The 68290-nt window shown below is 35.7% G+C and overlaps 2 long non-coding RNA genes across 5 annotated transcripts in view; both read left to right on the top strand.

The window, feature by feature from the left end:
- The window catches only part of LOC110394271, a 177906-nt gene extending 161215 nt beyond the window's left edge, over positions 1-16691 (top strand). For 2 of the 4 annotated variants that reach the window (XR_002435505.1, XR_002435489.1), the window contains exon 9: positions 7876-9934. This is a non-coding gene — a long non-coding RNA (uncharacterized LOC110394271). Of the gene's footprint in view, positions 1-7875; positions 9935-11462; positions 11555-15729 lie in introns of those variants that run through there. The other 2 variants (XR_002435495.1, XR_002435492.1) reach the window with 2 other exon arrangements.
- On the top strand, positions 37822-60612 carry LOC110394426. Its single transcript, XR_002435616.1, has 3 exons — positions 37822-38425; positions 46122-46190; positions 59601-60612. It is a non-coding gene; the product is annotated as an uncharacterized LOC110394426 (long non-coding RNA).

The raw sequence follows: 68290 nt of genomic DNA, 5'->3' as shown, positions 1-68290 counted from the left end.
GAAGGGAAGGGAAGGGAAGGGAAGGGAAGGGAAGGGAAGGGAAGGGAAGGGAAAATAAATCAGTTAGACTTAAGGCATTAGATAGGTTTTTGCACATTTTGATTTCCTTATGTTTCTTTAACTGAGGCAGATTTTACATTTCATTAAATAGTACTGTCTTAACAATGAACTTGTACAAAATGTTCCTCCTCTCTGCTGAGATTAAAATATGAAATACGTTGGAGCTCAGTGGTGTGAGCTCATGCCTTCATATATATCATTACATCCTTTATTGTGTTTTCAGGAAAGACTTTTAACTTTTAAAGCCAGAAAATAAAGCAATGGAAGTTTGTTTATTCTCTAATTGAAACAATTTGGCTGTACTTCTGGTTATTACAAGCTCTTACTTAGAACATTACAGACCTGCCTCTAGGCTCATCCACACTGTCACAGGCTTTCTACTCTCACAGTTAGGACAGGTGCCTCTTGGTGATCATGGTGTTTTTCTAGACTATTGGTAGCCAAGAAATTAACACTATAAGCAATGCATCACACATATCTCATTACATCTTCAAAGAGCCAATGGGCATTTTTGTCTGCAAACAAAGCTGTTTATAATTACTGAACTGACAAAGTGCCAGAAACTCTCCAGCTCCTATTCAACTGAGTCTGTCTTAACTTTTGTTGGAAATGACTTATCTACAAGTGCAGTCTGTACCTAGAGATTTTACCCATTCAGCTGGAGGTAATTATATTTATTGGAAACTATAATAATTGGAACACCCCTCCTCATTTTCATACATTTCAGCTCTCTGATCTTATTGTTTAGTCCTTGAAAGCAAATAGTGAGAAACTTGAGAGGCCAAGTCAAAACAAATAGATAATGACTGAAAATTAGTATCTGTCAATGTACACAGGTGAGATGGAAAATCAGAAAATAGCACTATCACAGACAAGAGCAACCTGTGGAATAAGGGACACTTTCTCAGTCTCCTGTCACCATTTTAGAAAGTTGTGTGTATCTGATTCTTTACCAGCTTGGAAATGAGAAGAAAATATAGATGGTGTTTTCCTATCTAATAACCAGTAAATGTATTAGGTATAAATGAGTTATGTTGCTTTGCAAATGCTGAAGAGGTTATGTTTCTGTTACATATCATGTTGCCCTCAAAAGTTTTGTGAAATCTTTTCTTCGTCCTTCCATTTATTCAGTTACTTATCCACTATTTTGAGTAGATATTTTATTATATAAACATAAATATCTATAGATTTAGATGAACAGATTTGTCTCTTGCCTTTAAAGAGATTATTTGCAGAACGAAGGGAATCTCTTATATTGCCAGTTGCCAATAATTATGGTATTCAAAGCCTATTTCTTAAGTACTAATCTGAATATGAGTTTATGTTGGGGTTCACTACTCCGAGAGGTGAAACTGTTACTGCTCAAAAAAGTTTTAACTGTTGGTCTGAATGGACAGCTTGGTTCATAACATACAACTTCATCACTCATTTAGCAAAGATCAAAACCACATCTGAATTTATCTTATACTTTTTGTGTATGCATTTGCTACATTACAAATGGATGTAGCATTTAAAGTCTGTCAGTTGAGGAATCTTCAATATGGTTGTGCACATATATTCAATGCACATAAAATTTTCTTATAGTTCACAAAAAAAAAACACCGTACTTCTGTTGAAGTTAAAAAATTGTATTGTAAAAATAAGTTGTCATTGAGTTGATGTTGAGGTCTATCATGTCCTCAAAGACAAATTTAACCTGAGGATACTTTTGACTGTACAGTGAGAAAGAACAGATATGATAAAATAAACAAGACTTGTTGCATTACATCTTCCATGAATATATCACAGTAATGAAGGCTTGCCTTTCCTGTTCTCACATCAAGGAATAGGTTCACAGCAACAATGAATGCCTAAATAATTTTATAAATATGTATTTTTGATGTTTTTTTTTAATGTCAAAATAATAATACACGCTTTAGCCACTTTTACTGTTAATAAAACTCTCTCTGACTCAATATTGTGGTAGAAAGAAGTTCAGGACATGATTTCAGCTAGTAGGATGGTTTTGGCTGGGATAAAGTTATTTAGTGGCTTGTATGGTGTTATGATTTCCAACATTTTAGTTACTGCTGAGTAGTACTTACACAGAAATTTTTCTGCTTCTCATACTGTCCTGACAATGAGGATGCTGGGGGCAGACCGGAAGCTGGGGGAGGGTGCAGCCAGAACTGCTGATCCAAACAGACATAAGGGATATCCATACAGTGTCATGCTCAGCAATAAAAGTTGATGCAAAGAAGGAATGTAAGGGGAATATTCAGAGTTATGTTGTTTGTCTTCCCAAGATATAATAATCATAATCCTCACTTTCCTGAAAATGAAGGAGCATCTATCTGCTGATGGGAAATGGTGAAGAAATTCTTTATTTTACTCCACTTGCCTGTGCATCTTTCTCTTTCCCTATTACAATTCCTTCATCTCAAACTATGAGTTGTTTTAGTTTTATCTTTCTAATACTCTCTCCATTCTGACAGTGTGGGAACAGGCAAGCAGCTGTGTGGTATTTAGCTGTCTACTGGGATTGTTCTACAACAAACACCTAATATAAACTTCTGGTTTTAGAAAAACATTTGTAAGTTTAGCTGAGATAGGGACATATCACCAGATTTACTATATAAGTGTATTAATCCTGGTCAATTAATCTAATTTTACATAGATGGCATGGTGCCTCTTCTCTGTGGTCATCCACCATGCCAGCAGGAGTAGCTGTTCTGACCATGAACATAGTCCAAGGAAGTGGGAGGCAAAGAAGATATTCTTCCCCAGCAGTTTAATGGTTCCAAGGAATTTACAAAACAGTAGAAAGTAAATCCCCACATGAATAAATGTGTTTTCATAGTCCACTTTTCTGGAATTATTCTCTCAGAAATATTTCATTTAATCTTAAAAAAAAAAAACAATAATATTGTTTTTTATATTTTATAATATAAAAATATAATAATAATTTTATAACATAATAAAATATAATAATGTATTTTATATATTGTAATATATAGAGATACTATTATTGCTTCAGTGAAAAGAATATATTAGAATAATTACATTAATGCTAGATTAAAATTAGTCACAATAAGGATAGGTATTCCACATCAGAACAGTTAGTATCACATTTGTTAAGTCTGAGTTTAGTCTATATGAGTAAAATCATCTGCACTGAGTTACTAGATTTAATTGTTAATGATCACGCTTTCCGTAAGCAGTACAATATCTTAATGTTAGGTCAACAACAGCTTTATGATTACTTATATCATTGTTGAAGCCAGAATACTTTCTGGTCACGTAGTCATTTCAATCTCTTTTTCACTGAGAAAACTTCTGAGGACTGTGCTTTTCTTTTTTCTTGCTTGAGGAAAAAAAAAGAAAATCACAAATCTTAGAGGTGACCTTCTGACAAGAGAATAAATTTGAAACATTTTGCTTTATAATATATACTGGAATTCATGCTGAAACCTCAACAGTAGTGTATACTGAAACTCTTTCTCTGGCAAGCTTTTGTAATAAACAAATAGTAGCGGAGTAGACACGCTACAATTTTGCAGACAAATGACATGGTTTAGTGAGAACTATTGGTGATAGGTGGATGGTTGGACTGGATGATCTTGTAGGTCTTTTCCAACCTAGCTAATTCTATGATTCTATGATTTTTTTTCTTAAAACTCTGAAGTGGATGATTTTCATTTCTGCGATGATCCTGTTTATTGTTGCATTCCGTTTTTGTAAAATAATATTGGACTACAGACTATGCTGATCATTTCTTACCAATCTTTGTATTCACTATTATATTCTGACTTGCATGTTGCCTTCTTAGATTTTCTTTTCCCGTGAAAGATTATTCCAACCTAAAATGGGGAATAAAACCTCATTTACTAGGTCAGTGAAAATCTGATGCAGTATGATATCTGAGATAGTCACCTAACGCTAAAGTTGTGCTTAGCCCTTTTATTTAAAATATTAATTATTATTAGACTAATTTTGCTTTGTATTTCTACTGGAAGTAGGATGACAAAGCCGAATATAATCATAGAATCATAGAATGGCTTATGTTGGAAGGGAACTTAATGATCATCTAATTCTAATTCCCCCACAATGGACAGGGTTGCCAAGCACTAGATTAGGTTGCCCAGGGACCAATCCAACATGGCCTTGAACAAAATTCTAGAGGGATATGGCATCTGCAGCTCCTGAGGACAATCTATTCCAGTATCTCTTAACCCTCTAAATAATGATTTCTGCCTAAAATCTAATATAAATTTCCTTTCTTTCAGTTTAAAACCATCCTCCTCTTGTCTAATCACTATTCGGTCATGTAAAAAAGATGCCCTCTATCTTTTTATAATCTACTTTTAAATACTGAAGAGATGCGCTGAGGTTTCCATTAAGCCATTTCTTCTTCAGGCAACCCCAGCTCCCTCATAGGAGGAAAATCAACTCCCTTCCCCTGCTGGTCATCCCTCTTTTTATGCAGCCCAGGATGCAGTTGGCCTTTCAGGCTGCAAGCACACACGTCAAGCTTTCTGTCAACCAGAACCCCGAAGTCTTTTTCTGCAGTACTCCATTCAATGAGTTTTTCTCCCAGACTTGTACATATATCTAGGATTGCCTTGACAGAGGTGCAGAATCTTGTGCTTGGCCTTTCTGAACCTCATTAGATTCACATGGGCACACTTATCTAGCTTTGAATGACATCTCTTCCTTCGGTTGTGTCAATTGCGCTACTTAGCTTGGTGTTTTCAGCAAACTTGCTGAGGGTGCAGTCAATACCTCTCTCTATGTCACTGACAATTATGTTAAAGAGCACCTGTCCAAAGTTGGATCTGTGAAGAACACCACTCATCATCAGCCTCTACTTGGACATAGAGCCATTGACCATAAACCTCTAGGTACGACCATCCAGCCAATACCTTATCCAGCTAACAGTCCACCATTCAAAGCCATATCTCTCCAATAAGCTAGAAATGCACTCCTACAGATGTAGACACATGCTGGAAATGATCTGGGAAACTACAGGAAACAAATGTAAAGGAAATGAATGACGATAGTTTCTTAACCATCCAATATACCTTCCTTGTTCACTGTTACAAGACAGAAGAGCATGATTAGTTTAACTCAGTCAAAAAACAGTTTACATGAGAAATAGAAATAGGACTGGTGTCACAGCAAAAAAACACATTGATTTTATAAAAGAATGCAAACATGATCTGGTGAATTAAACATATTAACCAGATAAAATATATTCTTACTGAAAATGTGTTCAATTTTTTCTTACACTGCATCCTCCTTGGTCATGATCTTCTCATAGAAATGCATTATACTTTGGATTTTGCTTTCTACTTTATTATTCTCAAAAGTTTTTAATATGTAAAATTTATTTTCAGCAGTTCGAGAAAAATACATCCTATCCACTAAAATAAATTTAAAAGTTTTTAAATTTTTCAATCACTGTACTGGATTGTAACATCTCCCCTGTCCTAGTTTCTCCAAGGAAACTTGTAATTTTTTCAGTGCTCAGTTTACATACTTGGCCATTCCAAATTGAGGTTTTATTTTCAAATGAAATACAGTGTAGAAGCCCTTAAGCTAGCTCTTAAGGTCCCAGATCTATGCTATGATATGGCTTTCCCTCAGCAAATGCAGAAGACTTTAATGGGCCAGCTATGTGTGTTAATGTCTTGTTTGCATCATATCTATATCTGCCGAGTAAAAGTTCAGAATAGTAGACCCTCATACAATAGATCTGACATGTTTGATACTATATGACATCATGTTTCATGTGGAAAATCTGGAAAATAAAAGCAGGAAATCTCAAGAGAGCTTTACAAAGTAGGATAGCCAATTGAGGAAGATATGAATTTCAGTGGAATCTGAGCTATTGTTTTCTTGGAATAATGTGTGGATCACAAAGATTTTGTGAAGTATTTTTAATTCTTGCTAGAGAAATTGCTGAGGTTATCAATAAATAGAGGATATGACAATTTTACTACCTAGGTGTCCTTAGGAAGTCTCATGGAGAAATTAACTTTACTCTCTTGCAAGTAATTTGACACAGTTCTAGTTTGCACACATCATAAAGAAAGAGCAAAGATACTGACTAGCTATAACATCTGATATGCTATATCATGTAAGACTTTCCTTAGTGAATTATTCAAGGAGTATTAATTTTAAACACATTTTCTTCTGAATGTCCAAATAAATTTAGTACTATCAAGGTGATTAATTCACTCTCAACAACAGCCATAAATGAATTCAAAGGTACTGCTATCAAATTAGATAAAACTAGATGAAGACTAAAATAAATGTTGCTAGTAATACTGAATTTCTGCCTTGAAACCCCCAACAAAATGTAGGATAGAATATACACATACTGCTTTTTACACTGGCATTTCTATAACTAATGAGTGAATATGAATTTAGAAATCTTTTGAAGCCAGTAATTCTAAAATTAATCTTTTAGAATATAAACATTATTGGATGCCATTGGTTCAGTTTCTAAACCATTTCAATAGTGCTTTAATAGGACTCATGTTTGTCTCACAGTCCAGTGCATTGGAAAAAAATAATTACAAAGTTTTACAAGTTTTTGCTTTGCCTGATACTTTGGATTTTTAAAAAGTAATTTTAGCTCATAATGTATGAGATAATTATTAATTGCAGAATCAACATAATTTTATGTTCATTTCAGGTCATTCTAATCCTGTTTTCCTTTCAGTGTTTCAGATCTGTCACTCAACTCTCTGGGCATTGTTCTACCCTTAGGATAGAAAATAACTCTAGGAGACTAGACTTGTTAAGAAACTCTTCAAGAAATCTCTACTCACAAACTGTTAGGAATGTAGTCAAAAAACTAAACAGCCTATAGTGGTATCATACCTAAGTCAAAAAGCTGATGAGAATGTAAGGCAAAGGATTTTAAATGACAAGTTGTAGTAATGACATTCCATTCTCTTTATCTAGCATGTGAATCTAGAATGAGTGCCAGTGCTGTCACTCATGCTGAAAAGCTAAGGCTCTGTTTCCAGGACCTCTCTGCTTCCCTCACATGGATAAAGAATTTCTTCAGTCAGAAATACTAGACTTTGCACTAGTCTTCCTGATGCTATGCTCTAGACATTTATGTTTTCCAACAGTAATTCCTGAGTTGCATTTGACGGGAAAACAAACTGAGTTTGTTTGCGTCTTAAAGGATCAGAACATTTGCATATTAGAAAAAAATAAATAGATGAAATGAAAAACAAACAGACAAAGAAAGATCAAAATCCACGACTTTGTTGACATTGTAGGGCAAAACTTGAAACAAACAATAATATTTCAGCATGCATTGACAATCAGCTGTAGTTGAAGGTGGCGTGATATGAAATAGAAACAATGGTTTTATTTTTATTTTTATTTTACATTCAAATTTTATAAGAGAGCATTTAGCACAAGACAGTAGTCCAGGACTGTGGACAGTAGGATTCCCTTTAACTAAACTTAGTTCAATGTCTGACATCCTGTCTAAGTAATTTATACAAGTTGCAAGACAGAAACTACCAGAGCATGATTTATTCCATCATAATATGTTTTCTCTCTGGTTGCTATAACTATTAGTGTAATACGATAATAAGGTAATTTGTATTGCAATTATTGTCACTACTATAAATTGCAATACAAGCACAGTATCAATGATCAAGCTATCTACTCATTTGGTGGAAAATGTATGACATTTTTATATTGCTATGAAAAGAAAGAGAAAGAATCTAAACCTCTCTAAGTCAGCCATTAGTTCTTCCTTATTGCAATGTCTGTATTTAACTTTATCCATTTGCTCTGCTTTTCCAGATATCTGCATGTGAAAAGCTACTGCAGTTTTTCAACAGCTCTGACAGGAAGAGAACACGGAGTTGAATCCATCTTCCCAACCTTCTACCAAAATTGCACTGATATAATTCAAGTGTTCCCTTATTACTGATAAAATGGAACGCTTCTAAAGACCTGCTGCTCAGGTGCTTTATTCTCTTTACTATATGCAGTGTTTTTTTCAAAACTACTTATGTCCTTCTAAAGGTCAAATTTTCAGCCTTGCACACAAGAAGATAAGCTAGTCAGCTCTGTCTATAAAAGAAATTGTATATTTCATCCTTGATATGTAGTGTAAAATACTTACTCCCCAGAGTCTAACTTTAACATAGAACAAAGAAACAAAATGGACATGAAAAATGGACAAAAGTATTTTAGGAAAGGATTGGTTTCCTCTAGGGCTTTCAAAACACACAAAAAAACACAACAGATGGTAGATAATAGTTCAACATACCTGTGGACCCTTTTCAAGTGTATTGTATACGTTAGTTCTGTGCTTGTCAATTTCCTTGCAAATATTATTGCTATATCTTACATTATCTACCATTTCTAATACATTAAACATTCCTCCGTTGCACACTTCAAGTTCTGCCTGACCAACAACAGCCTGAAGTGTTGATGGATATATTCACCATACTCTGACTCATGCTCCATGAAGACAGATGTAGGTTTCTTGCTTGAAGAAGCCTGAAAATTAATTTCTTTCTATCATTATTTGATCATGAGATATGAATGTCAGGCAAGATATTATTTGCCCTTTCCCTCAAAGTAGACTTAATTGTTTGTGGATTGGATAGAGAAGCTGTCCTCCTCTCATGCTTGATTGGACTGAGATCAATTTTCTAAGAGAAGAAAAACAAACACTAGTCATTAAACAAAAAGGGAACTGAGACAGATTTACTAGCTGTCTTCTTGAAAGAGCATGAGAACTGTCCATTCAGCGGGATAATCTACTTTTCTTTATGGTTATTAAAAAAATGGCACTGTCCTCAGTGGTAGCAGGGCTAGTCTATATCTCAAGTAAAAATCCATGTTCAAATGTGATGCTGAAAGAAGCTGATCCTCTCTCATGTGACATACAGACATAAGGTTTTATCTGTTATCTGCATTACCTGTTTCATAATTCCTGTAGCAAAGTAATCTTGCCTAAACATAGTGAGAATGAAATTACATGTAGATAACAAAGCAGAAGTTTTTGTTTCAGTTGCCTTTCTTAGTGTAACTCTCTACACCTGTCTACCTAAATGACTGCATTCTCTGGGATGGGCATATTTCCCCTGCCCAAGATTGCTCTGGGCAGTTGCAGAAACAAAGTGCACTCTTTCTCAGTGCAAAAACCAAAGCTTAGCATATATTTCCTGTAAGTCTTCTTCTTTTGGCTTGATGTTTTTCCGTAGTGTTAAATTAAATTGTTTACCATGGAGCTGAGCCAATGAGTTGGTTTTAATCCCAGGAGGGGAAAAAAGAGATGTGAGGTCAATTGTCCTATTTGTTTTCAAGAACTGGCTGAAGTTCTTCATAAGCCCTCTGTATTTTTCTTGGATTTGATTTTGTTCCCCAAAGCAAAAGCTCTCTCATTCTCTCTCTCTCTCTCTCTCTTCTTTTTAACAATGATTTTTGCTTGCGCAGATCACTCTTTTCTTTCTTTGGAGATTGTTGATATTATCCTGAAATTTTAAACCTGCAGATATTCTCTAGCACTCGTTTATGGAAACCACACAGACCATATTGCCCTCTTTTCTCTTCACTGAATTGTTATTTTTCATGACACACTGTGGCTTTTGAAGTTATTACCTCTTTTGTCATGGAGAGAAGTGTTATGGTATAAGACAGAAAATATACTTATGGAAAACCAGGCCTATGAGAAAGAATTGAACCAGAAGACATACAAACTACAACTCCCAGTGGAATATTGTAATGACATAAAAAATCCAAGTATTTCCTTGAAATCTTTGAAAAAATTGCTTTCTTCTTTATTCTACCATGCAAAAAAAAAAAAAATTCTTTCCAACATACTCTGTTTTTTTATATGATTCAGTGAGCATCAGAACTCCTTGACACATTGCTGGCAACAGACTGTATCCTCACTGGTGTCAATTACCAAGGGATATGAAAACATTCTCTTTAGTTTTTTTGAACATAGCTTACGTTATTAACAGTTCCACGATATGTGGTCAGGCAACTTATCTTTCAGTAAGTGACAACTGAAAACTTTTTCACAGTTTTTATACTTATCTGTGCTTTTGCACATACCCCAGGATTAGAAAGTAGGACAGTTCTTTAAATCCATATTTTAAAGAAATATATATCACAAATAGGATACACATACTGTTAGCCTTCAAAAAAAATGTCTTACACAATTATATAAAAAGTTCTAAATACATAGATGGACCTCCAAAGCCACAAATTTTGTGTTAAAATCACATTATTCCAAGTCTGTACTCTTGTTCTTGAATTTCTTGAAGTCTGTACCATTTTTAGAGTACTTAAATTTGCATTATTCCAGTATGATAGTAAATATTTTTTTGGTTTTGTTTTGTGGTTTTGCTATTTTTCTACAGATACAACTGATTTTTTATTTATTTTGTTTTCTTTAACTGAAAAATAACAAATTTAAAATAAGACAGAATAAAAATAAAATATAAGTTGAAATACATTATCATTAAAGGTCTTGTAACAGCAATACAGCAATTTAGTGTTTAATCACCTTAATTAAAAATACTGACAGGGTCATCTAATGCATTCTTTTTGGTGTTCTACATTTCACTGAGTACTTGTTTAAAAGATTGTGTCAGAAGCATTTTTAAAGCATATAAATATACAAGAGGGGCTGTAAACTAACAGTTATTTGGGCAGTGACATTTGTGGCTAGATATTTTGTCCAGAATTTAGATTAGTGCTATCCTACCTTCAATTAGGACTTAAAATATTGTCTCACCTTGTAAAAGGACTTTGAAGGGATCACTTTGCAGGCTAAGTTGGAATGTTAACACATTAACATCTGAAAAGAAATGGCACTTTCAGAACATAAGTATTTTTCAGTAATTGAATTAGATTAAGAATTGAATTTTCTTCTGAATTTCATATTTGAAATCATACTGGGATTGTTAGGACAAGATACACTGCTCCATAAAAAATATGCAAGTAAAATTCTGTAGAAGAACACAGATGTCCTGCTTTTCACTAGTATTCTAATCCATTGTGCAACTTTAAAAGTAAAGTCAGTAAGAGCTAATACATTTGTAGAACTAAAAATAAAAACATTTTCAAATATTAGGAATAACACATTTTGAATATATTGTTGGATTGTCTCAATTATTTCTGAGGCAGTTAAAATTAATTTTGTTACTGTAGTTAATTTCCTATGTAATCTATATTAACATTTGCAGTTACTAGACATTGATTTGGGACTGCAAACACTTATTTAGATAACCTATACATTTATATTTCTTATTAAGTAACTTAAAAAAAAATCAATATGGTAATTAAAGAAGATGATTATGTAATATTTAGTAATTAGCAATCTTCAGTAGTAAGAAAAATACTAATAGGCCTTCATTTTGTTATAGCTCTAGCTGGACAAGCCTTGTATCAGGATTACAGAAGCCCTAGGAAAATGCAAGGATAACTTCTATTACACCCATTTGAAAAGAAAAGAAAAGAAAAGAAACAATTTCTAAGTCATAATATATCCACATGCTAGCAGATCATCTTCTTCACTAGTGTGTTAACTCATGCACAATAAATTGTTTACCTCTGTAACAACAAAAATCATCCACATACATTTGTTTGAATTTCAGTCTTTTAAGATATTGCTTTTCTTTGTTTCCTCTATAACGCTATGCAAGTTGCAGGGGCAAATGTGTATAAATCAACTTCTCCTCCCAACCTATTTAAAAAAATGCAAAAGCAATTGAAAAATTCAAACAAAATCTTTGGCAGATGGTAAATAATTTTGGAAGTTAATGTATACTGACAAGATATCAGGCCAATATAAAATGGCTACCACCTGCAGCTATAGATGACTGAAGGTTACCCTTCCTGCAGCTGTTGGGATATACTGGTACAAACTGTCCTCTAATTTATGCTCTAATTAGAAGAAAATACCGAGAGTGATGGTCAATGCATAAAATATTTTGTCATAAATTGTATGGAAAGATGGCACTACTTTCTTCGTTTAATGAGACAGAACTAGAGATGAGAACAAGTGCAACCCTTGGCTGAGTTTTTATTCTAAGCATTCCCAAAGATAAATTATATTTCAGGTAGAAAATAATCATTTTATCACGTTTCTATTTTCCCTTCCCCATTAATCCAAGGTAGTATTCCATCATGTTATTGATACGGTATCTAGGATATTATATTTTCTAAATGCTAAAGTCTTTTTGTCATTTGTCTGCAAAATTGTAGCGTGTCTACTCCGCTACTATTTGTTTATTACAAAAGCTTGCCAGAGAAAGAGTTTCAGTATACACTACTGTTGAGGTTTCAGCATGAATTCCAGTATATATTATAAAGCAAAATGTTTCAAATTTATTCTCTTGTCAGAAGGTCACCTCTAAGATTTGTGATTTTCTTTTTTTTTCCTCAAGCAAGAAAAAAGAAAAGCACAGTCCTCAGAAGTTTTCTCAATGAAAAAGAGATTGAAATGACTACGTGACCAGAAAGTATTCTGGCTTCAACAATGATATAAGTAATCATAAAGCTGTTGTTGACCTAACATTAAGATATTGTACTGCTTATGGAAAGCGTGATCATTAACAATTAAATCTAGTAACTCAGTGCAGATGATTTTACTCATATAGACTAAACTCAGACTTAACAAATGTGATACTAACTGTTCTGATGTGGAATACCTATCCTTATTGTGACTAATTTTAATCTAGCATTAATGTAATTATTCTAATATATTCTTTTCACTGAAGCAATAATAGTATCTCTATATATTACAACCTTAAAAAAAGTTTCAAATTTGAGTGAAACTTTAAAACTATCATAGAGTCATAGAATTAGCTAGGTTTGAAAAGACCTACAAGATCATAACCCAGTCCAACCATCCACCTATCACCAATAGTTCTCACTAAACCATGTCCCTCAACACAATGTCCAAAGGTTCCTTGAACACCTCCAGAGACGGTGACTCCACCACCTCCCTGGGCAGCCCATTCCAGTGCCTGACCACTCTTTCAGAAAAGTAGTATTTCCTAACGTCCAGCCTGAATCTACCCTGGCACAACTTGAGGCCATTCCCCCTCGTCCTGTCACTAGTTACAAGAGAGAAGTGGCCAAACACCAGCTCACTACAACCACCATTCAGGTAGTTATAGAGCGTGATAAGGTCTCCCCTGAGCCTCCTCTTCTCCAGACTGAACAATCCCAGCTCCCTCAGCCGCTCCTCATAAGGCCTGTGCTCCAGACCCCTCACCAGCTTCGTCGCCCTCCTCTGAACACGCTCCAGGGCCTCAATGTCTTTCTTGCAGTGAGGGGCCCAAAACTGGACATGGTATTTGAGGTGCGGCCTCACCAGTGCTGAGGACAGAGGGAAAATTACTTCCCTACTCCTACTGGCAACCAACACTATTTCTGATACAAGCCAGGATGCCATTGGCCCTCTTGGCCACCTGGGCACACTGCTGGCTCATGCTCAGCTGAGCACCAACCAACACCCACAGGTCCTTTTCCTCTACACAGTCTTCCAACCACTCTGCTCCAAGCCTGTAGCGTTGTCTGGGGTTGTTGTGGCCAAAGTGCAGGACCTGGCACTTGGTCTTGTTGAACCTCATCCCATTGGCTTCAGCCCAGCGATCCAGCCTGTCCAGATCCCTCTGCAGGGCCTTGCTACCCCCAGGCACACTGACACTTCCTGCCCGCTTGGTGTCGTCTGCGAACTGACTGAGGGTGCACTCAATGCCCTCACTGAGGTCATCAATAAAGATACTGAAGAGGACAGGCCCCAGCGCCGACCCCCGGGGAACACCACTCGTGACCGGAATCATTTCACACTTTGCCTCTGTCCCCAACAGCTTTGATTGTTGCATCAGTAATTTCCATCAGTACAGAATTAAAAAATAACTTTAAGAAAAATTTATTTCAACTCCCATTTTTAGTAGTGCCTCCACCAGCATTTCTTTATCTTTGGAATGACCATAAATATTTCTCCCATGACTTTCTATTTTTTATGGTCCTGGCATGAAGTATAATGATAATGAATTTTCAGCTACTGTTTTTGTCTCTTTATCTCTATTACTGTATATAAGCCCTCATCCTTATCCTGCTGTCAGCCTTTTTTTAAAATTTATTTTCCAAGTAACTTTCTCTGTTTCATCAGTTAACTCATTACTGGTTCAGCACAAGTTGAAGTTCATTATCGAAAAGGGATAGATGATCTAGTAGATTGCTGCACTGTCTGAGTACCACTGGGGAGACATAAATGGACCACTTCTATAAATGCATTGTTACTGAGAAGCATCAGCAGCACTGGCAGAGCATATCAAGAGCTGTTGCTGTGTCTGTCAACATACAAAATAGTTTCAAAACTTCTGTAGTTTTGAACCACAGTTGCTTTTTTTTGCTGCTAATTCTAATGGTCTTTCTCTTGAGGAACACAGATCTGTGACTTGTGTAATGACACTCTATTATGTATTTGCATTTCTGTGATTCTATGGTTCTGTGATTATACAATTCTCCTTTTCTTCTTCCTTCTTTCTTCCTTTTCTTCTCTTTGTTTCAGTGTATTTTACAGAGAAGCATAAGCAAGACAAGTCCTTCCAATAGCATCATTTTCACAAAAAATTATGTGGCTCTATACGCCCTGAACCTCATCTCTAAATTTCTTTATGTTCTACTGTGATTACTTAATTATTCAACAGAATGGTGTCAGCATACAAATACACAGTTTCTGCTAAACTGGTCTTACAGTCAAATTTTGTTATAGGAATTAAAGCTGATTTTATTTATTTGTTTGTTTGTTTTGAAAAGAGTAACAGTGAATGTAAACATTCCTCAAGAGAAAAAGAAATTAAGTTTTCCAGCCACTTGACAGCACCTAGCATTATGCACTTACGCGTGCACCTGTAGCAGTTTAGACATTGCTTACTTACATACCTTTTACTTTCCCCTGCTCTAAAAGGGGAGGGAATGGTGGGATAAGGTTCTTTATACTTGTCATTGGTCCAGCTGCTTCACTCATTTGATTACTGAGTTGAAGCAGTAAGAAATAACTGTGGTATAATAAATCATAAAGATGACTCCTGGAATAGCTCCAAGCCCTGATGTTATTCTGCTCTTGTCTGACAGAAAGATTCTGGTTTGGGTAAAATGGGGATATCAGTTCAATAACAGACAAATGTGAACAGGGAATTTGAGCCTAATGACTGCAGTGAAGAGCAGAGCTGTTCTAAAATGCATGTCTAAATATAGTGCAGAACTGCAGGTTTAAGGACTTAAAGTGTACTTTTTTTTTTTTTTTTTTTAATATGCAGATCTAGTGTAATGAGCAAGAAGCAAAATCTTACATTTGCTTATTTGCTTTTTTTTGAAACTCAAAAGGGGTTTGGTGTCAGAATATTTGGGCTGATACTCAAATCTTGTCACAAGCTGACTAGTCTGTACAGTGATAACAGGCTTACAGATGCAGAAGGATGGTCTTCAGTTGCCAGTTGGTAGAAGGTTAGCTCCCTTTTTTCCATAGCTCCATTCTCTTTCATAGTGTTCAACATTGTCAACAGAATGATACTATCAACCACGTGGGAGAGATGGCAGGTTTCCAGATGCTAAAGTTATTATCACAGGCATACATCCACAAGTAATGATGGGAAGTTATATCTCTGTCACTAGGTACTTTAAGAACTCTCAAAGGCATCCACTCTCACAATGGCTCTGAGAGCATCATCATTTGTTGATTCAAGAAACTGGTGATGATACTACATGGATCCTGGCGTGAACATGGTAGGGATGACCTGTTCTGTGTATTACTGCCAAACTGATTGATTGCTCAGGCAAGATTACTTCTTGGACAAACAGTATGGAGTTGAATATTAGGTCAATACAGAGTCCAAGAATGGTACAATTCATAAGCATTAAGAGGAAGTTTTTCAGGGAGTCTGCAGGGGCTACTTTGAATGATGGTGATGTGAACAAATAAAAAAACAGACAACCACAAAAAAAATTCTAGGCGCTATGCAAAGCACATTGTTTCACTTTCTCTAAACCTATGGTTTCTATTTCTGTTTGTATGTATTCCTGCATGTATCTATTTATGAGGGGAAAAAAATGTAGAGCAAGGAAATGCAGAGAATGAAAGATAATAACCTATGACTTATTAGATAATTTAGTAAATATCTTAAGAATGTTAGTATATTTCAGAAAAAATTCAGGACAACTACCAAAATGGAACAGATCTATGTTAGCAATTTATTTTAAAAAGACTTGATAAGAATATTTATAGGAAGTCAGCCAAACAACATATTTATTCAGTAAAGATAACAGGTAAAATCTCCACTAGTTGCATGTTTCATTTTCCCATACGGTTCCTTCATTATCCAAATACTTTTATATTTTTTTAATTTTTTATTACATTCTTATTACTTTTTGTATTTGTCATTTAATAAATATGAAAGAGGTAAAAATAAAGATGGAATAGCTAGACACACGTACTTCGTGAGGCACTGAACCATCTAATAGAATCTGAAAATAAAAAGGAAGATTCTCCAGGAAGATGTTATTGTTGTCCTGGAGAAAGTTTGTATTACCATTTTCTAAGCTTATCTGGAGAAATATAAATAAACCAGTGCATCTTAGTCTCCTCTGTAGTTCTATTATTTCTCTCTGTGTCTGTGATCTATGGCACTGTTTCATCTATATAGTGTATTAGTGAGAGAAAACTGAAATGCAGATGGTCATACCAATATCTAATTATCAGTCTAGGAAGAAAAAGAAGTACATATAAATTAGAGGGAACTGAAATGCTGCAACATTTGTGTCAACGGTTTACGGGCGTTAGGCCCGATTCCGTGACAAAGGGGACGGGGGACCCAAGGGCCCACGTCCCGGGAAAAGGGGAAAGGGGAAAAGGGTAGGGAGATGGCCCTGAGAGCAAAGAACAGCGGCAACAATCTGAGGAGAAACAAACTAATTTACTAAATAAAATATTGGAATGCAAAACAACACACTATAATACAATATAATTACAATTTAATCTGATAAATCCAATACAGAGAGAGAGAATGTCCCAAAATCAAGGTAGGCCTTACTCTACTACCGATGATAAGACGGCTGGAGAGTGAGGTGCTGCCAAGACGAGAGACGGCGGAAAAAGGGGCGAGGTCTCGTGATCTGCAAGTTTTTATACTGCGAGCTTTTATCTTTTCCCTCCGGCTGGAAATGGTAACAGAGGAGCAAAGTACCGTGGGGACTGTAGTGGTCCTTCTCTTCTGAGAACTAGGTATGTCCACTACATGATGTTATGATGTGGAATACCAATAACCGAAAATCACAAAACCATGACAATTTGTTGAACAAAATACTGGTAAAGAAAGAGCATGACTCAGTTGTAAGTTGGGATATATTCTACTACTAGCAATAAGCTTGGTGAGCCAGTTTCCTTCAGACCACCTAGACTGGGCTCTCCCCACCCCGCAAGAAGACCCAGAAAAGAACTTTTTCCCTCTGCATCTGTCAAAGGAAGAGGATATATTCCAGTTTGGATTAAAGTATGTTTATACATAGTACATACCAACTTCACTGAATGCTGAATACCTTGGAGGATTGTGTCTATTCGTTTCAACCTTTATCTTCATACTTTTCCTGTCTTCCCTCACTACATGTGGCAGGAGAGAAAGAGAGCCAGGTCATCTTCCATTTTTTTATTCCTTTTTTGTCTGGCGGAGCGTTGTCTAAACATATGAAAATAATACTTACTATTGCATCTTTAAATAAGCAAACAAACAAAGCAAGAAAGAAAGAAACAAAAACATATTGTTGGGTTAAAAAGTAAACAAACCTCTGTAGGATGGCAGGGAGATTCAAGGAAAAAAAAAGTAAAAAATGATTACACCTTACTGCTATTGTATCTTAACAGTGAAGGTTATTCTCTCAGACAAAATGTAATACAACACAGAAATGAACAATTTTTAGGTGGGACATGGTCATATTAAACAATGCAGTTATTTTTAGATCTGAAATGAACTATTAACTTTGCAGCAGGGGTTTGAACTCAGTTAAGAAGTTGTAAAGACTTTACTTTCTAGTATAAGTGTGTTGCCTTCACTTACTGCTGTCAGATTAACCATGAGGCTGAGGTGCACAAGTCGTAGTAGTCATAAAAATCAGGGGATAGGGACAGAAATGAAAGAGAACAGGGTCTGTTCTCAGCAAAACCAGTGATACAACACTACTGACACTGTTTCCATGCTGTTGTGAGACAGAAACTTCACAAAGTTGTGAAATTTCAGTTTCTGTTTTTCCATTAATCATTGTAATCTTCCTGTGAAAAACAGACACTTTCGGGAAACTCTTACAGACCAAACTTCAACAAATTTCATTCATTATCATCTCAGTGTTAGCTCTTGAGAGCTGCAGATCATGGCAGTATTTTGTTTCACATTAGAGTACAAAAAAAGGAAACCACTAACATAACTCCTTGATATTTGAGTGTTTGAATTAGAACGACACCAGACTGACATAGTCTTTGAAAATCTTTAGGAAAACTAAAATTCCTTCCCAAATTTTTATCTCACTATCTTCCATTCAAAAAGATGAAATTACATGGTATATCTAGTTCCTATACAAAGAGTAATTTAATGGCCAGTCTGACTGGCATTTTAACATTTCTCATTGGATACTACAGTAGAAATGGTTCATAAAAGAAAAAAGTAAAAAAAAAGTTTATGCAAACTGTAGATCATTTTTCAAAATATATGCTAACCTATATTGTATTTTCAAAAGAGGAAAGATCTCAATCTGCTTAGAAGTTTTCACAAATAACAGGATTTTGTTGATCAGAAGTGTGAAAGAAACAAGAGAATAAAAATTAGTTTTCCACTGAAGAACTTAACAGAATAATTTGTTCGGAGAGATTGTGACTGAAATTTTGAAGTTAAGCATGTGCTTAGCCAGCATGTTCTGATTTTCATATGCTTATCACATGATGTTACTCTCTGAATAAGAGACTTGCATGTTGCACAGAGGTCAGAATATGATCAAATATTCCCTTTTCATGCTACAACGATATGTAGTGGCCAGAAAGAATGATTTTTTGTATGTTTCACTGTTTTATTGTATGTTTCACTGTTTTATTGTATGTATGCTATATTCCTGGTAGGACACAAAACCTAACAAAATCTGTTAGGTTTGTCTACGTGAGCATTTATCTTAAAGCAAAAAAAAAAAGCCTTCCACCCTAGACAGACTAAACTAAGTGAAGGAAAATACATCAAGAACTGAGGTGGCTGACTATGGGAGGATAATCTTTTAGACCAGCTGATCTGAGATTTTCCTGATATAACTAAGGTCATGCTGAACTGCATAGAGCTCAGGCCAGAAGTTGCAATGGACTAGTACAGAACAATTTATATGTATTTTATATCATAAGCTGGTTATGGGTTATTCTTCTATTTGTTCTGGGATGCTTATGTTCTCAACACAATGCATTCAGGGAGGGAATAAAAAAAGAAAGAAAAAAAATCCCTTGAGTTAGTTTAATTCCATAATGTTTGCTGACAGTAGATGTCCACTGGCAGAAGGCAGGTATCCAGTCATCTTGACCAAAATCAGGTCAAGGTAGAAGGGCAAAAAAAGGAAGAATTTAAAGAAAAGGCTATCTTCATTGGGGTTTACCTTCCCTGGGAGACCCAGAAACCTAGTTCAAAAATATTGGAGTGATGCACAGTATTAAAGAAGTAATAAACTACTGTTCGCAGTGCTTTCGGTCATTCATCCACATTCCTTGGGTTACTGTACTTTCTGTTGTCTGGAGCTCCCTGCTACTGGCAGCAAAGCTATAACTCTATGCACATAATGGATCTCTGTGTTAGATTGACTTCTGCCTACTCTTATCAGTGTTCTGTCTTTTCTGACATAATTCTGTCATATGAGCATCCTTGAATTTTTTTTTATTTTTTTTTATTTTTTTTTTTCCTGGAAAGCATAAAAGAGACTAATATGGAGCATTAGTTGAATATGAACAGTTTTTACTGGAAACAGACACATCAAATTTTCTATAAAATCTGACATAACTGAAAATAGTCCACTAATACTATGAAGATCTCTAAAAGTAGCAAAATAATTACTAAACATTTGCTGCTCAATTCTTCAAATTGACTAATGCAAGTATTCACTGTTGTTATCAATGCTCACTTCAGTTTACACAAATTTAAAAACATCATAACATCACAGAGAGAACATCACATAATATGTGTTTTAATCACTAGATCACATTACTTTCAGTTTATGGTACTCGTAATTACGCTGTGGTAGCAAGAGTACAGCCTGAAATCCATAAAAGCTTGCTTGGTGAAGTTGCATATATTGTTAGTGAAACTTTTTCCTGACAAGGCTTTCATAATTAGGTCTCTTCTGGATAACTATGACCATTATGCCTGAAAAGCTTCTAATCAGTGAAGCAACTGACCCTTGAAATACTCTGTGAGATAGGGAAATACCACGACAAAAATTAGTAAATCAGGTAATTTTTTATAAGCTAAGTCCAAACATATGGTACAGGAGTGAAATTGGATGATAATGATTCAGAATTATTTATTTGACAAAGTAAATAAACCTGTTTTTGTTTGTTTTGTTAATTTGTTTCCCCCCTTACATTTAGATATGTTGATACCCTGGAGAAACAACCATGAAAGAGAGACTGGTCATATACTAACTTAGTACCATGTTAGAATATAAACAACTGTGCTAGGTTTAGGATATCCAGGAGCAAGGCCAAATAGGGTTGAAGAAACAAAAATTCACTTGGAAGCACTGTTTTCCTTTGCTGAGCTGTTTTTGGTCGCAGTATTGCAAAAAAGCCACAGGATATAATTAAAGTTGTTTGGACACATAAAATACTTTGTCTCTTTTTACCCTGAAGTATGGGTGAAGATTTTCAACCTTGGTAAGAGCTGAATTAGAAAAGAATGTTCCTGGAGGCATTTCATCCTCCTCTCAAGCACCTTCCATTTCACTTTATTCTTGTCACTAAATAACTATTCAGTGTCAGGGAGTTATGCCACAGATTCTGGAGATGATGTGAGACTGCTCAGACTTTTGCAGCAGCTAAAGATTTTTTTTGGCCTACTGATAAGACCACTGCCACTGATGCTCCAAGTGCCATGGCAGTGCTGGCTTTGGCACCCAAATGAAGAGAGTTTCATATTACTTTTCAGAAAAGCTGTAGATTTCCCTACTTTTTCCAAAACACTATGATTCAAATTATTTCAAAATTAACAGATCCTATTTTGAAATCTGTGAAAAAGTGAACTTCTGCACCATTGACTTATGTACTGAGCATCTTATTTTATTTCTATCCTATACTGGATAAATGCTTTATGTCTAAATATCTCCAAATGTTTTAAAGGAGAAATCTTATGAGGTGTTGTTTTCCAGGCAAGTACTTCTCCTAACAGACTCAAAAATATGTTGTGGACTATGCTTCAAAGTTTAAAGATTTGTAAAATCTGCAGAATCATGGTTCAAATGAAGCCAGTATGTTCTGATCTTAGCCGGTATTAGCTGATTACTGTACCTATTCTTTCTTGTGCACTAGTTTAGTCATTAACTTCCAGGCTCATAATTATAAATGGCACATCCCTTACTTAGTCACATTTGTGCTTTCTACAGATTCAGAAAACAATTTTGTCATGTTGTATCTTCATTCTAATATACATGTATATACGTGTAAAAAGTAGCAACAGGCTTTAAAAAGAAAGGAAGTGGCTGGTTCTCAAGGCTGCTGATAGCTGCCAAAATCTGACCTCACTATTATAGAACTGTTCATTTTAATTTTTTTTTAAAGTTATCCGTCAAAAAAGGAAAAAGAGTAAAAACAATTTAGGCTTGACCTAGTGGATATTACATTAAATACTGCATGATGTGATCCCTCAGACTTGTGGTTACGGACAAAATAAGAAGCACTGCAAAAGAAAATCTTTAAAGCTTTTATATAATCAAAGTGAATTTGAATGCTAAATGCATTTGGCTTGAGAATGAACCTATGCTACTTTTTCAAGCTTTAGATCTCTTAAACTAAAAGATGACATTCGGCGGATATGAGGATATAAAGACTTCCAGTTACTAATCTTTCTGAATAAAATAAATTATCATGTATTTAATTGCTTTCTTGCTATGGTCTTCTCCTTGATGCCTTTTCTTAAGACATGAGAAAATATTTGAAGAACTTGGTCTAGTAAAGGCCTAAATCTGTACAACCCAAAAACGTGTACTGATGACTTGTCTACTCCCAGCTCAAATGTGACTTTAAAACAACACAGAATATGATAGATGATGCTTTTAAATTTGACAAAGAAGAATATTTAACAGTAGAACTGAATAAAAGGCTGACAAAACTTCAGGCCTTTACAAAGCCCTCTTTTTAATTATCCATCACACCCATAGGTTGTGATCTCCTGATGTGACATTTTCAGTATCTCAACTTAGAAAGTGAAAAAATATTTTTTGTGTTATGTTTAGCAACACTCTGACTACACCTTACCAGTCAGCCTTTGTCTCTTCCTGCTTCCCGTCTACAGAGGCTGGACAAATGCTTTCTGACTCTTAGCCTAACTTAACATGTAGATGAATTTTACAGTCATCAGAAAATAGGCAAACACTTGATCTGGTCCTACGTATAGGACTATCCTTATCCCTGATTCTGTTAGACTCAGTTAAATCACGTGAGAGCTGGTTGAGTTTTTCATTTATTCAGCAGCTTGGGAACTGATTGCCTATGTCATATGACAAAAGCCAACAGCTTATTGAAATTTTTTTGAGCAACCATTTCATATTTCCAATTTTAGCAGCTTAATTCTAAACTTCTGTGCATTTGAAAATTGTCAGCCTGTTATACTTCCCTGCAAAAGAAAAACTAATGACAAAGAAACATTGAAAACAGGTGCCATAAATGTATATTTAAACAAGCCAACACATTTAATCATTCAATATATAGAAAAAGTTTTCATCAGTACAAATGTTCTTGAAGACAAAATCTAATTGCTTGACTAGTCTATTCATGAGAGGCTGTTATTTTGATTCATGTTAACACTTGTCAGGCTCCATATGTATTGTTGTTTGTTTTGAATTATTTTTTATTGAATTGAGTATGTAACTGCAGGAGTCATAAATTGACATTGAATCTGTGTCTTTTCTTTTGAGATCCCCCTATTGACAAATGCATAGGAGAAACTCTTTTGGAGCCCAGTGTAGGGAACACATCATTACCTTTGTTAAACAGTACCCTTTAGAAATGCTGTCTTTGCCAACTACCTGCATGAGATCCAGCATCTAGTCCTGCAACACAAAATAACAGCTTTCCCTCCCTGCTAGGATGCAGCTGGCAAACTGCTTTAGATTGAGTTGGCAAGCTTCAGCAGTGCTTTCAGGGAAAACCCTTACAGAACATTAATCATAAGGCAATAAGTGCAAGACAATGACTCATGACAAAGTAATGAAGTTCAGTCTATTTGTCGACGATCACAAGCGCAAGGAAGATACCTGGGGATAAAACTGGTGAGTCACAAATACCTTTGAAAAAAATATTCAGATATAGACTGCAAACTGGCAAACAGTGGTGCAGAAAAGGTCTTTGGCTTTTCTGTAGCCTATGAAAGGAGTCTTAACACGCATGGAAACCTCATCCACCCTACCCCTTCTTCCAAGCTGCAGAGCTTTAGACTTAAACACTGCCAACCACAGTTGTCCTTGAATACCTCTCAGTCCAACCTGCCAATTGGCAAGTACTGCTGAGAGAACATTGACAATGTTAACACAAATGTAATCTATGAGAAACTCACTATTTTTTTATGAGGGGATATTTTGTATGATTGTTACTGACTTTTACACAAGGTAGCTTCACACACGTTGAGGTATAAATAAACCAGTGTTAAACTAGACGTGGAAATACATAACCCTTTAAAGTTGGTTTATGCAAGTTAGACTTCCTCAGAAGATCATAGATCAGTTTAAACCAACATAGCAGGAATCAAATAGCTATAGTAATACTGCAGAGCCATGCCTTTAAAATGAGATCAAATAACTTCAATCTGTAGATCACGTTATGGCTTAGCATATATTAAGTTAGAGCAAGTGGGCCAGCAGTATTGTAGTAGAAACAATCTAATTCCCTTTTTATTTTTTGTCTTCATAGCATAGTGTAGAGTAGTCCAGTAAATGTAAATATTATTAAGTACATACAGTAGATATTTTAAAATAGAATGGTCTTGTGAAAACAAACAAAGGTTGCAGCAGTTTCAGTCATGTCTGGGTCCTGACCTCAACCTGAGCAGTGAAGTGCAGTTTATGGCAAGAACATTTTCTTGTGAAAAACTAAGTGACACCAGCTTTTTGTATGCTTGTTTTTTCCAATTGTTTTTCATAATCTAAGATTCAAATTTTGCTAACTTTCACATTCTTATGGAACCTTATTTGAGAATTTATTTGGTATGCTTGGAAAGTCAAATTTTCAACACTGGGCTTAAGTTCCATCAGAAATATAATTGTTATAATACGAAAATGCAATTTATTTTAATGCCTTCATTTCAGTTCAAGAGTGGGTTGAATGATTAAAATTAAGTCATATGCCAGTATTTGGGGTTACAAGATTATGTGCCAGTAGCAGCTACTTAGAAAAAAAATCAGATGTGTATAGTAATCCTTTCTCTGGTTAAATATCCCCAGTTTTTGGCAGTCATTGATTATAGAGACTTTCTGAGCAAGAGATTACATACGGGCCAGAAAGTGCAATAGCTGTGAATGGTCTTGTTTTCCATGTAGTTTTCTAGTCCTTTTAAATCCCATTTACACTTTCAGCTTCTACTGTCAGACGGTGCAGTGAGTGCTGTCATTAGTGCGTTATAAAACGTTCTTCTCTTTTACTTCATTTACATATTTTGTCTGATAATTTCAGTGGCTTCTCAAAATTGGTATGGGAAGGCAGGGCAAATATGCATTCTGTGTGGTGGTTGTTTATTGCATGTCCCACACACATTTCATGATTTTGTGGACCCGTCTTGTTTCCTTTTTAAGCTAAAAATTTCACTCTAATATATTAATGAAAGCTGTTTCATATAGCTTAATACCCTCTTTCTCTTTCTTTGGTTAATTTCTTTTCTTACGAGCAGGAGAGTTTGTGGTGTTTTCACTCCAATGGACTCCACCACACCATTTTCTCACTCCACTTCCTCAAAAGAAGAGAAAAAAAGGCCAGCACTGAGATAAATACCAAATTTCTCTTCATCCCTGGCTCTCCTTCATGTTCATTCTCTGCCCCTGCTCCAACATGGCTCTGTACCGCAGAACGCACCCTTCAGGCACTGTTCCGCACAGCTCGCTACGGGTTGCAGCTCTGGCCCAGGCTGCTCCTGCAGGGGTATCCATAGGCTGTGCCTTCTTCAGATCTCATCCCCCTCTGCACTGCAGGCTCCTCCATGGCTGCACATGGAGATCTGCTCCATCTGGTGCCTGTAGTCCGCAGGGTGATGGCCTGCTCCTCCATGGGCCTCTTCTCTGCTGCAGGGAGCTGCTGCTTCACTCCTGGAAGACATCCTACTTTACTCCTGCACAGGCATTGGTGGCAGCAGGGCTATTCACTCACATTTATCACTCTTCTCTCCTATCTACCATTGCACAGCATTTTTTCCCTGTCTGAAAACTGCTTTCAGGAGCACACTCAACATTGCTCATGGCTGAGCTCTAGCCAGCAGTGGGTACTTTTTGAAACAGCTGGCATTGCTTTGATCTGACATGGGGCAGCTCCTCATCTCTGCTCACAGAGGCCATCCTTACAGCCTCCCGCATTACCAAAACCATGCCACATAAGCCCAAGACAGGGATGAGAATTGCCTAGCGTGTAACTGATGTTGTTTTACCATTTAGATATAAATCTTAATTATATTTTGTTTTTGTTTTGTTCCTTTCCAAATAATTCATAATATGTTCTGTTTGTCCTTTTGACTGTATTCTATCCAATGAATTCAAAAACCTGTCCTTAATGGAATAAAATTTTATTTTTACTTTTTTTTTTGTCTGTATTTTTAAGACACCTGATATATTTCAGCATGTAGAAAGATTATCTCTAGTGACAAGCACCAGGAAATTTAAATATTAATAAATTTGCATTAAATGTATCTGTAGTTTTCTAAAATCTCTGCAGGGATATGCGATATAAAATATGTTTATGGAAGAATTGAGTTAATAATCTGCAAATTAGTTCTCCAAGTTACAAGTATTTTATTGATAAAATTCTAGAAGTATACACCCTAAAGATCATAGAATGTTTGGGATAAAGATCATTCAAAATCTATCTTCTGAAATAAGCTTTTCATTGGCTCCTAATAGGGCTCTCTCACTTCTATGCTGAATAGTTTTTAAAATCTTCTAGTGTTTCTCAATGTAATTAAATGTTATCTAAGGGCTAAATAAATTATTTTAATGTATTTTCAGTTGAGTCACAGTAACATAATTTAAGATAAAAGTCCTCTTGAGAGAACTTTATGATGCTAGGGAGAGTTAGTAATATATCATGAATTTGTGGAAGTCTATAATATTTCACTTTCATTAAAATCCAATGCAACAAACTAACATTTCCTTTACAAAAAGAAAGAGGTAGTGAGAGGTAGAAGAGGTAAGGTGGCACTATTAAATAGACTGACCATGAAATGACCATAATTAATGCCGAAGTTCTCTTCATCTTACTGAAATGTGTCATATGTGTGTAAATGAAGGTTGGAAAGGTCTTGGAAAAGCACAGTCTAATTAGCTGGAATTACAATTGCTCCAAGGAATATCTATTTTGAAATATGTTTTTTTGGTTTAACAGTAATGTGCTGTTTTAGCCTAGAATAAATACACTGAAGAGATTCAGCTTCTCTGAGGGTGTCAGTTCATCCAGTTAGATTTGCTATGCAACTCAGTCACATATGAGTGGACATATATTTCTATTTCTGTGCTTTAATTTATAGATGGTTTAAAAGTTGAATTTACAAATCAACAGTTCAAATTTCTAACATCATATTTAAAAAAAAAAAAAGTTCAATGCTTGGTGCTAATCCAGAGTACTTTGATGTACTAACGTGTTTAAGTCTCTGTATTTTCTTTCCTCTTGATTCCATTAAAAATATTTACATTCCTGCTGAGAAAATAACTCCATGTTCTGGAATCAAGTTGTTACACTGAAAAGTCAGGTACTTTCTGTGAAATATAAAAGACTGAAAAGAAAAATAATAATTACTTTGACATGAAGGCAAATGACTAATTCTTTTTAGATTAACACATTTAAGTATTTTCTTGTAACCCCAGTCCTAATACTGCTCTATAGAACAATTCAGTGTAAGAAAATCAAATAGACCAACAAAATGAATCATTGCCCTTCCAGGGTGGGGGAAACTTCCCCAAAACTCTTACTATGAAAAGATTAAAGACCATGGACGACAGCATAGTTTACCTATAGAAAGGATGACAAAAAGCTCAGATGATCATAAAAGATTTACAGATGAAAGACTTATTTGGACTCCTCTAGAAGGAAAGAACAGTGGTTTTAGAACAAACAGATGGTACTGATTTGGGAGAGTCAGAGCTGCAGAACGATGTTTTGGAAGAGTTAGGGCTATCTGAACTACTCCTGTGGAAAGAAACATGGTAAACTGTCTCTTTTTTTCCCTGGTTATTGCACTTAACAGAATGAGAGATGAACTGGTAGGTGAGGCATAGTTGCAGGTGGAATAGGTAATCTGTAAAACTTTTGTAGCCAGCTTGGTATCTTACATTGTTTTAGTATAAAATGATGTCAGAAATGCTCTGCCACAATATTGATTTCCAAGGTTAGGCAATTATAAGGAAATAAAATGAAGTAGGCTGTGCTTGACAAGTTTACTAGTAAAGAGTGTTCTGCAGCAGAAGGCCTATAAGTTTACGCTTGTAAGTAAGTGTAGTTTAAGGCCTGCTGATAGGTTCTACTCCTTGCAACAGCAAATATCAAGTTATATATTCACGTTAATTTTAACAGGAAGAAAACCAACCACAGTTATTACCAACAGTTCTTCATGTTTTGTGGCTTTTTTTTCCACTTTGACTTTAAGTTAAAATAGACAGTCACTTCTAAATCTGACCACATAATAAATACATTCTGAGAGATCACGTTTTTAGTTTTGGTATTTTCCTTTGAATGGAAGAGAAGGCATGGTTCAGAGCTGTTGATGCAACTTATTTTTTCACTCTTCTGGGCAATATGAAGGATTTATAGAATAACTGACGGGCCTGATAAGTCTCTGCATATGATTGTTTTTGCAGGCCTTTGTAGCATGTCAGTAGTCATCTTGATAGTTTAGTTCACAATTGTCCAGGCTTTTGGCTTGCCAGGGCAAAGAGGGAACTAGAATTGTCATGCCGCATACAAAATATTTAATAAACTTAATGTATATAAGTAACAAAACTTCTTTTTATGTATTTTCTATTAAATCATAAAAGTCAGTGAGCAACAAAAACATAAAAATAGTCGGATGTGATGAGATTTGAGAAACTAATGCATCAGATGGGATCAATGGCAGTGGTTGCCATTCCTAGTGAGTTATCAAGGTGTTCATCATAGATTTTTTATGAAATATAATTCTATCTGTTCTTCATCCTTGGCAATAATTGTTCACAAAGGTATGTACTACTAAAAAAGTGATGGTATAAATAAGACATGACTGTGAAGCAAGGGATATTTTTTGCTGGTGAGATAGGGCTTACAAAAGTCTGGTAAAGAGGCACGATCAAATTTTTCTTTGAGTTGAAAGTCTGATTGCAACTCTAAATATTCCATGTGAAAATTTGCAAGTAATGTATTTATGCCAGCTGAAAATAGAGGTGAAAATATACAAAAATGTTTGTTTTTTAATTTTGTAAGAAGTTCTTTAATTTCTTTATCAAAATGGAATGCACAGCTGCATATTTTTCACTTCTCATAGGTCTGTGTTTAGCCAGTGTATCAAAATGCATGAAATTATTTGCCGTAACTTGAGCTTGCTGTAATTTAAGTACAGGTTAGGGGATGACCTGCTGGAGAGGAGCTCTGTGGAGAAGGAGCTGGGTGTTCTGGTGGACAGCTGGTTGACCATAAGCCAGCTGTGTGCCCTTGTAGCCAAGAAGGCCAATGGTATCCTAGGGTGCCTTTAAAAGAGCGTGGCTAGCAGGTCAAGGGAGGAGATCCTCTCCCTCTACTCTGCCATGGTGTGGCCACATTTAGACTACTGTGTCCAGATATGGGCTCCCTAGTTCAAAAAAGATGGGGATCACCTAGAAGGAGTGCAGCAGAGGGCCACAAAAATGATGAAGGTCCTGGAGCATCTCCCTTATGAAGAAAGGCTGAGTAGCCTGGGTCTATTCAGCCTGGGGAAAAGAAGACAGACAGGGGATCTGATTAATGTTTATAAATATGCAAAGGGAGGTAGGAGGCAAACAGATGAGGCCAGGCTCTTCTTGGTGGTGTGTTGTGATAAGACAAGGAGCAATGGCCTAAAGTTCGAACATAGGAAGTTCTATACAAACATGTGGAAGAACTTCTTTAAGGTAAGGGTGATGGAGCATTGGGACAGGTTGTCCTGCAAGGTTGAGGAGTTTCCTTCTATGGAGATATTCAAGACCAGTCTGGAGGCCTACCTGTGTGACCTATGTAGAGAACCTGCTTTAGCAGGGGGTTGGACTCGATGATCTCTTGAGGTCCCTTCCATCTCCTGCAATTCTGTGATTCTGTGAAAATCACTTTGCAGCTTGACTATATTCTGGGTTAATTGTTTGTGTTTTTTTTTTTTTTTTTTTCCTCAGTGTTTACCTCTTCCAAGACACAAAGAGGAAATTCCAAAAACATGAGTCATTAAACATGAAGAAAATATCTCTTTTCACAAAGCAGACGTCTCAAACATGCCATTCTATCTTGCCCAGTATACACTTATATTGCTATAATGGGTTTATTTTTCTCTTGAACTACATTGTTAGAGCTCATTTTCTCTGTAGTTGGATGTGCTCTGGCTGGTAACATTGCCATTTGTTGCTATGGAAATTGATGTCAGAGGTTGTAGGGCTAGTGAGTGCTGGGTAAATCACTTAATGGAATATTACGTTGTTAGAAATCCATTATCATTCATTTATAGCAGTTTAATTTTCTCTCTTACTTTTCTGGATTGCTACTACGTAGCGATTAGCAGCCTTGGTAATTTTTTTGTAATGTGGATTTAGTAGAAACTTTTATCCTCATGTTATCCAGATGTTTCTTATTCAGGTGTAAAATAAGTGGACATTAGAAGAAATAGACTCCTATCCTCTGAGACTGCATAAGCTTCAGTTCAGCTTATTTGTTCTTAAGTATCTCTAAGAAAATTATAGTAGCTACTCTTCTCCAGAAGAGCAGATAAGTAATGCCTGTTACTTATGTCATGCAAACTAAGTTAAGACATGGCAGTGATTACACTGATAGAGGTATTTAATTTAAATTTTTAATTGCCCTTCAATTTCACATACAATTGAATAAAAGAAGATTTGATGTTAGTGATAATAGCGTATGGTACCAGGAAAAAAACTCAGACTTTTATGTTCAATGAATAACATCATGATTTGAAGCTGTAGCCTCTTTATAAGAAAAATCTGATATGTAGAAACAACAACAACAACAACAACAACAAAAGAGAAGTTTTAATAATATTCACACATTGTTGTATTAGGCGTTAAGCGGGGACTCGAGATGTAACAGGATGTAGGCCTCCCGCATGCTGTAACGGGCAAGGATGAACTGTCCTAGGAGAGATGGTAAACAGCTTGGAGGAACATATCTGAGGAATGCACAGGACCACCAGGGCCTCAAGGACTAACTGGATTTCTTGGATCGAAAGGCTCCCCTGGGAAGGATGGATAAGTGCAACAGACAGCAAGTTGTCCAGCAAGCATTGGGCAATCCCGCCCACCAATCAGGAGAGGCAGCACTCTTTGCCTAAAACAAGGAAGTGCATGACCGCTCCGTATATGATTGGTCAGTAGCTCGCGTGAGCTCAGGTAACAGATAAGCAAGGATTAGGTAATAGATAAGAGACACTATATAGTTCTGTAACTCCTAACAATAAATGCCATTTGCCTTTTTTTATATCATCATATTGGTGTCTGTGTTGCAATGGTCCTAATGAGAATAGCTCGTTAGCGCACGTGTAGGTTTAGTAGGTAATTAGGTAACAGCACATTTACTATTTAGAGAAGAATGAACTGTTTTTTTCCTGGTGGAAGATAGAAAGCTATCCTTACATACATAAAAGATCTGAGAAGGGTCCTTAATGAACAAGGTGCTTCTCTTTTGCTTCTTTCTCTGTTTATGCTTCCATCTTCAAGTCCATGTTCTCTTTGGGGAAAATTGTTGGAGTGACAATAAAATAAGATCTTTTGATGTACTTCACATCTAAAGATCTGACTGCTATTAATCTTTTGACTTCAAAGCAAGGAAAAACTACACCTGCTGTCAACTAGCAAGTACAAGTATATAATTAACAGTAGTACAACATTTCCTGGACTTAGAAAAAAAAATATAGAAAAAATACTTGCACTGAGAAAAAAATATAGAGAAGTACTTTTACTGTATACTGGAAAGCATTTATATACTGACAGTGCGTACTCGTACTTAAGAATTAGAAACTGAAGTATTATAATTTTGCTGCAGTAATCTGACCACTATTTGATCTGGAATGTATTTCTTCATATTTTTTCATACTAATTTGTATTATAATTTACATCCAGTCTTTCTTTATCACACACATCACTTCATATTAACTTCCTAATATAATTACTAGTTACAGGTCTTGTTAATCAGATAATACATAGAAATACTGGTTCAGACCTAAGGTCCATCTACTTCAAAAACCTGCCTTAAACCTCAAGATTTGAAGGTATTAAGTATGCATTGGGAACTATATTAAATTTTTCATCATATTCCAACTACTAAGAGATGGGCTTAGGCTTTGAACAATATTTATTATTATATTACTATTATTATACGTAGTATGTACAGTATACAAAATACAACATACAATATATAAGTAATAAGATACAAAATCCACCTGTCTAGAAGAGACAAGGCAATCTTTGGCAACGAGCTAACTTACTGAGGTGGGTTTTAAATGAAAGAATTTAGGGGATGGGGTATAAAATGGCAGTGCTTACACCATTGCAACCAATTCAGGAATAAGCCAGGCCAACCAGAACGGTGACAAACGTTCCTTAGCTGCTTTCCATGACATGAGCCAGAAGCTCAGCCACCTCAAGGATGCTTATAGCTATGGGGAATCCTCTTGCATCCCACTAGGTAAACCTGCATCCTCCGATCTCTTTTCTTCTCTGAAATGCCTGCGTACCAATAAAAGCAGCATAGAGAATAAACAGGAAGAAGTAGAGATCTGTATGCAGTTGCAGGGCCATGATCTCATTGTAATCACAGTGGGACAGCTAGCATGACTGGAATGATGTCATGGATAGTTACGTGCTTTTTAGGAAAGACAAGCTAGCAAGGTGAGGTGGTGGAGTTAGTTGCTCTTTATGTGAGAGAGCAACTGAAATGTATTGAGCTCTGCCTAGGGATCAATGATGAATGAATGGAGAGCTTATGGGTGAGAATTAAGGGGCAGGATAAAACAGGTGACACCATTTTGGGTGTTTACTACAGGCTGCCAGATCAGGAGGAGGCAGTTGATGAGCCCTACAAACAGCTGAAAGTAGCCTCACAATCACAGACAGTGATTCTCATAAGAGACTTTCCTCACACTGGTATTTGCTGGAAAAGCTACATTGCCAGGCACACACAGTCCAGGAGGTTCCTGCAGTGCATGGAAGATAGCTATGTAATGCAGGTGGTGAAGGAGCTGATGAGGAGAGCTGTGTTGTTGGGCCTTATTCTTACAAAGAAGGACTGGCTGAAGATGTGAAGGTTGGGGGAAGCCTTGGCTGTATCATCCGTGAGAAACAGGAGTTCAGAATCCTGAGTGAAACTAGCAGGGCAAAAATTAGGATTGCAACCCTGGACTTGACAAGAGCCAAATTTGACCTCTTTGGAAATCTGTTTAGAGATTTATCATGGGTTAGAGTATTGGAATATAAGGAGGCCTAAGAGAGCTGGTTAACATTCAAGAACCGCATCCTCAAAGTTCAAGATCAGAGCATCCCTAAGAGTAAAAAATCAGGCAAAGGTAACGGGAGGCCTGCATGGATGAGCAAGTAGCTCATGGAAAAACTCAAATGGAAGGAGAAAGTTTTCACAGTGTGGAAAAATGGTCTGGCCACCAGTGAAGAATGTAGGAATACTGTCAGGGCACGCAGGGAGGTAATGAGGAAGACTAAAGCCTTAAATTTGGAGAAGGAGGTCAAGGACAAAAGCAGGACTAATTTAAACATATGGATAGCAAAAGGAAGAATAAGGAAAATGCGGATTCACTGCTGGATGTGGTGTACGCCCTGGTAATGCCAGACACTGAGAAAGCAAGTGATACTGAAAGCCTTCTTTGCTTCAGTCTCTACTGCTAAGACTGGTCCTCATGAATCCCAGACCCTGGAGGTAAGAGAGTCTGAAGAAAGGAATACTTGTTCTCAGTCAGGGAGGGTCTGGTCAGAGATCTAGACTAACATGATGCATGCAAATCTGAGGGCCTCAACAGGATACACTCACAAGTGCTGAGGGAACTGGCAGAAATGATTGCCAAACCACTCTCTATCATCTATGAGAGCTCATGGGAGGTGTCTGAGGTCGGGAGGAAAGCCAGTGTCACTCCAGTCTTCAAAAAGGCCAAGAAGGAAGAGCTGGGAAACTACAGACCAGTCGGTGTTACCTCCATCCCTGGGAAGGTGATGGAACAACTTATTGTGGATGTCATCTCCAGGCAAGTGGAAGAAAAGGTTATGAGGAGTAGTCAACATGGATTCACCAAGGGGGAATCATGTTTGACCAACCTTCTATGATGTCATAACTGGCTGGGTAGATGAGGGGAGAGCAATGGACGTTGTCTACTTTGACTTCAGCAAGGAATTTGACACCATCTCCCACAACATCCTTTTATGCTATTATGAAACTTAGAAAGTGTGAGATAGATAAGTGGACAGTGAGGTGGACTGAGAACTGGCTGACTTGCAGAGGTCAGAGTGTTGGAATTAGCTTTGTTCTCGGATTTTCACCCCCATAAGTGAATAAAATGCTGCCTATGGTGCACAATGAGGTAACATACTTTAAAGCTGCTAGGCCAACTTCAAATATTTTGACATCAGAAAACCTGAGGGATTTTCCTCTGCCCCCAACCCATCATACCCTTTTAAAATTATCAACATCTGACCAGTTTTACTGATGCCATGCTGTTCTGTATTTCTGGTGCTTTTTTTTTTTTTTTTTGAGTACTCTCTCTTCTGAAAGCTCTTTGAGTAATAAAACACTGAATCATAATGTTTACTAGAACAATATTTTGCAGCCTTTGAAATTTATCTCCGTATATTCTTGTAAGGACCCTGCAAGAGCACAAATACATATAATAGTCTCGATACAGCTTTGGAAGTTAAATTGTGTTTATTTTGCCAATTCTCTCTCTTGCTCCATTTGTTGTGGGAATTCCACATTTTGTTCTCTGAGTGATAAAGCAACAAATTATATTAAAATCAGGTGCTTTCATTTTCCTGTTTTCCTTGGTGGTTTTTGATTGCTTTCTTGTTTTGTTTGTTTTGTCTGCATGCTCTTCCAATACTTGGTTGCTTATTTAGCTTCTTTGCGTTTAATATCTGTGTCAATAATTCCAAAAGAGACATACTTTTTCTCTTCAGAAAGTGGTTTAAATAGAGTTCTTTGTGTTCTATGAATTTTATCACTTTACTGTAGGCTAGAATTGAAATGACCACATTTGTTGTAAGGAATATAAAGACAGTCTTGTTAATTCTTTTTGGTCTCCATGTATATTAAATCATGCTGGAGGATAAACACTTGAGACATTGTATTGCTCTCACATAGGGCATTAAGTTATTTTTGATTATTTCTAAAATAAGCAATTCAGGAATAATATAACTCTTTACACTGCAACTTTACAACTTGTTGTATAATAACATGTGTACTCTTCCATGAAAATATGGTCATTATTGTTGTATTGTTGGCATATATTTTTAAGGACCTAAAAAGAATAAGCTCTAGAATAAGCTCTAGCTCATAGCATAAAAATGATCAAGGGGCTAGGAAAGTTGACTTAAGAGGAAGCAATGAAGTAGCTAAATATGAATGAGGGCTTCACTAAGGGATAACTAATGGAGCAGATCAGGACCAGAAATACCTGAGAAATGTAAAAGCTATGTGTGGAGAGAAACTGTGTACTGTGACTTTTTTTCCCTCAAGGACGTAACTAAGAGGAATGAGATTAAATGGAGAAAGCATCATAGAAAACATCCACAGTGAGTTTTGTTAGATGGCACATGGTCTCTCAAGAAAAATAATGGAAATTCCTTGTATACAATTGCCGTGGTTTAACCTGGTAGGCAGCTAAGCACCACATAGCCATGTGCTCGCTCCACTCCACAGTAGGGTGGAGACAAGAAATGGAAAAAGGGTAATAGTTGTGGATTATGACAGAGAGCTTAATAGAACAGAAAAGGAAGAATAAATAATAATAATGATAAAATATGTATATGTAACGATAAAGAAAGTGATGTGCAGCACAATCACTCACCACCCTCTAACCAATGCCTACTCAATTCCCGACTAGCAGTAGGTAGCCTCTCCCACCCACTCCCCCGTTTTATTGTTTAGCATAGTCCCATATGGTATGGGATATCCCTTTGACCAGTTTGGATCAATCGTCAGAGTTCTGTCTCAGCTCCTTGTATAACCCCAGAAACAGCTCTAAACTGTTTTCTGTACAACATGATACAGATTTTCTAGTAATTACTTCTATTGTTTTTGTCATTGTTGAACCCAAATACAAGTAAAAATATTTGGGATATACACTGAAGTGCTAACAAACAAATATTCAGAAACTTTAAAAGATTTAACGACTGCAGGACTGTTATCTGTGTATTTGAAAGGTACATTTTACTCAATCGTTTTACTCAATTCATTTTAATTAACATAGTCTCAGTTAATAAATTGGTTTTGAATTTTTGTATGTGGACTGTTTACACAAGATTACTATAAAAATCTTACTGAATTTATTCTGGAAAGTTCAAAGCTTAAGAAATGTTTGCAAAGTCATTTTGACAAGTAAAGGAAACCATTGTGTTTCCATGCTACACAGTTCCCAGTTCACATTTACTCTGGATAAGTTTACGAATCCTGACCATACACAGCTGTTGCAGTTCCTGAAGGGCATTTTAGGATTGTTTAACCATCTGCTGATTCTCACTGCAACAGCTCTGTGACAACATCATGACAGAATCTGACATAGATAATCTGAAAAAATATGGGTAATACAAATATTCATTTTCCAAGAGCTGCTTTGATTGGTATTCTTGTTTCTGCTATTGTGTAATAGGATTTGGATTTGATCTGATCTTAGCAAGTTTATCTGTGAAGAGCATCTAATTGTAGCTTTTTTGAAAACTGTTCTTTATTTTATGAAGTGCCATAATTTACTGCTTCTCTGGGTAGTGTTATAAACACAAACTCTGATTAAAATATGTAATATATTAATATAAGTGGAAAGCATATTTAGAATTTAGGAGGAAACGTGCAAATATGACACATCATTATTTGTACTAGATAATCCCCAATCTGGAATTGACTTCATCCCATTGGCCTCAGTCTAGCAGTCCAGCCTGTCCAGATCCCTCTGTAGGGCATTGCTACCCCCAGGCACATCGACACTTCCTTCCAGCTTGATGTCATCTGCAAACTTACTGAAGGTGCACTCAACTTCCTCGTCCAGGTCATCAGTAAAGATATTGAAGAGGACAGGCTGCAATACTGAACTCTCTGGGGAAGACCAGTCACCAGATGGGTTTAACTTCATTCACCGTCACTCTTCGGGCCTGGTCCTCCAGACAGTTCTTTATGCAGACAAGAGTGTACCTGTCCAAGCCATGGGCTGCCAGCTTCTGTATGAGAATACTGTGGGAGACAATGTTGAAGTCTAGGTAAACTACGTCAAAGACTTTCCCTGATCCACCAGGTGGGTAAGTCTACCATAGAAGGAGGTCAGGTTGGTCAAGAAGGACCTGCTTTTATGAACCAATGCTGGCTGGGCTTAATCCCCTGATTGTTCCGCACATCACATGTGATGTCACTCAGTCACCTCCCTCACCCTGTTAGCCACCCTTCTTTTAATGTAGCCCAGTTTACAGCTGGCTTCTGGGCAGCAAGTGAACATGACTCAAGTCAAAGTTTTCATCCACCAAGACCTCCAAGCCCCTCTCCATACAATTGCTTTCCATCCGTTTATCCCTCAGTTCGTACAGACACCAGGGATTACCATAACCCAGGTGCAGAACCTTACACTTGCCCCTGTTGAATTTCATGGAATTCACAAGGGCCTACTTCTTAAGCCTGCCTAGAAATTTTTGTGTCATCCTTTCCTTCCAGCTTATCAACTGCATCATTCAGCTTCATGTTGTCCACAGTATTGCCAAGGGTGCACTCAATCCTACTATGCTATTCATAAAAATATTAAACAGTATTGGTCCCAGTAGAGACTCCTAAGGGACACTGCTTGACACTGATCTCCATCTGGACATTGAGTCATTAAGTTTCTGGATGTGTCCATCCAGCCAATTCCTTAACTATCCAGTAGTCTATCCATCAAATCTATACCTCTCAGTTGCAGAGAAAATCATACTGTGTGTCAAAGACAAGACATAGTTCTAGATAGATATGCCTTCAGAAAAAGAGAATGGTACAATCAAAAAAAAAAATTACCATTATCTTGTAATGTTTTTAGAGTTTCTATTTTCCTGTGTTTTCTTGATTACTATAATACTGTCTGTCTACAAAGAAACAAGATAATTATACTACTAAGAGTTTTAAACTTATCCTGGTTTCAGCTGAGACAATGTTAATAGCACGCCAATGTTTTTGTTGTTGCTGTGTGATGAGTGATTGCCCAGGTCTAGTACAAACAGAAATGGCCACATCTATTGTGACACAACAGAGGATGTGAGGGGGGCAGAGTCAGGACAACCGGCCTGAATTAGCCAAGGAGTTATTCCATCCAAAGTGACATCATGAAGAAGGCAATAATGCTGTAGGGAGTTAGCCAGGGGGCAGCCACTGCTCCAGGATTACCTGGGCGCTGGTGATTAGGTGATGACACATAGCAGGGTGTTGGTCAGTGAGCAATTGTGTTGCTTACTGGGCAACACTCAATGAATGGTGAGTAGTTGCCTTGTGGATATATATATGTGTATATATATATATATATATATACACCATTTTTTAAAATGTTTGTTTTCTCTTTTCCTTTTCTGTCTTTTATCTCAACTCCGAGTTTTATTTTGTTCCTGATTCTCTCTCTGTGGGGAGAGTGAGCAAACAGCTGTGTGGTGCTTAGCTGCCTGTCAGGTTAAACCACAACAAAACTGAAGGTCTAACAGGAGATACAGCATTCAAAAAGTATTTGGAACTGATGGGATAAGAAAATGTAAAGAAAATTATTCTTCTGTAGCTAGGTTTCTGATGGGGTATTTGTCATGTCAAATTGTGGTTCAGTTTGAAATGTGACTGTATATTATAATAAACTACAATGTATGTCTGCAAAAGAACAATGGCAATTAATGGTTCTGTAGTCTTATTTCAACATTGTTACTCCTGTAGCATAAGGGAGTATACTTCCTCATTTGTTGCACATCTCTACCTAGAAGTTTATGCCTAGTTATATTTTGCCTGACATTATTGAGGAGGTAGTGTAAATTTTCTAACAAAAACAATTTTATTTAAAGAATTGTAATTTTTTTAATGTCATATACAAGAATGTTTGCTTATTTTTTCTCAAACTCTGTTTCCTACTTAGCATTTCTTAGGTAAAGTTTCCAAAATGAAATTATCTTGTTAAATATTTGAGTGTTCGTGGCTAAAATACTTTATTCTTCTGTAAGATATGTTTATAGTAATATTTTGGTACTCTACACATTTTAAATAAAGCAAACTTAAATTCTTCAGAAGGTTGAGAAATAGCTAGTGTATTGCTACATAATTTGATTTGTTTTTCCTTCTCTCTTCTCAGTAGTGTATAAATTGTAAGTGACAGGAAAATTTTGACTGGTATTAAAGGTTTTATAATTGTTGCTTCATATACAGAATTGTACATGAACAGTTCTTTTGCTGTGTATTTTATTAGATTAATATTTATATTTTGTTGTTGCATACATGATTTTGAAAGTGGCAATGATATTAATGGGGAAGTTCTCATTCCCTGAAGAAGGATCATTACTGCTACAGTTTGGGAGCTTTTGTTAAAAGGAGATTTCGCTTCTGGAATTAGAGGTGGAATATTCCCAGAGCGTAGTGGTTCAGTTTAAAAATTTATGTCTAGTTCACAAGCAGCCAAGAAATCCTGAGAAGATTTAATTTTCCTCAGCGTTGGAGAGATGGTTGACTTGGATTATAGCTGTGGTAGTGTAAAACCATATCTTCTCAGAAAAATTTTGTTCAATAATATAGCACAGATACGTTTCATTTTTTTTCTTTCTGTGAAAATCACTTTGCAGCTTGACTATATTCTGGGTTAATTGTTTTTTTTTTTCCTCGGTGTTTACCTCTTCCCAGACATAAAGAGGAAATTCCAAAAACACGAGTCATTAAACATGAAGAAAATATGTCTTTTCACAAAGCAGACATCTCAAACATGCCATTCTGTCTTGTACAGTATACACTTATATTGCTACAATGGGGATTTCTCTTCCAACCCCTGCAATTCTGTGATTCTCTGAAAGGCATGCAGACCTGGCATGCTTTAGCCTGAAGAAGAAAAGACTGTGAGGCAATCTTCTTGATGCTTATAAATATCTGCTGGGCGGGTATCAAGTGGGTGAGGGCAGGCTCTTTTCAGTGGTGCTCAACAGGAGGACAAAGGGCAATGGGCACAAACTATGCCAAAGGAAGTTCCATATGAACACAAAGGAAAAATTTGTTACTTTGAGTGTGAAAGGGCACAGGAACAAGCTGCCCAAAAGAGTTGTGGATTCTCCTTCTCTGTGCACACTAGAAACCCACCTGGACACTTTCCTTTGCAACCTGTTTTAGCAGATTCGTTGGACTAGATGATTTCTAGAAGTCCCTTCCAACCTCTACAATTCTGTGATTTTGTAAGATCTGGGCATTTGTCGTTTTAGCTTTGAAATATGGGAAGCGCTTCTATTTTCTATTATATCTAACTGTTACAAAGTTTTATTTTTTTTTCTAGAAGAGTGATGATTTCCTTATGTTCTGCTATGGTTTTCAACTCTTTATGGATGACTTCTGGCAGTTATATGTGTGAATAAGTAATAACTTGTCAACATACTTAGAGATGGAATTTTGTAGGTACTTATACTAATTATGACTCCCATATAGCCTTAAGGCTAACCTTAGGGCAACTAACTACAAGTTCCAAAATATTTTAAATGAAGACTTAAGGAAGAATAACAGAGATGATAAAATATTTTTAATTATATGTACAGCCATTGCAAATAAGTCCTCTAATTGTTTTTCAAACCTTAGCTCTGAGATTCTAAATTCCAGTAACGTGAGGGATCAAATTCACACTAAGAGTATATCTGTGAATGTGTGGACCTGATTTATCTGTCAGATACATACATCTCAAGTCACCCCTCTCACTGACGAATGCTGTAGGCAAATAACTAATACATATTTAAAGGCAGTGGAGCAGATAATTTCCTAATGCTATCTCCATTAGAGAAAGACTAAATAATGTTTTCAAGCATGCATGAAAAATCCAAAATAAACCCCCAAAAATACAATTATACAGAAAGGAGTATTATAGAGGTTAAATTGATCAATGAGGACAAATTAGAATAGACATTAAATTAGAATATGCACTGAAGGTGGAGGGAAGCAGTGGAATGCATTAGAATGCATCATTTTGTCCATGTAATAGTTCAGCAAGCAGGCTTGCTGAAGCAAACACAATGTATTATTAGGAAACATTTAGATAGTATTAAGTAGATAAATATTCCAGACACAAAAGGAATAATAGCTAGAACACATGACCTTTGATAAACCTTAAAAACGATTCCTAGGATCTGGAGCAAGAAGAGATTAGCATTCTCACAGGATGAAGTTCTAATCCCTATAAAATTGAGAGCAAAATGTGAACAAGCCTGAGAAGACTAACTGACAAAAAGCAGAATAATGCTGTTTAATATAAATTGTTTTTCAGAACAATAAATTGTTTATTTATGTATTTATTTATTTAGGATTAAATCTAAGAAAAATAAGTAAGTTTGTGTAGAGGAATTGTAGGAAAAGAAGAAAGAAAAAAGAGCCTACTTCTGTAATGGATATACAGACATATACTATCTTATGAAGCTACAGAAATTTATTACATTTCCCAGCTTCAAATATCATAAATTGCCAATGGATGCCATGTAACATAATTCTGAAAAGTAGATGTTAGACAATGTCTACTGTATTATTAAGACACAAGAGACAATAACAGAGAAAGAAGGGGAGAGTTCACCCATGCCTAAATTTATCTCCATACCTGGCATTTGATATTTCAAGTGTAACAGTTTGAGTAACAAAAATAGCTATGATGTGGATGCAGTTGTACCTGTCTAAAATTGTATCTTAGTTTTAGCTGCGATGGAATTGTTTTCTGCAGAGTGGCTGGTATGATGTATTGGTTTTGGTTCTTTGAGAAAAACTACGTTGATAACACACCAATGTTTCTAGTTATTGCTAAGCAGTGTTGTACAAAGCCAAGGCCATTCCACTTTCTCAGCAAAGAGATGGGAGAGAACAGGATTAGGACAGTTTACTTAAACTGGCCAGAGGGATATTCCATACCATATGACATCATGCAGAAGGAGTTTTGAGGGAGGTGGGAGTTCATCTGGCTTTTTTTGCTCACCGGGGGCCTAGCTGAATACCATTTGGTAAGTGGTGAACAATTACTTGTGCATCACTTGTTATATACTTTCATATATAGTCATAACGATTTTTCTTTTCCTTCTCTCTATCTTAGTAAATAGTTTTATCTCAACTCACGAGTTCTCCTTTGTTTTTGTCCACTGGCAAGTGGGGGAGTGAGCAAAATGACTGTGTGGTGCTTATCCACCTGCTGAGTTAAACCACAACACAATGCACTTCAAGATAAAAAAACAAATTGTAGCTAAGTATAATACAAGTTCGATACAGTGTAGCTGCCTGAGCCATAAGAATGCAAGCTGTTGAAACAATTAGATAAATAAACAAGTAACATGTGTGCATGTTCCCTGTATCCCTAAGTTCAGAAAAGAAAGACTTAAAAGCTAGGCCCATCCATGGTAAATACAAAACATAATATTCAAACTAAATAAAATTAAGCATGATGCTAGTTGCTGGGACAATTTGAATGCATGAAAGATTGAATGATCAACACCAAGAGGAATAAAATGAAACATTTTTATATTCTAGAACTTTGCCCTCATCTAGTGTGTTGGGGAACGCCCCAAGTTTCCCCAAAAGGGTTGCACTACCGGTACTTGCGTGGGGAACGCAAGATCAACTCAATATGAGATGCGTCCGACTTTATTGTAGCAACACACCATCTTATATAGCATATATGCTTCGAGGGATACAAAAAAAAAAAAAAAAAAAAAAAGGGAAAATGCTCTACAAAATGCATACCCTTCCTATTTTCTGTCTGATAACTAATGAAGATTTTATTGAATTTTATACTCACTAGTGCAGTTTTATTTTGCATGGTAAGCTCACCTGGAGAATGATGCATATGTTTGTGACTGAATTTTCCATAAAAATGAGGTTTATATAGTCACACAGACCATAGCCTGTGTCATCTATTTCTCTGTGTTTCGTTCTTCCTCTTCTTGAAAAAAAGAAAAAAAGAAAAAAAGAAAAAAAGAAGGAAAAAAAAAAGCTTATATGCATTGACTCTGTTAAAGAAATCTCAAGAAAAGCTATGTTCATACAAGTTTGCTGAAAACTGGTAGATGGGTAAGGATGAGACTAATGAGGCACTACTACATTTGTAATGTACTTTACTTAGCACCATCTGGGTGATCAGTGTATATGTTCACTCTTGTAGCAAAGATGTAACATCTACTGTCATTTTCCAACGAAGATTACAAAAGATGTGAAGGAGGGAACGTGGAACTAATGTGTTGATAGGTCTAGTGGTTCCAGAAAATAGAACTTAAAATCTGTAGGAAATATACTACTGAATGCAATGACTTGATTGTTTCTTTCTTTCTTTTTTTTTTCTTTTTTTTTTTCCAGGTCTGTGTGAGACACAAGGAAAAGGAAGCACTACTGCATTTAGTAGTTCTGAGCTTATTTATCAAACCTAGAAGGCATTTGAGAGAAAAAAAATAATTGAGAATTTATTACTTCTTAAATACCTCTCCTCAACAGATGCCAAGCTCTCGAAAGTCTAAGGCATTTGATTTTTTAATACGTTTGTTATTCTCAAATGGTGCATGCATTATGTTTTTTGACATTAACTTGCATACAAACTTAATCAATCCTAAACAAATAGCATCCAAAACTTAATAATATAAAATAATTGAACCAGCAGGTGTCCTATATTCCTACTGACTGTGTATAAAAGAAACATATAGTGTGTTTTGTAAAAATAGTCACTAATCACACAATTCTCTGACAAGAATAAAGGCTGTAAAGATAAACTAATAATAAAATACGCTAGGAAGGAGATGTTTGCACTTATACCAATGAAGTTTTAATTTTATAATCATCTTAAATCAAGACTTATGAAGTTGTAATGAAGTCCAATTTACTGTTAATAGTTGTTTTATTTCTCTTTTTCTTGTAGTTCGAAAAAGCGCATTGATAGTAAATAATTTAAGCAGCATGGTACAGCAGATACTGTTATATATATTGTAAATGCAGCTGTTAAAGGGGGGAAAAAAGGTGGTGACTGAAAACAAAAGTGCTGTGAGAGGAAGGAAGCAGCAAAAGATATCTTGGATGAAAAAATAAAGTTTTCTATTTTTTCTTAGATTAAAAAAGGAATAAAAGTTTTTCCTAGTTTCATATACTCATTCAGATCTCCTTAATTCTTTACTGTGAAGAAGCTCCTACCCAGCATGAGCACTCTGCTCAGGCCTGGGGTTCCCCCAACCTGCCCAGGTCCAGGACCCAACATCAACTATGGGTCATCAGCCCCTGCCCCAGCACGATCACTGCAGATCTCCACAGCCCTGCCTAGTAATGGACCTTGACCACTGAGTGCACCTGTGTGCCCAGTGCCCCGGTCTGGGGCTGCACTGGCTGGAGTAGTGTAGTGGGACAGGCAGTGGATTCTAGGTCCTGCTCTAACACATTTCAAGGAGACCCTGACCCTTGAAACACCCTGACTGCACAGTTAATTGATTAGAGTTAAGGCATAGCCATTGGAACTCAAAACGGAAAAAAAAAAAAAAAACAAAAACAAAAACAACAAAAAAAAAAACAGATATGTCTGTAGACTCTATAACCAGCATTATCATTAAGAATTGTTATTTCTTCCAGTTGAAAAGTGAAGGTATTAAGGTATTTCAGAAATATTTATTTCTATCAAAGATTAAAGCTATATTTTACTCCTAGAAAAATTCTTCTGTTCTTCTTTTGTAAATAAGCACTTTTGGTAACATTTGTACTTGAATGCTTCTTCCATTACTATTTTTTTTTTTTTTTTAGTTTATAGCAGGATGGCTTGAGATTGATGTCATAGATTTGCTTTCAGAATGGAAACAGTATGTAAAAAATCCTCAGAAATCAGGATAAAACATAACCTTGAAAGGTATCCTAACCAGTACAAAGATCCATGTTATCCAGATCCAGATAATTCTCAGACTCGTTCATCCCACTGGAAATGCATATTTGAATAACTTTTCATAAATTCAACTTGCATCTGTTTCTCTATTGGACATTGTGCAGTTTAATACATCTAATAAACATCAACATCTGTTTTTTGTTTCAAGTCTTATAAAGATGCTGAATGGAAACACGCTCATTATATTCTACATTTAGGCCATACAAATCATGATACTATTAACATGTATTTTCCTTTTTCTGTAGAAAACAAAACCTTTTTTACTGTTTTTGTTGTTGTTGTTGTTGTTTTTTAATTATAAATAGTGCTTAAAAATGTTATAAACCATATATGGTATTATTCACAGTCACATCAGATTTTGTGATTTTTTTTTTTTTTATCAGATAGATACATTCTTAAAGTTGTAAATGTCGGTCATGTTCTTTTCAGCTGGTCACACATCACCATCTTGGGCTCAAGGATTGCACAGTCATAAGCAAAACTTCAGCTTTAAGAAGTACAAGCGGTCTAAGTCTTGTCACAACAGAGCTGTGGAATCAAGCACTTATTTTCAATGACATAAACAACAGTGATATACCCAAAAACCATTAACTACTCTGGTATTGCAAAATGATGTGGCTGTTCCAGCATTTAAAGCTTTTTATGTATTCAAGTTATTATCTAGTCACATCTAGGAATATATTTTGACCCTGACAGTATTCCTTTCTAAACTCTGATGTTTGTCTGTATGCGCTTCCCCAAAATAAATATACAGTCATAATATGGGGGAGAGGGGTACATGTGTGTTTGAAGACTTGAACTGCATTAAAAAAAAAAAAAAAAAAAAAAAAGATTTCCATCTGTAGACCAGTAGTCAGAATCCTCAGGGCAAAAATGATACAGTTTTCCTTAGACACTGTGAGAGACTGACTCTATTTCGCCTGGAATCTGTGAACAGTCACCAGACCAGAGAGCATAAAAAGAAACATTAAAATGTGCACCCTTAATGGCACTGGGCATACAGTTGGCAGAGGGGAGATTGCTAATGAATTTTACAAAAATTTCAAATTCTTTAAATTAAATCATTTTTTGTTCCAGGTATGGCATGCAGCTTTTCTGCATCCTGCAACACTAAGCTATGGAAACATGCTTTGTTCACAGTCAACTGTGAGTATTCAAATATCTTCAGGGAGAGGAATTACAGGCCGCCATATGTTCTTAACATGATTTTTCTGGTGTAGAAGTATCTTGGACTAAGGAAGATCCAGGATGAATCATTGCCCTAAATGAAAAAAAAAATTTTTAAGGTGCCAGTAAAGTCTGAAGTGTAGAAAAATGCATCAACCACCATCCTGTTAATCTGTATTCAGGAATCTTAGTGACATAACATTTGTAAGGACTCTAGACTTCAAACCATCACTGGCAAAGGATAAATTTTGAAGAATGCAAATTCCATATGTTTCTGACCAGCTCACAGAACTCATCAAACTTGTTTTTTATTGAAATAAACAGCTTCTAAAACCAAGGTAATGGTGGGAGTATACTTCTGGAAGTTGTGAAAAGTTAGCTTAAATACATTCAGACAAGAGAACTGAATAAAGTTTCATGTTGGAAGAGATCTTCAGCTATTGGGAAAATAAGCAAAAGAAGTCAATTTCCACCTTTCCTTCCTTTGACCATTGCTTTTAGATCTGGAGCAGATTCTGATGTTCCTAAAATCAGCAGAACTTCTGGCATAATTCTAACGCATAGGAATTAGGATGTCTCTAAACATTATCAGGTGGAAAAAAAACCCACAATTTTTAGAGAGCTTTTATGAAAAACTTATGGAGATACCAAAGTTTTAATTTCACAAACACAGCAGAATGTACTTTTACTGATTTTCTCTAACAAGAGTTTGAGACCTTTTCACTCCCTCAGCAGCTTCGCTTAGCAGTTCAGTTTTACAAATAGAACTTATCTTAAAATTAAGCAGCTTCCCTGAGACATTTTTATGATAATATCTGGGAAACTCAAAACTTAGAAAAATACTGCCTCTCATTTTCAAAAGCCAATAAACCTCCTGTGATTCTCCCAAGACATCAAGCACAGGCTTTGTTTAACATTTGGTTGTTAGTATTCTTCAGGTTTTGAAGGTGTCAGTTAGAATTCTTTGCTCTACACTACAGAACTCTCTGATCATGATTAGAGGAAATAATAAAAATTAAAATTCATACTGCTAAAAAGGAAGAAAAAGCTCGAACAAGGAAAGCTAATTGTTCCTGATGGAAAAAGCAAGATTCAGTGCAGATTTGTAGTTCATCTGTCTGTCTTTCAGGCACAGACAACAGCGCCTTTACCAATTAAATGACCATGTATTCATCTGGAAGACTATAGTGTACCTGTGAAACTGATACATCTTATCTTGTCTGCTTTTTTTGTAGTCCCTCTTTTTTTTCATCTACTTGGCAGTTGTACATCAGAATAATAATTCAATGTAGATAGTGTATGTTTCTATTGAAGGGAAATCCTTAAAATATTAAGAGCATCTTTTCTATTGTGATATATCTAGGAATGAAACTCCTTTCAGTGAGGAATATGTGGTGATCTTTAGGAAGTATTATTAATGGATCCAGAAAAACTTGTCTTAGCAAATATCACAGGTTGGGACTGAAGCTTTTCCTTGAACATCCTTTCAGATCTGAATTATTTTATTTTGCTTTAAATGTTCTTTTTTTTTTTTTTTTTTTTTTCACAACCAATGGCAGTTGGGCTGAAGACTGATTAGATTTTAAATGAGCAAAAAGCTATTAGATCCATATGTTGGATGACATTCAGCTGAAATAAATAATTGGCTGTATGACTTTGAATGCCAGTAGCACAGTAAGAAAATCCCAAAGGCAAACATCTTTACACATTGTTTTTGCTACAAGGAGGAATTAACTTACAGTTCAAGTCTCAGCTCTCACCTAGTGAACCCTGAATACCACAAAGCTTTCTTTACCTTTTTGATTCTAGGTTTGTTTGTTTGTTTGTTTGTTTGTTTGTTTGTTTGTTTGTTTGTTTTTAAGGGAATCAGATTACTCACTGTATTCTAGCTAGATGCTCTGACGCGTTACTGGTAAAAAGCCAGAGAAAATAGCATAATATAAGTTTGGAAAGCATCTGTGTGTTGGTCTAAATACTCTTGTTTAGTTATTTTTAGGGTTATATATACATATATGACAATGTTCAGGACATGGAATTATAAAAACAAAAAACAAAAAACAAAACATAACAATTCCAGCATAAGCAAAAAATAGAGTAAATGTAATACGATTTTTAAATGATACTAAACAAACTAACTGACTAAAAAACACCAACATAAAAATCAGACCTTGCTCCAGCTGCTGTGAATAACTAAGAAGAACTAATACATCTATAGCTTAAGCTTTTTGTTGTACTATAAAAAGACTTTTTTTTCTTTTTGGTAAACCTGTGAGCTATGTAAATACAGACTTTAAAGAACAGCACAAATATAATGAGCCAAGATAATATATACAATACTATTGCCAGAAATATCTATCTGGTATCTTTGAATCAAGGTTTCAGTATAATCATGACAGGTATCTTTTTCAATTACCAAACATATGATCTATGATTCTTGTCCTGAAAAATAACTTATTTAATTAAAGAGACAAAGACACATGGATTCTTTTATTCCCTATCCCCATTAAAACAAAACAAAACCACTGTTGTGATTTCAAGTGCACTGTACCTCTGCACACAATAGCCTGCTGCATGATGTCATGATATGGGATATTGATAAAACCAGGCTAGTCACAAAAACTTAATTCAATTAACTATTGTAGATGATACCAGAAAAAAAAGGATTTAAAGTGGCAATACCATGTGTGACAGTAAATATGTACAAAATGGATTGTGTTAAAAATGGAATCTTATTTCAGTTTTAAACTTAAATTACTTTGCTTTCATAAGATTATTTTTGTTAAACTTCTCTGCCTATCCAAAAACTTGTGCAAGTCCCATTGATGTTAATGGAAAGTCATAATACATTGAGATGCTATAAGAATATATATTTCATGGTATTTTTTAATGAGATGCTAAAATCTTACCTATAGTCCCATTTAGGGTCTATCCTGTACTCCTCAGCTTTAAAATTCAGAATTTAATTTCGCATAGATCATCTACATGTAGAGAAGGTGTTTTATTTCTAGTTTTAAAAGCATTCTTATTCTGAAGGATTCTAAAGCATGTTTTTACTTCTGCACATATTAGGAAAGTAATGACTTTTTTTTTTTTGTAATAAGCTAAATATAATAATCATGTTTTTTAGTATAAGGCTCTCAATTTAGAAGAATAATAATATTTATTTTAGAAACCTGGTCTGCCTTCTCTTTTTCTTCAGCAATGTTAATAGCAACATCTTGAGAGCTGTAGGAGATGTCCACAAGGTATATCACCTCCTGGAGTATTTTTACTGGGTCTAGAAATTTTTGTTTTTGAAATTTCACTGGCTATAAAAACAAAACAATTGCATTTTCTGCCATGGAATAAAAATAATGTTTTGTATATCACTAATATATTATTATATACTATATACTCTATAGCATATATATATTATATATATTTTCTATTGTATTCAACAAGAGAAAATAATGCAAAGAATAATGATGAAACTCTAAAAGAACATGATCAAGATATGAAATTTATCCCCCTGACATTTACACAGACATTAATTCTTAAGTATTCAGTGTTCTAAGATCACTTGAAATCCAGTTCATTTCACCAACATCTAGCCACCCAAAGTTTAGTCATTAAGTCAGTCATTGTTTAGTCTCCCCTATTAGTTAACAGAAAAACATGATCACTCTTGCATCTGAAGATGACTTGTCTATTAGAACTACTTGCTGAGATATCTTGAACTAGAATCCTTGATTGACTGCATCTAGTCACTCTTACTGTTACAGATAGCTTTTTCCTCAGAGTGGGATATACTTTACCTTCTATTGGCTATCTAAAAGTTAGACACTTAATTTGATCCTTCAGTTCAAGTGCCCTGGAAAGTCACTGGCCAGAGCTAGGTAGAATGGCATACCGCAGAACAGATATCATCGCTCTAATGTTTAGGATGGGACAGATTAGTCTTTGGAAATATTTTTGTATGCGGAGTACAGATAGCTTATTTACCCTAGACAACTCTTTGTTCATCTGTTTTTGAAGGTTCCATGCTAAATTGTTCTCCTTCAAAAAAGTAATATTTAGTAGAAGAGCTAGTAGTTAGTTAGCAACTTCAACACTTCTGTTCTCCCAACAGGATAGCTTCTACACATGCAAAGATTTAGCATTTATGGTCTTCTATTCTCCTTCCATGTAAGCCCCTCCAAATACTTTATTAACTACTTCAATGCTAGGTGTTGTAAAGATAAGTACTCAGTTATAATTTGATAATCTTAAAGTGAGGAGCATCATAGAAATAGAAGCATCAACTTTATCAAGAAATTTTTTTTTTGGATGATTGGACAATACCTATTTGCATATTTATTCTTACCTATTTGCTTTCCCAATTTTATTGCCATTCAGAGCTATCCTGAAAATATAGTCTTCTCTTGTCTCATATTAAGTGGTTCTGCTAAGTTTGTTCCCCATGCAAAGGCTCTGGAATCCAGACTAAATCTTTTGAATATAATAACATAAGTTGCAAAATGATACAACTGCATTTATGATAAGTACTTTGACAGTATCTGCCTGTGTATTTTCACAAGAGGTCCAGATAAAGTTGAGATCATGGATTTTCTTTTCATTGACATTTCCTTCATTAGTTAGATCACAGAGTACAGAGGTTAGCCCCTCATAACTAAACAGGTGAGAAACCATCATTGCATGCCTAATTTTCCCTGAATATATATATATATACATAGAATCATAGAATCATAGAATCATAGAATTAGCTAGGTTGGAAAAGACCTACAAGATCATCCAGTCCAACCATCCACCTAGCACCAATAACCCCACTAAACCATGTCTCTCAACGCTATATCTAAATGTTTCTTGAACACCTCCAGGGACAGTGACTCAACCACCTCCCTGGGCAGCCCATTCCAGCGCCTGACCACTCTTTCAGAAAAGTAGTATTTCCTAATGTCCAGCTTGAATCTACCCTGGCACAACTTGAGGCCATTCCCCCTCGTCCTGTCACTAGTTACAAGAGAGAAGTGGCCAAACACCAGCTCACTGCCACCTCCCTTCAGGTAGTTATAGAGAGCAATAAGGTCTCCCCTGAGCCTCTTCTTCTCCAGACTGAACAATCCCAGCTCCCTCAGCTGCTCCTTGAAAGGCCTGTGCTACAGACCGCTCACCAGCTTTGTCACCCTCCTCTGAACATGTCCTCAATGTCTTTCTTGCAGTGAGGGGCCCAAAACTGGACACGGTATTTGAGGTGCGGCCTCACCAGTGCTGAGGACAGAGGGACAATGACTTCCCTACTCCTACTGGCAACCAACACTATTTCTGATATAAGCCAGGATGCCATTGGCCTTCTTGGCCACCTGGGCACACTGCTGGCTCATGCTCAGCTGAGCATTGACCAATACCCCCAGGTCCGTTTCCTCCACGCAACCATCCAGCCATATATAAAAGCATCTGCTGCCTCTAAATAGCAGCACAGTATTTTCCATTAAATATCCTTTTTCTTTCTTAAGTTTAATGTTTTCCTGAAGAATGAAGTTCTTATTTGCAATACTATATTTTGTGTGAATTGATAATATTGATGTACAAAATACTATTTGTTAGCATGGAAGATTTCCTATGGCTTTTATAGATTTCCAAACTCATTAAAGCACACTTATTCAAAAGAGCAGTATATCAATTTTTTGTATTTACATTGGAGTATTTATAGACATCCTTATTTATTCTTATGCTTCAGCAGTACAACTTTAAGCTGTTTATCAGCAGAAAACAGTAGACATTCAAGAGGAACAGGGAAAATTTGGCCAAACATATAGATTTTTCTGGGATTAAATTATGTGCATTTTTGATGTTGTCACATGAGAATAAGTAGTTGTAAATATCTTTGCTGAAGGGGATGCTCTGGGTCCTGAATACATGGAGAGGAGCGGGATGTCACTGTGGGCAGCACCTCTTGTTAGGATTCTGTGCAGCTAATGTTGCGGACTAGATGACTGAACAATGTAGGTATCTAAAAGATCATGTATTGCAGCACTTAGTAGAAAGCTAACAAGTTCTTACTTGGATATGGGTTCTAAAAACTAACTGCTAAATGGGAAAAACTTTCAGAAACGAAATGGACTTTTACAGATATCCATGTATCAGAGTTATATTTTTATATTGTATGCAGAGAATACTGGGTAAACATGAGTGCTTTACAACAGTGCAAAGACAGAAGTCTGAAATCAGAATTGTCACGTATTTTAGTGAATGGAAAGCATGAGGAAAATGGATGAAAGTTTGATTAAAAATACACTTAAGTTGGGGGGAAAAGGTTGCTGCAAGTCTATACAAATTTTATTATTCATGGCAGTAAATATGATGCTAACTGACTGCACTGAGTTGACAAGCAGTGCCACAATTTGAATTAACTGTTGAGAGACACTTGAGCTTTTTTGTCATAAAACTCAAACAGATGTATTTTAATAGGGGATTTAGGAGAAAACAAGGTATTAAAGGCATACCAGTGAACACAAGTTATAGAAAGAAGAAATTCCTTTCAGATTCTGGCATAAAATGCATCATTTTTTTCAAAATTTCTTTTGAAATGACCCTTTTCCTAATACTAGCCATTTCCTCTCACTGTTCTATTAGAATCATTGTTCTTTCTGGTTTTATTTTGAAAGGGAAACAAAATGGTTACATAAATGAAAAATGAAGAGCCTCCCCAATTTTCAGTCTTTTATCTTCATTTTATACCAGTGACATTACGTAGGGTTTTTGTTTGTTTGTTTGTTCATTTGTTTTCAACAGTGCAGTGAGAAATCGGTCAACAAATAATTTGAATGCAATTGAAGGGCATTAGCCCTGACCCAGAAAAATCTAATTTCTCAGTAGTTGATATTTCTACATTATACTTGACATATTTTCTGTGTATTGCAGTTTTAGCCTGAGAAAATTGCACTCCTGAAGCTAATAACAGTCCTATACTTTGCATTAGCTGATATCAGGAATGAGCTAAGAAATGTTATCCTGGAATGGCATTCTCTATTTTAAAAAGTAAGCACATAACAATTCAATTCAAGAAATAGTCAGCAAATATTCAATTATAAGGTAGAGAAAATTCAGCTTGTTTAATAATAGTTCAATATTCACAAGATGCTATATTTTTATTTATTAATTCACAGTATTCTGGATATTAATGTCATGATTCTCATGCCATCCATGCAGCAACAAAATCTAAGTGCTTATATTCTTACTCACCTGTATGATTTCAACTTCCAATAAATTTCACGTTCTTATTAAATTTCCCTGTTTATGCCTTCAGCTTAATGATACAAACATTAAGTTTTTCATGATCTGTGGATCCAAATTATGTAGTTTGCCTTATACATGGCATGGAAACTCATAGAATTTTCCAACATAGAACAAGCATTATAAGGTATGTCTAATGGAGACAGCTTAAATAACCTTGGGAGTAAAGCTATATTTGCAAAGGATATCACAGTAATAAAATTCAAAATCCTGAAAGTTAAATATATGCGTTTGGCAATATAAATATTTTAGTTAAGACAGCTACCAAAAATTGCTTCTTTGTTCTTGAGATATAAGAAATAAAGTGGTCCAGACAGCACTTAAAATTCGTAAATGCAGAAATATTGTGTATTAACCCCTGTTCATTAGCTGTTTCCAGTGGTGTAGGGGAGATAATAGGAAGAGTAAAAGACCGAAAATTCATCAATTGAAGTTAAGCATAGTTTAAAAGAAAAGGAAAGAAGAATTTCAAAGAAGAAATAAATAAAGAAAAAGCAAACAGATGCAAAAGCTACCTACCACGTTCTACAAGAAGGATGCCTAGCCAACCTCTGAGCAGTGGTTTTCCCCCAGAATGCTTCCCATCACTTTTAATTGCTCAGCATGACATTACATAGCGTGAAATATCCCTTTGTTTAGTTCCTAACTAGCTCTGCTGATTGTGTCCTCCTCCAAATTCTTGAGCACTCCACAGTCTGAGGAGGCAGAGTTGGAAAAAGAGAAAGTTTTAATGGTGAGTGCACTGATGAGAGACAGCCATAAACCTACTGTGTTCATAGAGTCATAGAATCATAGAATCACCAAGATTGAGAAGCATTATCAAGAGTTTTAAAGAACATCTTACATCACTATTTGTTAGAAAAGACCTCAGTGTGATTAATCTCACTTTGGGATACAGATGATGTGAAAGAACCCTTAGCAGGTGTTCAGCCATATTTTCTATGAGGTCACAGAAGTGGAGAGTTTTTGGGGGTAGTGGAACGAAGAGAATGGACAAGCTGCCAGAAATGTTAGATTAAGCATCTTTATGTTAAATACTATTTTTGCCTGTCTACAACTGTGTATAATTAAATCTCTTTTGTGCATTTCTTCTGACATATAGATCACCAATTTCAGCATACTCATCCTTCAAAAGATGTAAGCTAGTAGAAACAAGCAACAGAAATTGAAAAACAACACAATCTGAAAACAACAGAATCAAACATACAAGTCACTTGTAGGTTTATTCTTGATGGCTATAGGAGTTTAAGACACACATAAAATTCAGAATAAATTCCTCCATTTAAATACACAGAATAATCAACAAGCATGATAAAGAAATGTAGGCTTTTTTTTTTTCTCATTATGCTGAAATATTAATAGCTATTTCCCAATGTGTAATGAAAACAATGTTCCAGATGCTATGGTTTCAAGTATAAAGAATGTTATTTTCTAGACTATTTTGTTTTCCTCATTTGCAAGTTATGCTCTGTGTCTTTTATTTTTTTTTTAAATTAAATTCTGGAAATTTCCTTACAGCTAGCAGAAGAAATAACTTGGTTTGCTGTGCTAGATTTTCAAATGCAGCTGTTATAAAAGCTCCACCTTTTTTTCCAAATTTAAACTTAATATATGACAATTGAACTTTCAGTTGGAAAGCACATCTAGGTTAATTGCGTTTTCCACTGTGAAGTAAGCTATGGCCAAATCAGTCCTCCTGGTTCCTCTGCAAACATTATCTTCCAGCCTGTAATGGCCATCTTTCTTCCAAAGTATTCATCCTTTTGTATATAGTAGACAACAATAGTATATTGCTTCTCAGAATGAAAGTGCTCTGCCTCCAAGAATGTTTCATTTGAAAGTCATATTTCTTGATTGTGGTGGTATTTCAATCAGGGCTTTATTTCAAATGTAATAAGAGAAGCAGTTGGCTCGTTCCTTGCAGAACCTGTTAGAAATGACATTTTTAATATCCATGTTTAGAAATGACGCCTAATATTACTCCTCACTAGAAAATTCAGTGTTAATCTATTGTAAGGATGTCTCCCTGTATTAAAGATAATACGACTACATGTTTTAGAAAGAAAGGTGAGCATTAATTTCTCTGCAGATAATCCTCATGACAAGTTGGAACAGACAGGGATGTAATTAAGAGACTACGGCAAGAATCTTCTTTCCTACTTATTCACATCAATGAAGCTGTTTTACTATTGTTTTAATAACAATAGTAAATAATAACATTTTGAATGAATGGTTGTTCAGGCTTGCAACTAAGACTGTTGCCAAGACATGGCCATGTTTTATTCCCTTAACGTTTCCATGCTTAAAATTCTGCCACATTACCTTAACCATATGCTGGAAAAGTCTCTTTCCTTCACCTCTTCTTGCATGTTTACTTAATGGAGTTTTAAATGCATTTTATTTTGAAATAGAAGTTCATCTATAGAACATCCCAAAAACATGCTCATAAGTCAGTGGATCATAATGCACTTGATTACAAATGTCAAAGTTTATTTGAGAATGCAACACCCTTTCAATTTGGAAATATATTATTACAATGACTGGATTGAGGCACATCATGAGGATAGAAGAGTCTCAAGGAAGTCACATTTATCAAGAAAGACAAAATAATTGTAAACTGAACACCGTTTTCACAAATTAATGGCTTTTCTGCTAAAGCTTCACAAGCTAAGCAGTCATATTCAGCTATACATTCTTCAGGGCAGGTCTCAATGCCTTTTCTGAACAAGAATTACAAATTTATAATGTTGTAATCAAGTCAATGGCTTCTCACATATAAATGAGTTTAGTATAGCAATCAGTGATTAAAAATTAACTAGTATTTGCCAATGCTTTAGCATTCAATTTAAATGAACATTATGTCTTATTTAAACCTTTCTGAATAAGCTTTGAGTTTGAATACTTGTGATATCTTCTTGATCAGCAAGTCTTCACAGTCTCATGTAACACAAGTAGTACAGACTGTACTAAACTATAGAATTAAGTGTCTGTATGTTCTGTACTACAGATAAATGATAGCCCAGTATAAAATGTAAATAAGTAGTAACTTCTCATTCTAACCACAAATATTTCTGTTTTGTTTTATTATTGCGGGTTTGTGTGCATGTGTTATTTGTGCATTTATTTATTCATTCCCCTCCCCCAACAAAAACTATTCTGTTTAGTCAGAACTTTCATGGAATAGGAAAATTAATTATCCTCAATCACATAATTAGTGGAAACCAGACCTGTCTATTTTGACTTCTTAGAAAAATCAGCAATATTTTTTAGGTCATGTTGTGTTTTTTGGTTGGTTGGTTGGTTGGTTGGTTTTCAGTGTGATATATTGACACTATGTATTCTTAAGCCAACTTGTTTGCACACCTTAGAATACCTGTCAAATCATTACAAATGTTTGCCAGATTCCTGTGTTAGAATTTCAGATGGCCCATTTATTTGCAGCAGAATCACATGATGTGTACCACCAGCCAGCATCCATATTGAATGAAATCCAATATTTTGGATTTCATTCCAAAATATTTTTAATTGCCAAATATAGATTTTGTAGGACTATAATTAGGACGTTTCTTGGGAAAAAAAAATGCAATCAATGGAAAATAAAATTTGGAAATACTATACAGATGAAAGAAGATTTAAAACAGACACTCACAGTCTCAATTATAAAGGCAGAATGTAATAAAATCCAAGCCATATCCAGACAGGGAGCAGTTTGTAGTTTTTTTATTAGAGGCAACACAAAGGAAAACAAAATAAAACAAACAAACCAAGTGTCCTGTGTCAACACAGCCACTAAAGGTTGTAATCCCTACAGATTCTTTGAGGAACCATCATGAAAAATGGCATTGTTTTTTCCTCATCACTGTGCAATGACTGCTTCTATTTGCAAACAGCTGATATATCATCATTTGTGCTTTTGTGCTATATGGATTTTCTTACCAGTTGGCATCTTGGTCTGCAGTGTACAATAAAGTAATCTGCCGTGTGTCTAATGGAAGAGATAAAATAATCTACTGTGATAGACATGACACCAATATGCAATTCTGTCTTTCTTGTTTTTCTGTGCATCTTGAGGGTACTTAGGGAATCACTTAGTTTTTGTTTTCAAATAGAGTTCTTGCCTGCTTATTCAGTATGATCTGCCCAGAAGGTAAAGGTCTTTCATTAGGCAAACTTGTTACTATGATTTTGTTGATATGAACAGGTTTGGAGACCTCTAGACTACTTAGCCTATCAGTCTTTCAGGCAGCAATGCCTGTCTATCAGACATCTGACATCTGATTTTATGAAGGATACACAATTTTATGAAAATATTCAACCCGGACTATTTAGCCTATTTATCGTGTGCATTGTAATGTATGTTTTCCTGCCTTTGTGAGATGCTTCCCAGTGCTTTACTGTTTAGTGTCTACTTGTCTATCCTGATGGTCTCAAACTTCCTTGCATTGATACACAGCTGTTATTTTCCTTTATTAATCTATTTATATCATAGGTTTATACTTAACACATAGGTATACATATCCTTTAGCAGGACTGTAAGTTGCTAAATGTAATACAAAATGTGTTAGAAGTGTTAGCCCTGTGACAAAATCCTGCTAATGATCCCATTATGTATTTGATCTTATTTAAACATGCACTAGATGTGCTTTCGCATGCAAACAAAATGAGTAACTAAATATTTTCCTAGCATCGGAGAAAGCAGGTATTGTTTCTCCACGCGTGAAATATTGCAAAACTTTTAACCATCCGCTTCCCTAAGCACTGTGTGTAAATTACTGAAATAGTAAAAAAGAAAATAAATATTGCTCAATAGTCAGGTCCCTTGTACCAGGGAATTTATCATTTCAACTAAGTATTAATGTAATTACTTTTCTTTTTTCTCGCACATTCCTAAACATCAATCTCTTTTGAAATTAGAATTAATTCCTACAAGTTTACTTGTCTATTTGTTATCACTGACTGTATTATCGGATGGAAATATTTTCTGTTAGCTTAGAGGATCACAAAGGTCAGAATTATTCAAAACATGTACTGATTTATTTACTTAAACAGACCTTTTTAAAAGATGGATCTTGTTACTGCTATTTGAAATGTTAATAGCAATTTAAAATTTAGATTTACTTTCTTTCTTTCTGTCTGTTTTTTTTTTTTTTTTTTTTTTAAGGAAGCACATCACCTACTATTGATTAACTTGATTGTTGTGATTCCTAGAAGTGCAAAATCCCACTTACTTCCAGTAAGTTCCAGATACTTCACATCACCTCAGTGTCATAGAACAGCAATAAAGATGGCTGACCAGCTATACAGGCTGCTTTTGCAGGACTGAGGATAATGAAAGCTGTTGGCCCATTCTCATTCATTGGTGATATTTGAGTGGATGTGTTAAAAATAATCTGTTGTGCTCATTGGTATCGTCACTGAACATGGTATTTCAAGCTAATCTCTGAATGTTTTAGCAAGACATTGCAAAACTTGTCTCTGACAGTTTGCATATAGGTGTACGTTTATAGTAGTCCTGAAGCACATCTAATGCTTTCTTTGCTGTTACATGTTTTTCTCTTTGATAGCGACATTAGATCAAATATCTTAGGTAAATTCTATTTGATAATCTGTAGAAAAACTGTTGCTGACAGTTTTTTACACCTGTCTAAAAACAATTCTTTATTCTGATTCCAGAACTGCCATCTAGTTTGTTAAACAGCTAGCCTTGTTAAAAAAAAATAAAATGTTTTAGGCATTTTCTTATACAAGACTATCTTGCCAATAGTTTTATATCTGTATTTGTTCAATACTGAATAGTTCGCAACATTTGGAATACTTACAGAACTTTGTAACTTGGCTGGTACAGAATTCTCCCAACAAAAATACAAAGCCTAGTTTATAACATTCTGTATAGAAATATAACTACTCCACAGATTAAGTTAATTATCCAAAGTTGAAAATCACATATATGCTCTGCTCGCAGAGCCCAAATTCTTTATCCATGCCTTTGAGATATTACAAGAAAAATATAGAATTCTCATTCAACAAATTAGGAACTCAGTCACCCAGAGTAGGCAGAATTGAAGTGTCAAAACTGCAGTTCAGAACTGCTGAAAAATTTAATTCATTTCTCTAAAGGAAATGGTCCCTGAAGATTGGTGGAAGACATGTACCCATCTACAATAACATCTGGAGATCACGATATTTGCCTGGAGGGTACCTAGAATACCTGAAGACACTGTGAGTGCTTAGGCAATTGACTCAAGCTCTCATTCTCCTCTGGACATTACTTTTCAACATATTCAGTGAAGCTTCCTCGCATGTTTTATTCATATTCTTTTAATACTCCTCTCTTCTGAGGAGTGAAGTAAACTAAATTTTTCTTTTGATGTATACTTGCCCATTCATTTCCCTTAATTCACCATCTGAAAGAATAAAATCTTAAATTTACACTTCATCAAATACACCAAGCACTGTCTACTGTGAGAGTGGCTGGGATTTTCAAAGGAGTTACAAAGTGTAAAGTGCTTTAATCCAATTGGTGTTTAATGGGTGTTTAGCATAAAAAAAAATCTGTTAAAACAGGATCTAAACAATCTTGTTTGAGCCTATTATGTTTGAAGCCAATGAGTTGCTATTAGTATTTCATTGTCTTCAATTAAATTTTTGCTATGATCAAAAGTGATGAGTCCCTCTATCTTTTGCTGTCAAGTAAATGTTGTCATCAATTGTACCATGGGAGCAATACCAAAATATGATTTTACCTATATTTATGATCACTTAAAAAATTGACTTTTTCAATCTTTCACCCATGAGCAATGTGTTTCTAAACTTCTGTAAATACATTGAATGTAGTAATGTACTAAGTGGAAATATATGTTTTTATGAAGATGGAGGTTAGAAATAGTCTGCGTTTATAATACTATATATTTTGGAGAGGAAATCTTACATTGGATTTGTTTTTCCTTAAGCCTTATATCAGCTGATGTCTTAAAGTGATACATGAACAATTGCTACTTCTGGATTTCTTTCAGTTTGTTTCATCTTTGTGCCACAACTTATGTCAACTGTAACAAATTTCTGCTTTTTTAAATGTTCAGAAGAAAATGTTTTTAATGAGTACAGATTGTACCAGTGAAAGCAGAATAAATAAACCTGAGATACTTAGATAAAATATACCGAAAATAAAAACAGCATGTATAATATGAATTAAAATGAATTATACTCTAACTTCATCAGAAAAGTAAGTCCTATGTATGATAAACTTATTAATGGAAGGTGAATGTAATTATCTTTCTTATTTAATTAAAAATAATAGTAATTAAAAAAGATTTGTGAGTATCAATATAATTATTTACGGGAATAAACTTTCCGCTGTTTACAAAAGCCATAGCTAAAAATGATAATCTTTTAAAATCAATAATTTTAATGATTCAAACTTTAATCAGTGCTAGTTAGAGGTGCCTTGAAAAGACTATCAGCAAATTAGTTTCCAGTACTCTATGAAGGCCCATAATGATTCAAGTTGGATGCTGGAGAAAGCTTTCTCATACTTGCAGATTTCATTGTTATGTATTTGTGTCTCACTTCAGTCAATGTAGCCTAAATGACTATGCAGAAGATTAGTTTGAATTTTGGCCTCTGTAATCTGCTTTTCATAATACATGCAATCAAATGAAGAAAGCAGTAGATAGGTATGGTGCGCTGGTCCCTTTGGTTAGATTAAGAAACAAACTATGATCCACTTCCACCCTCAAGAAATGCAAAAGTACTTGTTCCAGTGGCAATTTGTAACCAGGAAAGAAAAATTTATTATTTTGAAGTGGTTCTTAACTGTGGAAATGAAGCACCATGGCATGGTGCTGCATAAGGGGTGGGTAAGGATGGGTGTTGGGAAAACGTTCTTCACTGAGAGGGCAGTCAAACACTGAACAGGCTCCCCAGGGCAGCAATCATGGCCCCAAGCAGTCAGAGTTCAAGAAGCATCTGGACAACGCTCTCATATGGTCTGTTTATTGTATGGTCACGTGTGTAGCCAGGAGTTGGACACAATGACCATAGTGGGTCTCTTCCAACTCTGGATATTCTATGATTCCATGATAAAGACCAGGACTGATTGCTTCTGATACAGCAATCAGATTAGTAAATTGTAAAACAGCATGTAGATGTGCATAGGTAACAAGGCAGAATATAGAACAGCTCCTGAAAATTCAGGAATAGCTGACATCAGAGGATTGTAATCACAGAATCATAGAATCATAGAATTAGCTAGGTTGGAAAAGACCTACAAGATCATCCAGTCCAACCATTCACCCACCACCTATATATCCCCACTAAACCATGTCTCTCAACACGTCTAAATGTTCCTTGATCACCTCCAGGGACAGTGACTCAACCACCTCCCTGGGCAGCCCATTCCAGTGCCTGACCACTCTTTCAGAAAAGTAGTATTTCCTAACGTCCAGCTTGAATCTACCCTGGCACAACTTGAGGCCATTCCCCCTCGTCCTGTCACTAGTTACAAGAGAGAAGTGGCTGACCCCCAGCTCACTGCCACCTCCCTTCAGGTAGTTATAGAGAGCAATAAGGTCTCCCCTGAGCCTCTTCTTCTCCAGACTGAACAATCCCAGCTCCCTCAGCTGCTCCTTGAAAGGCCTGTGCTACAGACTGCTCACCAGCTTTGTCACCCTCCTCTGAACATGCTCCAGGGCCTCAATGTCTTTCTTGCAGTGAGGGGCCCAAAACTGGACACGGTATTTGAGGTGCGGCCTCACCAGTGCTGAGGACAGAGGGACAATGACTTCCCTACTCTTACTGGCAACCAACACTATTTCTGATATAAGCCAGGATGCCATTGGCCTTCTTGGCCACCTGAGCACACTGCTGGCTCATGCTCAGCTGAGCACCAACCAACACCCACAGGTCCTTTTCCTCTACACAGTCTTCCAACCACTCTGCTCCAAGCCTGTAGCGTTGTCTGGGGTTGTTGTGGCCAAAGTGCAGGACCTGGCACTTGGTCTTGTTGAACCTCATCCCATTGGCTTCAGCCCAGAGAGCCAGCCTGTCCAGATCCCTCTGCAGGGCCTTGCTACCCCCAGGCACACTGACACTTCCTGCCCGCTTGGTGTCGTCTGCGAACTGACTGAGGGTGCTCTCAGTGCCCTCATTGAGGTCATCAACAAAGATATCGAAGAGGACAGGCCCCAGCACCGACCCCCAGGGAACAACACTTGTGACCGGTCGCCAGCTGGATTTAGCTCCATTTACCACCACTCTCCGGGCCTGGCCCCCCAGCCAGCTCCTTACCCAGCAAAGCGTGTACCTGTCCAAGCCATGGGTTTCCACTTTCTCCAAGAGAAAACCATAGTATGAATATGTAATATATTTTTTCACATACATTGAGATTACTTAGTAAGGAAAACAAAGAAAATATATGTACTATTATTATAAAATTACGTAGAAAGTCACATTTCACTATCTCAATAGTTCACAATATTTAGCATTTTATTAATGAAATATATAACCTTAAAATACATGTAGCCATATTTTAATTTATAGGTTAATGTAGTACATCCTAAACTAGTTTTAAAAAAGCTATTATGTGTCTTGTGATGTATGAGGAGCCCATACATGCTATGAACTCCATTGCATACTCTGTCGAGTAGTAATATTTTTCATGTCAAAAACCAATTCTGAATATTTCCTCATGCTGCAGTATATCCTGATTGCTAAAGTAAAAATGTTCTGTAATCTGTTCTGACTTTTGAGCCTTTGTGATTTAGCAGCAGTTTTGGGGATAGGTCAACCCACAGCACAGTTCAGTACTTCACAAAGCACTGAAGCACTGTAGCTGTCTAGGAGCATTTATCTTTTTATTATTATTATTATTTTAAGAAGCCTTGTTTAAAAGTAGCTGCAGTGATTTCTTGTCCAGTAGTGAAAATACAAAAAAAAAAAAAAAAAGTGACTCCAATGGGCACCTCAAAGTTTGAATGATTTAAACTGTAGTCTACTGGGGACTGCTTTCTTAACTGTTTTTTATTTTGGCTAGTCAGATTGGACAAGAGCTTTACCAGTGCACTTAAGGCAAAAAACTGGTACTGTGAATGATGTCATGCAAACAGGTCTCTGCATTCAAATTTCTAAGGAACTTTCTTGATGATGACAAATCTCTTTTTTTTTTTCAGAAAACTCATGAAATAAAGGGCAAATACGTACAAGATATTTAAATTCACAACCATTTATTTTTAAAGAAGCCTTGTATACTTGTCAGTTTAGGAAGAAATATTAGTATGAAATGGCAGATTGAAAGATGTTTGGGGAAACTCACTGAATATCGATCTGGAAATTCCATGTTTTTATATATTTGAAAGCAAAAATGGAATAGTTTCAATTGAAGACTTGGACTGCCTTTGTTTACGAAATATTTTTTCCAAAGAAAGAAAGAGATTGAGGAACAGCTAGTTTAAGAAAAATCTCTGTTAAGAACATATGTAGTAAACATACCAGGTCTAAGAAATACTCTTTCTTTCTAGTTTTCTTTTGGAGATATACAAATTTTAGATGGCTACTGAAATATGTATATATTTTTAATAAAGGTGATTAGGTTTTGTTTTGTTTTCAAAGCTACTTAGTGCACGAATGCTTAATAAGGCTTACCTATGATTATTAATCATAGTAACTATCTTGACAGCGGAATTTGTCATGAATTTTTATTTCATAGTCACACTTCTAGCCACTGATTCATCATTGCCATGATCAGTACCAAATGTCTCAGTGCTGGAACTCCTACACAGCTGCATGATAAATAGTCTCTCTCTCCATTCAAAAATTGGAAGAAACAAAAAGCAAGCAAAACTTAGTTCTGAACCAGTGGTCATTGTAATTTCTAGTATATTTCTTCTAATTTCTTCTATATTTCTTCTAATTATTTGCAGTCAATGTGTGTATCTGGAGCAGTGCATTTGGAGGGTGCTCTGCATCAGATGTCTAGGGAGTTGGTGGCATTGTTTCATATATGGCTAGAAATATCCACCTGTGTGCTTAAGAGAAGGAAAAAATATTTCACTATGGAATTGTGTTTGAACTGCCTTTTCTGGAGAGACCAAAGTCCAATGAGCTGCTGAAGGTTCCCATGGAACTGGACAACTACAAAATTAACAGTAGAAATTTGACTGCTTATGTACCCTAAGGAGGATGAATGAGGATGAGGGTAAGAGTAGGTATATGCAATGGTGTTTGTGCATGAAAGCTGAGTCCCAGAGCTGGAGAAGGACAAATCTGCTGTGGCAGCAAAAGTACAGGGTAATAAGTGCAGAAGACAGCAGAGTATATATTGGACTAAGCCAGTAGCAAGATTTTGAGATGTGTATTTACAGAGGTTTATAATATCAATTACTACAGTGGATATGCAAATAAAATCCATCAGGCCATTTTGCAACTCAACAATTTTATCTGCTGAGAAGGTATCAGTGCTATCACGTATGATGCGATGTTATCATCATGATAAATCCGTTACAGTAAGATTTCATTTATCACACTTTGTGAACTCTTTCAGTGAGTCTCCAGTGCATTAATGTACCTTCCTCAGAGTTGAATTTAATAATCTCAAGTCTCCTTAGTTAGCTACACATGCAGCTTCTTTAGCAAGAAAATTAGTTTGCAACATAAGGTTTTTGTTTTTGTTGTTTATACGCAAATTTCTTCCTCTTAAAGAGGACTGTCATGATGACTTCTTCATTTTTATTTTATGCAGACACTTTGCAGTATAAAGGACAGGGTCGGGGATGAACACATTACACAGCAGATTTCATATAGTGACAAGGATGTAGAAAGCCTCAATCAATGTGCCTGAACCCTCTATTAACATTTATTTTGTCAATCCAGGCCAATTACACAACATTTTGTTTTTACTAGCCTTTGTAAAAATTAACTTTCAAATCAGTACCGTGTTTGTTATCTCTCTGGTTTATTATTCGTTTATTAAGGAACAATGTCAAAATGTAGACCATACTGCCTCATGACAATGTGATTCATTCAATTACTTCACAGTCATTATAGCCAAGGCAGCCACTGATCTCCACTTCACACATGAGGCCCTCTTTTTTTACAAGGAATAAATATAGGAGAATTTATTGTTGGTTCCTTTGGTACCTGTACCATCAAGGTATCATCAAGGTGTTCTAAGAATCTCCTGGATCTAATGTTTTAGATCAAATATCTTAGTCTGAAACACAACTTTTTTTTTTAATATTTCAGAAGGCAACTTCATAGGTATTAATATTAAAATAATATTAATAAAATTATTTAAAGAACTAAATAAAAAATATTGGTGGAGTACACAGTGTAGTTTTACTCTTCAAAACAGAATGAAGTTACCTTTCTCAATATTACTACTTCACTGCAACATATGGGTGTAGCAGGCAGATGCTGGAAAACATGATATATTGCATTTTTTTTTAATAAGGTGTAGATACTTTCTATAATTCTTTTTATCTGTTACCTTCTTCCACAAGTCTCCATTTAAAAAAAATAATTTCTATTGATCTTATAAGCTCCTTGAGGTAAAAGGTCAAATTCCTTGAATTAAAGCTTTATGATTACATTCTTATGGTTCACAATTCATGATTTCACCACTAGTTAGTCCATCAAATCTGTTCTTTTACTGCTCAATTCTGTGTGGTGGTGAGATGTTTCTGTGGAATAGTACTATTAAAACATATTTGGTGCCAACTGCAAAAAGAAGATGACTCATGTTTAAACTTGCCTAGCTGAAGTGAAATGTATCATGAGAAATTTCACCCTCAATGTAAGTGGCATTTTTGGTGAAGAAATATAAAAAAATTAACTTCAATTATATTCAACAAATTTTTCCAGGCTTTTCATGTTGTAATTTACTTAGATCTTCTAATTTTCATTCATAGCAGTAACATTTCTCCTTCAGTTCCCTGATCTGCATTATTAGTAATGTTTTCTGTAATTCTTTTTAAAGAAAATAATAAAGAAATTGAAAAATATGAGAAAAATACTTCCTGCAGCTTATATTCCTTTCTTGAATGGTTTCTACAGCAATTTATACTCTTCTCTGAAAAGTCCCCCTCTTCTCTATTTTTCCTCATCATTTTGTTTCTCATCAGTCAACAACATCCAAATCATCAGAACATATATTTCTATCCTATTGTTAAATAACATGGGATTGTAGAGATAGATAATAACCTTAGAAGAACTCAATTATCATCAAAAAGAATGCAAGAACTAAGGTAAAGTTCTAGTACAAGATTTTGACAGGGTTTCATATTAAGAGAGTGCCACATAGCCTTGACCTCTTAGTGATCCCAAGATATCCTTATCTTCTGGAGATAAACTCATTGTCTTGCTTTGTAAACAAAATAGCTTCATCTCTTATTTCTTCTCAATAAAATAATTCTGAAATATTCTGCAGAAAACATCCTTAAGTAACTGTGAGAACAGTCAGAAAAGGAGGCTGTTGTGGCTTAGGAACTGATCTCTTTTTACCTGCCTGAGTGGGCAAGCTTACTCTTTTTACTCTGCAAATATTATTAGACATTATATGAGCAGATTTTATTCCAGTTTAACCAATGTCTTACCGCAAAGAAGATACAAAACCTTTTCTTACACTTAAATATAACACTGCAATTTGATTAATTAGAAAAGGTATCCGTGAAGAGTCACACTCAAAAGCGTGAGATAGATGGTCAGTCTTTCCCCCACTCCACCTCAGATTAAGTTATTGAAAGCTCATTACTCTGTCATCTATGCTCACTTCATAAAAAGCCAGGATGTCTAAGGCCTGGGAGTAATTTATTACTTTAGATTATTTTACTATTAATTTGCCTTCTGATAAGCTGTGACAGTTTCATAAGAATATTATGGGGTATGTTTTCTTTGACAAGCAGAGTACGCAGTAATTAATGTATATGGTCAAAATCCAAATTCACCATAACATAGTTTTTTGTCACCAAATATTTAAAATCAACTTTTTGGCATGCATTTAATTTTTGAATGACATCTCATGGTTCTCTGTGCTTGTATAAGAATCAAGCATTCTGAGCAGCACTTTACACTCTTACCTATGTTAAAGATTCATTGCATTATCACTTAGCTGTCAAATAATTCTCAAATTATTTTGAGAATTGAGGTCAAATTATATCGGTGATAATTTGTTTCAGTTTGTATCTCCCTACCTGATAAAGACTCTTCTCTTGCCCTCCCATCAAACTGTATTGTTTGCATAAACCTCTTGTTCTCACTGCATAGTTAATCCTGATTCTTGAATCATCCTTCTTTAAAATTAAGAACAAATTAATGTAAGAGTCTTTCATTTTTGATTTTTTTTTTTTTTTTGAATACATGTCTGTATAGAACTCAGGAGAAAGAAGGTTGATAGTACTGTTTCTTAGAATAAAACATAGTCAGGTAAATACTATGGACTTTGGAATATGAAGGTGTGTCTTAATTCTTTGTTGCCGGGTGAATAAGATTTTACCTTTTCAACTTAGCTTCTGTGGTTTTATTTGCTGCATAAATTAATCATAGAATCATACAATGGCCTGGGTTGAAAAGGACCTCAAAGATCATATAGTCTCAACCCCCCTGCTGAGTGCAGGGTTGCCAACCACTAGACCAGGCTGCCCAGAGCCACGTCCAGCCTCGCCTTGAATACCTCCAGGGATGGGGCATCCACAGCCTCCCTGGGCAACTTGTTCCAGTGCGTCACCACCCTCTGAGAGAAAAACTTCCTCCAAATATCTAACCTAAATCTCCCCTGTCTCAGTTTAAAACCATTCCCCCTTGTCCTATCGCTATCC

The sequence above is a fragment of the Numida meleagris genome, chromosome 2, assembly GCF_002078875.1.
Source record: "Numida meleagris isolate 19003 breed g44 Domestic line chromosome 2, NumMel1.0, whole genome shotgun sequence".
NCBI lineage: Eukaryota > Metazoa > Chordata > Aves > Galliformes > Numididae > Numida > Numida meleagris.
Note: the sequence above shows the minus strand (reverse complement) of the source record. Positions and strands in the feature narration are given on the sequence as shown.